The sequence below is a fragment of the Odocoileus virginianus genome, unplaced genomic scaffold (genome assembly GCF_023699985.2).
Source record: "Odocoileus virginianus isolate 20LAN1187 ecotype Illinois unplaced genomic scaffold, Ovbor_1.2 Unplaced_Contig_37, whole genome shotgun sequence".
Taxonomy (NCBI): domain Eukaryota; kingdom Metazoa; phylum Chordata; class Mammalia; order Artiodactyla; family Cervidae; genus Odocoileus; species Odocoileus virginianus.
In genome coordinates, this window is record NW_027224354.1 from 103,761 (window position 1) to 175,849 (window position 72,089).

Sequence of the window (72,089 nt, forward strand, 5' to 3'; positions counted from 1 at the left end):
AAATTATTGGAGCTTGAGCTTCAGCATCAGTCCTTCTAATGAATATTTAGAATTGATTTCCTTAAGGATTGACTGGTTTGATCTCCTGGCAGTCCAAGGGACTCTCAAGAGTCTTCTCCAACACCACAGTTGGAAAGAATCAATTCTTCAGTGCTCAGCTTTCTTTATGGTCCAACTCTCACATTCATACATGACTACTGGAAAAAACATAGCTTTGACTATATGGAACTTTGTTGGCAAAGTAATGTCTCCAATTTTTAATATGCTGTCTAGATTTGTCATAGCTAATGCGGGAGACCTGGGTTCGATCCTTGGGTTGAGAAGATCCAGAAGGGAAAGGCTACCCACTCCAGTATTCTGACCTGGAGAATTCAATGGATTGTATACCCCATGGGCATCTCAAAAAGTCGGACATGACTGAGCGACTTTCACTTTCAGTTTCTTCCAAGGAGCAAGCATCTTTTAATTTCATGGCTGTAGTCACTATCTGCAGTGACTTCGGAGCCCAGGAAAATAAAGCCTGTCACTGTTTGCACTGTTTCCCCATCTATTTGCCATGAAATGATGGGACTGGATGCCATGATCTTAGTTTTTTGAATGCTGAGTTTTAAGCCAGCTTTTCACTCTCCTCTTTCACCTTCATCAAGAGGCTCTTTAGTTCTTCTTCACTTTCTGCCATAAGGGTGGTGTCATCTGCATATCTGAGGTTGTTATTTCTCCTGGCAGTCTTGATTCCAGCTTGTGTTCCATTCAGCCTGGCATTTTGCATGATGTACTTTGCATATAAGTTAATAAGCAGGGTGACAATATACAGCCTTGATGTACTCCTTTCCCAATTTGGAACCAGTCCATTGTTCCATGTCTGATTCTAACTGTTGCTTCTTCACCTGCAAATAGGTTTCACAGGAGGTAGGCTTACCCATCTGGTCTGGTATTCCCATCTCTTTAAGAATTTTCCACAGTTTGTTGTGATCCACACAGTCAAGGCTTTAGCATAGTCAATGAAGCAGAAATAGATGTTTTTCTGGAATTCCCTTGCTTTTTCTATGATCCAATGGATGTTGGCAATTTGATCTCTGGTTCCTCTCTGCCTTTTCTAAATCCAGCTTGAACATCTGGAAGTTCTCAGTTCACATACTGTTGAAGCCTAGCTTGAAGGATTTTGAGCATTACCTTGTTAGCATGTGAAATGAGTGCAGTTGTATGGTAGTTTGAACATTGCTTTTACATTGCTCTTCTTTGGGATTGGAATGAAAACTGACCTTTTCCAGTCCTGTGGCCACTGCTGAGTTTTGCAAATTTGCTAGCATATTTAGTACAGCACTTTCAGAGCATCATCTTCTAGGATTTGAAATAGCTCAAGTGGAATCCCATCGCCTCCACGAGCTTTGCTTGTAGTGATGCTTTCTAAGGCCCACTTGACTTCACATTCCAGGATGTCTGGCTCTAGGTGAGTGATCACACCATTGTGGTTATTTGGGTCATTAAGAATTTTTTGTACAGTTCTTCTGTGTGTTCTTGCCACCTCTTCTTGATATCTTCTGCTTCTGTTAGGTCCATGCTATTTCTGTGTGTTTTTTTTTTTTTTTTCATTTCTGTCCTTTATTGTGTCCATCTTTGCATGAAATGTTCCCTTGGTATCTCTAATTTTCTTGAAGAGATCTCTAGTTTTTCCCATTCTATTGTTTTCCTCTATTTCTTTGCATTGATCACTGAGGAAGGCTTTCTTATCTCTCTTTGCTATTCTTTAGAACTCTGCATTCAGATGGGTATATCTTTCCTTTTCTCCTTTGCCTTTTGCTTCTCTTCTTTTTTCAGCTATTTGTAAGGCCTCCTCAGACAACCATTTTGCCTTTTTGCATTTCTTTTTCTTGGGGATGATTTTGATCACTGCCTCCTGTACAGTGTTATGAATCTCTGTCCATAGTTCTTCAGGCACTCTGTCTATCAGATCTAATCCCTTGAATCTATTTGTCACTTCCACTGTATAATCATAAGGGATTTGATTTAGGTCATACCTGAATAAACTGTGGAAAATTCTGAAAGAGATGGGCATACCAAACCATCTGACCTGCCCCTTGAGAAATCTATATGCAGATCAGGAAGCAACAGTTAGAACTGGACATGGAACAACAGACTGGTTTCAAATAGGAAAAGGAGTACGTCAAGGCTGTATATTGTCACCCTGCTCATTTAACTTATATGCAGAGTACATCATGAGAAAACGCTGGGCTGGATGAAGCACAAGCTGGAATCAAGATTGCTGGGAGAAATATCAATAATCTCAGATATGCATATGACACCACCCTTATGGCAGAAAGTGAAGAGGAACTAAAAAGCCTCTTGATGAAAGTGAAAATGATGAGTGAAAAAGTTGGCTTAAAGCTCAACATTCAGAAAACTAAGATATGGCATCTGGTCCCATCACTTCATGGCAAATAGATGAGGAAACAGTGGAAACAGTGTCAGACTTTATTTTTTGGGGCTCCAAAATCACTGCAGATGGTGATTGCAGCCATGAAATTAAAAGACGCTTACTCCTTGGAAGGAAAGTTATGACCAACCTAGATAGCATATTAAAAAGCAGAGACATTACTTTGCCAACAAAGGTCTGTCTAGTCAAGGCTATGGTTTTTCCAGTGGTCATGTATGGATGTAAGAATTGGACTGTGAAGAAAGCTGAGCACTGAAAAATTAATGCTTTTGAACTGTGGTGTTGGAGAATGACTCTTGAGAGTCCCTTGGACTGCAAGGAGATCAAACCAGTCCATCCTAAAGGAGATCAGTCCTGGGTGTTCATTGGAAGGACTAATGCTGAAGCTGATACTTTGGCCACCTCATGCGAAGAGTTGACTCATTGGAAAAGACCCTGATGCTGGGAGGGGTTGGGGGCAGGAGGAGAAGGGGATGACAGAGGATGAGATGGCTGGATGGCATCACCGACTCAATGGACATGGGTTTGAGTAAACTCCAGGAGTTTGTGATGGACAGGGAGGCCTGGCGTGCTGCGATTCATGGGGTTGCAAAGAGTCGGACACAACTGAGCGACTGAACTGAACTGAATGGTCTAGTGGTTTTCCCTACTTTCTTCAATTTAAGTCTGAATTTTGCAATAAGGAGTTCATGATCTGAGCCACAGTCAGCTTCTGGTCTTGTTTTTGCTGACTATAGAGCTTTTCCATCTTCAGCTGCAAAGAATATAATCAGTCTGATTTCAGTATTGACCATCTGGTGATGTCCATGTGTAAAGTCATCTCTTGTGTTGTTGGAAAAGGGTGTTTGCTATGACCAGTGCATTCTCTTGGCAAAACTCTGTTAGCCTTTGCCCTGCTTCATTTTGTACTCCAAGGCCAAACTTGCCTGTTACTCCAGGTATCTCTTGACTTCCTACTTTTGCATTCCAGTCCCCTATGATGAAAAGGACATCTTTTTTTTTTTTTTTTTTTTTTTGGTGTTAGTTCTAGAAGGTCTTGTAGGTCTTCATAGAACCATTCACCTTCAGCTTCTTGGCATTAGTGGTTGGGGCATAGACTTGGATTACTGTGATATTGAATGGTTTGCCTTGGAAACAAATTGAGATCATTCTGTCATTTTTGAGATTGCACCCAAGTACTGCATTTTGGACTCTTTTGTTGACTATGAGGGCTACTCCATTTCTCCTAAGGGATTCTTGCCCACAGTAGTAGATATAATGGTCATCTGAATTAAATTTGCCCATTCCCATCCATTTTTAGTTCACTGATTCCTAAAATGTTGATGGTTCCCTCTTGCCATCTCTTGTATAACCACTTCCAATTTACCCTGATTCATGAGCCTCACATTCCAGGTTCCCTTGCAATATTGTTCTTTGTGGCATCGGGCTTTACTTTTGCCACCAAACACATCCACAACTGGGCTGATGCTTCCGCTTTGGCTCAGTCTCTTCATTCCTTCTGGATCTTTTTTCCACTCTTCTCCAGTAGCATATTGGACACCTACTGATCTGGGGGTTCATCTTTATTTTCTTATGTCTTGCATCTACATTTTATGATTTACATTATGCTTTCATTTATATTTAATTCATTTTTATATATTTAAATGTAAATTACCATTAACATTTTGAGTTACTTTTCTATAAGTTGTGAGGTATGTGCTGAAGTCCATTTTTTAGTTATTCATGTCCAGTTGTTTTGGTTTTATTTCTTCTTTTCCAATATCTTTTTCTTGGGATTTTATTCATAGACAATAATGTCATCCACAAATATGGGGAAAATTTATTTTAAAATTTCTATGTCTTTTATTTATTTATTTATTTATTTGCCTTTTTCCTGTTGTACAGAATAAGACTTCCATTATGATGTTGAATAAAAGTGCTGAGAGTGGATATCCTTGCTTTTTTCCCAGTCTTGAGAGAAAATATTTGGTCCCTCACCATTAAATATGTTAGCTGGAGGATTTCATAGAAGCCTTTTATCAGGTTATGGACGTTGATTTCTATTCACAATTTTAATCATTAATAGATATTGTATTTGTCAAAAAAATTTCTTGCATCTATGGTATGCTCATGTGGTTTTTCTTCTTTGGGTTCTTAATGCAGTGGATTGTGTTGCTTGATTTTCAACTGCTGAATTAACCTTTCATTTTGGGGATAAATCCCACTTGGTTGCAGTAGATTGTTCTTTCTCTATATTGAGAAATTTAATTTGGTAATATGAGATATTGGTCTTGCTTTTCTTTACTTGAGGTATATTTCTTTGGTTTGGTATCAGAGTAATGTTGCATTTGCAAAATGAGTTGGAGTGTATTTTTTCCTTATCTGTATTAGTTTTCAATTGCTGTCATAAGAAATTGCCACAAATTTAGAGCTTTATACAATACAAATATATTACCTTACAATTATCTGGTTCATAGGCCTTACCTGACAAAAATAAAGATGTCAGCAGAGCTGTATTCCTTTCTGAAGATTCTAGGGGAATATCTGTTTCTTTCCTCAAACGCTGTTGGCAGAATTCAGTTCCTTGTGTTTGTAGGACTGATATCCCTGTTTTCTTATTGTCTGTCAGCTAAAGGTCATTCCCAGCTTCCAGAAGCCAACCGTATATTTTGGCTCATGACTCTCTCCATCTTCAAAATCAACAGTGGCTGGTAAAGTGCTTGTCACATTTTCAATTTATATTTCTCCTTCTATCTCATCTCTCTGACCTAGATAGGAAATGTTCTCTGTGTTTAAAGATTAGATTTGACTCACATGGATAATGAGGGCAATCTCTTCATCTCAAGGTCCAAACTCTTAATCAAATCAGCAAAGTCCCTTTTGCCATGTAGCATAACATATTCGTAGGTTCCAGCGATTAGGGTGTGGATATTTGGAGAATCATCATTCTGCCTATAACATATTCTATTTTCTGGAAGTGAGTGTGTTCTATTGGTGCTGTTTCTTCTTTAAATGTTTGGTAGAATCTGCCAGTGTAACCATCTAGGCGTAGAGTTTTTCTTTTGGGTGTTTTAAAACCATGAACTTGATTTCTTTAATAGTTGTAGGTTTATTGAGTTTATCTATTTTATTTTGAGTGCTGTTCAAATTGGAAAATATCTATTGATTTATGTTCCAGTTAGCTCTCTTTCCTCTGTTATCTCCCTATTTGCATTAAATCTATTGTGTCAGTTTTAAAATTTAGTTATTGCATTTTGCAGTTCAAAAACTTCCATTAAGTTCTTTTTTGTATTTGTTTCTTTGCTGATAATTTCTGTTTTAATTAATTTTTCAAGGGTGATGGCTCTTTTGAGCACTTTTATAATAGTTGCTTAAAAGACTAGCAAATATTTACAGATAGCATCCCATCATTGGTGTCTGTTGATTGCCTTTCCACATACTTTTTGAGATTTTCATGGTTTCTTATATGCTGAGTGAGTTTGGTTTGTATATTGGACATTGAATATAATGTCATGAAATTTTGGGTCTTGTTTACATCTATCCACTTGAGAGTACTTCAGATTTTTGTATTCTTCACCAGTACATCTGCCATTTAATATTTCCTTTACAGAGAATTCAAATAGCTGCACCACACACTGTCTCTGGTTTTTCGCAGCTCTGTTCAGGGCTGCAGAGTTAGAAAGTGTTTATTCTATCTTACCTGGGACCAGAACTGCACTGTATAAATCTTTATGTTTACTTTTAATTTGAAGAAAAATCACAAACTTATAGAAAAATAACAAAAGCTGTACATAGAATTATTTTCCCTGAATTATTTGAGAGTAATGCCAGCCTGAGACCCCATTAACCCCACGGTACACAAAATTTGAACAGAGCCCTTATGACTTTCATCTCCTACCATTATGTTACATATATGGAAAAATGGAGATCATTCAGGTGGGGCTAATTTAATCACACAAGCTCTTTAAAAGGAGAAAGTTTTATATGGCCTTTGGCAGAAGGGTAAGTCAGAGAATTTGGAAGCATAATAAGGCTTGGATGCATCACTATTGCTGCTCAAAAGATGTCAGGAGCCAAATGCAAGGACAGAGAGAAACCTCTAGGAGTTGAGAGCAACCCTCTGTCAAAAGCCAGCAAGGAGATGGGGAAATAAGTCCTACCAGTACAAAATATTAATAATTGAGTTCTGCCACCAACCCAAATAAGCTTCTAAGGGGCTTCTTCCCCTGATCACCCAGATAAATAAGAGCATGGGACAGTTGACATCTTGATGTCAGCTTCATGAGACCTAGACAGAGAACTAGCCAAGACCTCCCAGACTACTGACCTACAGAACCGTGAGCTAATAAACAAGCATTGTTTTAAGCTGCAAAGCTCATGGTAACATATTACACAGCAACAGAAAATAAACATAACCCCAAGCATCTTCAGTGCACATTTCCCACAAACAGACATTTTCCAGCACAACAAAAATACAATTATCAAAATAGAAAACTAACATTGATATGTTACTATCATCTAAACTCAGATCCCAGTAGGTTTTTAGCAGTTATTCTAACAATGGCAAAAGGATCCAGTTCAGAACACCAGTTGCATTTAGTTGTCATGTCTATTCTCCTTCAGTATAAAATATGCCCTCAAATTTCTTTGGCTCTCACAACATTATAGCTCAGTTATTTTTTACATTGCCCCTCCATTTGGCTTTGCTTAATATTTCTTCTTAAGTGGATTCAGGTTATGCATATTTGGCAGGAATATCACAGAAGTGTAGCTGTTCTGTTTTCTATCTTATCAGGTTTGTAAAGAGCCTTTTCAGACTGACCTTTGTGTCCTTTTGGTATGCTCACCTCCCGTCATTTTTTGAGCACTTTGCTTTCTGGCACAGAAAAATGTTCTGGGCCCATCGTATTCTTTATCTGCCCTGTCCATGTAATCAGTCATTTCTCCAAAGAGTCCTTGCTCTTTTTATTGGATAACAGTATTTTGAAGACAAGATATGGACTCTAGTTGTGCTTATTGCTATTGGGGTGCTGGGCTTCCAAGCTCTCTGGGAGGAAAAACTAGAGTGAACTAGAATTAGGGTGGAAAAAATTAGACAATATTTGTATATGTATAGATACACACACAGACATAGGTACTCATTCATATATACACATACATTCATGTATTTACATCTTTATGGGGCATACCTCAATTTACAGTGATTCGAAGACACTGTATTTTTACAAACTGAAGGTTTGAGGCAATCATGCATCAAGCAAGTCTATTGGCACTGTTTTTCTAACATTTGTTCACCTCATGTCTTTGTGTCACATTTTAGTAATCCTTTTAATATTCAAACTTTTTCATTATTATTATATTTATTATAGTGATTTGTGATCAGTAATCTTTACTACTGTTACTACTATGTTGCTACTGTTACTGTAAGTAACATAGTAGTAACATAGCTGTTATTACTGTGACCCACTGAAGGGTCAAATGACAGTTCATGTTTTTTAAGCAATAAAGTATTTGTAAATTAAGGTACATACTTTGTTTAGACATAATACTATTACATACTTAAGAGACTACAGTATAGTGTAAGCATAACTTTTATATGTACTGGGAAACCAGTGTGATGAATTTTATTCAATATTCCCTTTATTGTGGTGGTCTGTTACCAAGCCAAAAAATGTCTCCACAGTATGCCTGTATTTCTTGTCAGTATGTGTATCATAACGTGTCAAACCAGTCCTCTCTACTCATGGATATTTGTGTTGTTTTCAAATTTCAATATTATCATTATTGTTCTAATTGACATCTGTATACAAACCCTACTTCATAAAGGTTGTGCTTATTATCATTCGTACCCACAGCATATGATAGTTCTATTTACTGGCACCCAGACAAACACAGAATCTTATCAGCCTTTTTAATTTTTATGATTTGATTAGACAAAGGAAGAATGTTTTTTGTTTTCATTTGTATTTTTTCTGCTGTTAGTTGAGTTTCCATTTGTTTATTAGCCCTTTATGTTTCCCTTACTCTGAATTTTCCATTCATATCCAAGTCCATTTTGCTATTGAGTTGTAAGAGCCACCCAAATATTATGAAAAACTCCAAATCTGTAATACATGTTGTAAATATTGCATTGCATTGTTTATATGTATTTTTAACCTACTTTATGTATTATTTTGTTTTAAGGCATTTATAATACTTTTATGGAATTTTCTGATTACAGTAATGCTTATAGCAGAAAAAGAAAAGAAAAAAAAACAATTGAACAATGCTAATAAGAAAAACATTCAAACACTGGAGTGCGGTAATAACTTTTCTAATATTTTAAAATTAAAAAGTTAAATTGACCCAGAGGCCATAGCAAAACATAGTTGTTAAGAATCGCAACTTTATTTTTTTTTTACCTTCTTAAAAAAAAAAAAACTTTTATTTTGTGTTGGGGTACAGCTGTTTAATGGAGAGGGCAACGGCAACCCACTCCAGTACTCTTGCCTGGAAAATCCCATGGACGGAGGAGCCTGGTAGGCTGCAGTCCATGGGGTCGCTAAGAGTCAGACACAACTGAGCAACTTCATTTTCACTTTTCACTTTCATGCATTGGAGAAGGAAATGGCAACCCACTCCAGTGTTCTTGCTTGGAGAATCCCTGGGACAAGGGAGCCTGGTGGGCTGCCATCTATGGGGTCGCACAGAGTTGGACACGACTGAAGCTACTTAGCAGCAGCAGCAGCATAGCTGATTAACAATGTTGTGATAGTTTCAGGTAAACAGACAACAGACTCAGTCATACATTTACATGTATTCATTCTCCCCCAAATCCAGGCTGCCACATAACATTGAGCAGAGTTCCATGTGCTATACAGTAGGTCCTTGTTGGTTATCCATTTTAAATATAGCAGCATGTACATGTCCATCCCAAACTCCCTAACTATCCCTTCCCCCTGGCAACCATAAGTTAGAAGAACCATGACTTTAGATATAAGAAAATTGGGTACAATTCTTACCTTGCACAATTCACTTCACTTCTTTTTCCCCCAGATGCCCTGTTTGTAAAAAGTACTTCTAATGTATTTCAAATACTTGTTGTTAAGATTAATTTATTTCATTCATTTATTTAATAAATGTATTGAATGGCTACCAACTACTATTGTAGGTCAGTAGTTCTTAAAGTGTAATGGCCAGGGCAGCAGCATCACCTAGTAACTTGTTAAAATTGCAAATTTTCACCCCTCACTCCAGACTGAATCAGAGCTCTGAAGGTAGGGCTCAACCATCTGTGTCTACAAGTCTGCCAAGTGATTATGATGTGCTCTAAGGTATGAAAAGCACTGCTTTAGGCATTAGGGTTGTAAGAAGTGCTCAATCAGAACAGACCTGAGAACCAATAAAAAGTCATTATATATTACCTTTCTCTATGCTTTTCTAAGTGGGAATTTTCCAAGCACATTTGTAACTGTTCCACCAAACAGGATGAACTTCTGGGAAGGGAGATGGAGGGAAAAAGTGGAAAGAGTGACAGATTTTATTTTCTTGGGCTCCAAAATCACTGCTGATGGTGACTGCAGCCATGAAATTAAAAGACGCTTGCTCCTTGGAAGGAAAACTATGACCAACCTAGACAGCATATTAAAAAGCAGAGACATCACTTTGCCAACAAAATTCCATCTAGTCAAAGCTATGGTTTTTCCAGTAGTCATGTATGGATGTGAGAGTTGGACCATAAAGAGGGCTGAGTGCCAAAAAATTGATGCTTTTGAACCATAGTGCTGGAGAATGGGATTGCTGGATCATACATTAATTCTTAGTTTTCTGAGGAATCTCCGTATTGTTTTCCACAGTGATTGCACCAACTTACGTTCTCACCATCAGTGTAGGAGGGTTCCTTTTTCTCCAAGAAAGGGCCATCATTAAAAAATCTACAAATAACAAATGCTGGAGAGAGTGTGGAGAAAAGGGAGCCCTCCTACACTGTTGGTGGGAATGTAAGTTGGTGCAGTCACTATGGAAAACAGTATGGAGGTTCCTCAGAAAAGTAAAAATAGACTTAACATATGATTCAGCAATCCCACTATTAGGTCTGTATCCAGAAAAAAACTATAATTCAAAAAGATACATGTACCCCTATGTTCATAGCAGCACTATTCACAGTAGCCAAGACATGGAAACAACCTAAATGTCCATTGACAGATGAATGGATAAAGATGTGGTACATATATACAATGGAATATTACTCAGTCATTAAAAAGAATGAAATAATGCCATTTGCAGCAACATGGATGCAACTAGAGATTATCATACTAAGTGAAGTAAGTCAGAAAGAGAAAGACAAATACCATATGATATCACTTATATGTGGAATCTAAAATATGACACAAATGAACCTATCTATGAAACAGAAACAGAATCAGGGACATAGAGAAGAGACTGGGTTGCCAAGGGGAAGATGGTGGGAGAGGGTTGGATTAGGAGTTTGGGATTAGCAGATGCAAACTAATATATATAGAATGGATAAACAACAAGGTCCTACTGTATAGCACAGGGAACTGTATTCAATATCCTGTGATAAACCATAATGGAAAATAATATGAAAAAGAATGTATACATATGTGTAACTGAGCACTTTGCCATATAGCAGTACAGTTAATTACAGTTAACTAGTTAATTAGTACAGTTAATCACAATTAATACATTGTAATTCAACTATACTTCAATAAAAATAAAACCAGTAACATCAGAATTTTAAAAATAACATGAGCACAGTTATAACTAGAGAATGCAACCAAAAATAAAGTGAAAGTTGCTCAGTCATGTCCAACTCTTTGCAACCCCATGGACTATACAGTCCACAGAATTCTCCAGGCCAGAATACTGGAGTGGGTAGCCTTTCCCTTCTCCAGGGGATCTTTCCAACCCAGGGATCGAACCTAGGTCTCCTGCATTGCAGGCAGATTCTTTACCAGCTGAGTCACCAGGGAAGCCCTACCAAAAATAAAAGTCAATCTCTAATTATATAGGTTAAAAAAAAATTCAAGGCAAAAAGAATTGAATGGAATGTGGCTGCTTCCTGGACTATCATTGCTTCCAATGCATCACTATAAATTTATTTCTTAATCTTTTTTGTCTCTTCCAGACATCTTTCTATTGTGTTGTCCATTCCATCACCCATCTGCTTTATTGAATCAAGGAAAAGAGTGTAAAATTCCCTCTCATCCTGTAATTCACTTCTCTATTTTCTTCAGGTTCTTGCCATTCTTCCATACCCAAAGAGCACCTCTAGATTCCCTCAGTCTCGTTCAACAATCTCCCCTTTAGTCTTTTCTATGAGTCTCTTCTTTTACTGAATGAAAGGCAGGTAGAAGCAATGTGAAGTCCTAGTTATATCCTTGGACCATAACCACTCCTTTACCGCATCACCACCAGGGATTCCAGCCCAGAGCACTGTGTCATATCTACCTGCCCCAATCACAAGCAGTTTCCTCCTTCTTTTTCCCTTCTTGGACTGAGACATGCCTAATGGACATTTGGACCTGCAAACAGATGAGAGAGAGTATGGTATGGAACTGCTTGGTGGATAGACCAGTACTCTAGACAAGCGTCTCATTCAAGATTGGCCTACCCCATACCCTCAAGTCTCAAAACACCCCTTCCTGCCCTGCCTCTCCCCTATTCCCAGCCATTAAATGTCTCCGTATTGGAATAGAGAATTCATTTTAAATATTTGTTTGTCTTCGTTAATGCACTGTGTGCCCTTACATGACCATTTGTTTTACCTTCTCCTTCTTCATTTCAAGGGTCATCTCCATGTTTATACACCACTTCCCTGTAGACAGGGTATAAAAGCAACAGATTATCTCCAAGCTATTCTCAAGTCTCTGTGTTCCCTCCCTGACCATTCTTCTTCAGCCTTCTCTTCTCCATCCCGAAGCCCATCATTTTCTTCCGAGAAGTTAACGAGGTCTCAGTGAAACAGGCCCAAACCAACTTCAATATTTGTCCACATTTGCCTCCACACCCCTGCATGCCATGACAAATGCAGAATTCCTGGTCCAATTGCTCACAGAGACCTGCTTTGTTCTGAGGAAGTGTGTTCATCCCCCTCCCACTCTTGGCTAGATGCCAGCTTCCCTCAGTGGAAAAGGGGAGTGAATACTGCAGAAAAAAAGACCTGAACTAGAGGGACATATGCCCACCTTGGCTCCTGGTCACAGGAAGCCCTCGCATCATTGCTGAGCTTGCCAACCCCCCCCCCCAACACACAAATGGCTCCAAGGGCCCCCACCCATCTCTCAGCTGGCAGGCTGTGCAGCAGGAACCCCTACCTCACTCTTGCCACATACACACTCCCCCTCCTTCCATCGATCTATGCAGGGAGCCCTTGTCAGAACACTGCCTTGTCATTCATTCCCATCCCCACCAATCTGAGGAATTACAAGTGGCATCACGGCCTTAGGTTGGAGTTTGCCCTTCTCTGGTTACTAATGAAGGTCTCCATCCATTCCCCATCCCTACTTCCACCAGGCCTTGGCCTTTTCTGCTTTTCTGTCCTTTGCCTCTCCTACCATCTCCCTTCCACCTCTTACCTTTTCCCCCAGGCATCAATGCCCACCAAGTACCTTGCTTTTGTTATGCAAGGTAGCAGGGATCTAAAGTGTGACTTTTACTAATTCTCAAGATTTTTTCTGCATAGTTTCCTTTTCAGATCATAAATGCCATAAAGCTAACTTTATTTAAGAAGAGAAAAGGGTTTTGGGTTTTTTTTTTTTTTTGAGATTATTAACACTGCACCCACTTACTTTAGAAACTTCAGAAAGAACCAAGGGATTTGAAAAACATTTCAAGTTTATGTTCCTTCAAAGAGGTAATTTATTAACTTTGTAACCATAATTCACTTCTATGTAAATGATCAGGAAGGAGAGAGCGACCTTAACAGAGAATTCAGTGTCATTGTCACAGTCATTAAGTAACTATTAAAGTAGAAAAAAATTTTTGTGCCATCTCACATCCTCAACAAGCTATATTTTCACCTGTTTGTTCCCAATGTATGTGTGCTGTGCTAAGTCGCTTCAGTTATGTCCAACTCTTTGAGAACTCATGGACTCCTCTCTCCATGGGATTCTCCAGGCAAGAATACTGGACTGGGTTGCCATGCCTTCCTCCAGGGGATCTTCCAGACCCAGGAATTGAACCCACGTTTCTTATGTGACTCCTGCATTGGCAGGTAGGTTCTTTACCACTAGCGCCACCTGGGTATACAGGTATGCCACACACATATGCACATACTGCAGTCCAGATGGATACATTCTTTATTAAAAGTGCAGGCCTTGTAGAGGAATGGGGTAGGGAAGGAGGTGGGAGGAAGTTCAGGATGGGGGGGTGGGACACATGTAAACCAATGGCCAATTCATGTTGATGCATGGCAAAAACCATCACAATATTGTAATTATCTTCCAATTAAAATAAATAAACAAATATTTTAAAAAGTGCAGACCTTGGCATCAAGCCTCATATAGTCTCTTACATTGCTAAACTGAGCTGGACAATCTAATACAACTCTCAAGGTTTGGCTCATCTTCACATTAAAAACATAAAGTACACAATAATAACTATAAATCGTGCTTATACATGTGGCTCTTGAAAACTACCGTCTATGAAGTATTTAATGTACCAGGTACATTGACTGGATATTCACCTCTAATCCTCAACAGTGTCCTTTGAGATACATTGTATTATTGTCCCAATTTTACAGACAGGGTAACTTAGGTATATAGTTTTTTAAACTCACCCAGAGTCACACAGCTCTTAAATGAAGTGTTGAATTTGAATCCAGATCTATTTGACACCACCACTTATGGTCATAGCCAATAAGTTATATTGTAGGCCCCTGAAATACTGGTGTCCCTTACAGTTCTTTTGGGCTCCCCAGGTGGCTCAGTGATAAAGAATCTGTCTGCCAATGCAGGAGATGTGGATTTGATCCCTGGGTCAGGAAGATCCCCTGGAGAAGGAAATGGCAACCAATTCCAAAACTCTCGCCTGGAAAATCCCATGGACAGAGAAGCCTGGTGGGCTATAGTCCATGGGGTTGCAAAAGAGTCGAACATGACTGAGTGACTAAACAACAACAGTTATTTCATGGACCTTTTTTTGTTATTCTCTAAATATTTTTATTAGTTGTCTATTGCTACTGTAACAAATTACCACAAACTTAGTGACTTAAAATGACAGCAGTGTATTCTCTTAAAGTCCTGGAGATCAGAACTCCAAATTTTCGGTTTTACAGGACTGAACTAAAGGTGTTGGCAGGGCTGGTTCCTTCTAAAGGCTCCAGCTTTTGTGGGCTGCCAGGTGTCTTTGGCTTGTAGTTGCACCTCTACAATTTCTGTTTCCATATTCTAAAGTCAACTCTCCCTGTGCCTCCCTTTACAAGGACGCTTGCAATTGCATCTGAGGGGCCACCTGAATAATCTAGGATTATTTTCCCATCTCAAGATCTTTTTAAAAACTTTTCACTTTATATTGGAGTATAGTTGATTATGACTTCCCAGGTGGCGTTAGTGGTAAAGAACTCACCTGCCAATGCAGGAGACATAAGAGATGCGGGTTCGATCCCTGGGTCGGGAAGATCCCTGGAGGAGAGCATGGCAACCCACTCCAGTATTCTTGCCTGGAGAATCCCATGGACAGAGGAGACTGGCAGGCTACAGTCCATAGGGCCGCAAAGAGTCAGACACAACTGAAGCGACTTGGCATGCACACACATAGTTGATTAACAATGTTGTGATAGTTTCAGGTGTACAGCAAAGTGATTCAGTTATACATATAATATGTATCTATTCTTTTTCAAATTCTTTTCCCATTTAGGTTGTTACTTATTCACATCAGCCAAGTCCTTTTTACCATTTAAGGTGAAATTCACGTTTCATGAAATTCAAATGTTTCAGGGATTTAAGACCTAGATACCACTGAGAAACATTGTTCAGCCTACAACAGTGTTCAAATAATCTTTTTTTTAAATTTTTTTTTCTTTTTTAGCTTTTTATTTTATATTGGAGTATTGTTGATTAACAATGTTGTGTTAGTTTCAGGTGTACAGAAAAGTGACTCAGTTATACATGTACATCAAAGTTCAAATAATCTTATGATTTTTACTTTCACATAAGCATTGACTCCTAAAGCTGTGTCTCTAGCCTATATCTCTCTTTTGAGTTCCACATTATTTTATTTACTTTACTTTACTTTACTTTACTTTTGGATTTTCCACCCAAATGTCCTACCCTAAACTAAGTGTTTTCTCAGTTCTTCTCTCTCCACAGCCAAATCTCTCTCTGGGGTCTACAGCTAAATTAATGGCATCAGGATTCAACCAGTTCTCCATGCTAGACTTTCTCTTAGTGTCTCCCCCGTGCAATCAGTCACCAACACCTGCTGCTTATCCTTCTTTAAACTAATGTAACCGCCTCCTTTCTGTCCTCCTGTTGACGAAAAATTAGCCAGTCCATCTAAGAAAGAAATGGAAATTTTTATCTGAGCCAAATTAAGGATTATAACTAAGGAACAGCCTCTCAGAAAGCTTTGAGAACTGTTCACCGTTAAGAGGTCAAAGTGCAGTTATACATGTTTTCAAGACAGAGGGCTGTACGTTACATGACATATTATTGACAGTTTACACAACCCAGATCTAAGTGTACAAAGTGAGTAGTGGGTCATGGGTTGTCATGGCCCCTTATTAGATCAAGAAGGAATGTTATCCTTTAAGGAGCTATCTTGTTGGTTCTAGGAGAATGTTGCTCTTTATGGATGAGAAGGTATTTCTGTCGATGGGGATGTTTGGGCAATCCATAATGTAGATACACAAGACACAGCAGTGGGGAGAGAGGAGGACAAAAGGCAAAAAAAAAATATGTTTAAATTTTTATTGTCTTGCCATAAAATATGAATTTTATTTCACACTCAACACCTGAAGAATTGCCCCATCCCATAATAGGATGGTTATAGAATTCCATATATACAGGAAGATGTCACATTAAATAATCCTTAAAACAGCCCTATGAAATTAGCATATCTTTGGGAAATTCTTAATCTGCTTTTGCAGAATTCTCAAAGGCAAGAAGAACCTAACATGGAGAGAACATTTTCATGTATTCTCATGGCAATTTTTAGCTGTCATTGGAGATGCACCCATTTGTGTAATGCTTAGAAGATTGGAGTAAAAGTAAAATGTGACTCTTGCTAGGCACTTTATGCCCTGAGAAACTACAATACTATAGCTCTGGCATATTTGTAGTCTGAATCTTCGGGTCTTGTGTAAATACAGATTATGTTACTCTTGCTTTGGATTCTTTTGCTCTACTCTCATCCTCGCTACATCCTCATACCCTATTACTCCATTCCAAGCATCCCTACATTTCTTTCCACTCACTCTCTGAATAATTGCTCTGGAGTTCCTGACCACTGCTTTCCTCCTATACTGGATGGAACAGGGCTAACCTTGATCCCTGTGACTCTGTCTCTTTTTGATACTTTCATTGCTGGCAAAGCAGTTCACATGTTCTTTCCACATTAAGATCTGATATAATACTATTAGTTTTTCTTATTCAACTACATGCTTCTTTTTGTCTTAACGCTACAGATGCTCCTAGTCCACTTTAACTGAATATGTAAATGTTCTCAAGTCACTAGCTCTCTTCCTCCTACAGGAGTGTGATCATATCCATGGTGTATAGATATTGCTATTTTAACTCTCACAAAATGTTTTGGTGACATGTGGTGGTCTGTCCCAACAAGTTGACTTATGGAACGATTTCTTATACTATTGCAGAAGCAGAGGTCAGCCTGTTATCCCTGTCTTTGTGTTCCCCTAAAGTTGTTTGTATAACCTGTCACACCTGTAGACAAAGAATGTCTCCTGTCACTTCAATAAACAAAGAATGTTGCTGCCAACAAGCCCTGTACAGCCATCTCTCAACAGTGCACCGTGAGGGGAATTCAAGATGGAAAAGGATAACAAGATATAAGCCCTAGGTAATTAAGATTTGTATCTGAGGAACAATTTCTATGAGTCCAGATTCTTAGATCTTCCCATACATAGGAAAGCACTAAAATCATTAACTTGAAATGTCTGAATTTGTTTTGTCTTGTCTTGTTGCAATTAGCAGTAATGTTTTGATGTTTGACTACATGTTTTGTTTTTCAGCAAAATCTCCTATATATCCTGGCTCCTCTGTTACCTCTTCAGAACAGTTCCTCAGAATTATCTGAGAGGCTATTTCTTTGGCCTATCATCCTCAGTAAGGTCTCTGAATAAAACTCACAACTTTTAAGTTACTTTTCTTTAATTGACATACCTCATGCTTAAGGATAACTAAATTCATCAATCTTGATTCTAGATTCTCATTCTGCCACCTTTTCTTCTGGAGGACTGATAAGATATCTCTTCTTCCCCCCACCACCACTACCAAGAACTTTTTTTGTGTGACTGTACCACATGACATGCAGGATCTTAGTTCCTTGATTAGGGAAATCCACGCCCCCTGCATTGGAAGCATTGAGTCTTAACCACTGAACCACCAGGAAAGCCCCACCATCAACTTCTTATTTTAAAAAATTCAAACCTGTAAAATATTTCAAGAATAATAGAGTGAATGCCCCTATACTCTTAATCCTTCATCTAGCTTAGACTCACCAATTAATATTTTGCTAACTACCATCTCTTTCTCAAGAGAGAGATATATACATATTTTCTTTCTCTTTCTTGAGAGAGAAATATATATTTTTTCTTTCTTTTTTTTCAACACTAAACTATTAATATTCTAAGCTAATAGACTAAGCTAGACTAAGTTAGACTAAGCTAACAGACTTTATAATACTTCAGCATTTTGTCTCCTAACAACAAGGACAGTCTCCTAAACAACCACAATACAATGATCACATTCAAGAAATTTAGCATTGCTTTAATACTGTTATCTAAACTATAGTCCTTATTCAAACATCACATTTAATTGTGATGTCTTCTAATCTCTTTTAATTGTGAACAGTTCTCTAGCCTTCTTTCAAGGCATTGACTGTTTCCCAGGTGGAGATAGTGGGAAAGAGCTCCTCTACCAATATAGGACACATAAGAGATACAGGTTTGATCCCTGGGTTGGGAAGATACCCTGGAGGAGGAACATGGCAACCCACTCCAGTATTCTTGCCTGGAGAATCCCATGGACAGAGAAGCCTGGTGGGCTACAGTCCATAGGGTCACAAAGAATCAGGATACTATCCACCAATAATTTTAAAAGAATCAATTGCCAATACTCACAACTATAAGGATGAATCTAAAAAACATTATATCAAGTAAAATGAGTGAAAGATGTTAAACACCAAAGAGTGCATGCTGTATGATTCCATTTATATGAAATTCTACAACAGACAAAAATAATATAAATTGATAGAAATAAACTGAATGATTACCTGTGGTGGGAGGGGGGGCTGAGAAGAGAACAGGAAACTTTTTGGAGTAATGAAAATGTCCTATTTTACACTCAGTTGTGTACACTTAAGATCTGTGAATTTCACTGTACACAAATTTTGTCTCAATTTTTTAAGTGTGTAAATCGGAATATAAGCATCAATAAGGCAGGAACTTTTTGTTCACTGCTGTGTCTCAGGAACTAGCCAAGGGCCAGGGCTCTTAGCAAGAGCCTGATAAACATTGAGGAGAAAAGGAGCAGACCTTGGAAATCACCTACATCAATGGTTTTCAAATGTACAATGGCTATTATACCAACTGTAGTTGGTATAGATATGTCTTGCATTTGAACGATGTTATTATTCCACTTCTTGCCTAAGCAAGAATTCTTTTGATCAGTTACAAATTTTGAAATAAGAGCTATTACTGCAAATTTTTTTCTGACTTTAATTCTTCACTTTTCCTGTGTTTTCATACTGTCTCCACATTACATGGTGAGCCTCCAGGATTAAAGGATAAACTGGCCAAAAGTGATGAGTATGTGTTTATGCAGGGTTTATGCCCATATGGTTGGATAGTGATTTGTCTTAGTCCAAATGGTCATTATCAGCAGGCAGTTGAAAATAGAGTCTCAGGACAAAAGTCTGAGATGCTGAGAAGGATAAATTGATTTTGGCTGACACATAGTAGGCAACCAGTAAATATTTGTTAAATGAATAAATAAATGAAATGTAAATTTGTGAGTCTCTAGCAAATTCAACTGAGGGTATATCCTTCCTATATTTTTTATACCTGTACATTTTAAAAGTAGAATTAGGAATTCATTTAATAATGTTCTTTGAAAGTTTGGTTTATTGCCATTTTTGAAAAATTAAGATCATTTTAACAGGAGAATATTTAGAAAGCATCAATAATTATGAAATGCCACCTGTGACCAAAGATAGAAATACAGCATCAATTTAGCTAACAAGATAGAATGGCGAGGAGGTAGCATAGAGAGGGGAAGCTTCTCAGCCAGGATCCACAGAGTTCTGACACTTATACCAGGTACTTCTCAGAAGTAAGAGGGAACAGAAAGCAAATGAGGAACTTCAAGATCCAATGGCCCCTATTTCAATTAAAATGAAAGGGAAAACATAATTTTACTATTTTCACCTTCATGACTTTTTTTCTAATTATAAAAACTGCACATGCTCATTGAAAAAGTTAAAATTGGAAATACAGAGAAAGATAAAGATGAAGTTGCAATATCCAATATTAACATCATCTAGAAATATTCACTTCAAATGTCTTGATATTTATCTTTAACCTATGTGTGTTTTGCAGCTGTCTTTTTCATAAAACAATATGTAAGGAACAGCTTTTCTTGCCAATGATGCATTTCTAGATTATATTTTGTAATTCATGACAATAAGACTTTCCTTATGATTTCACATGTTCTGGCACATAACTAAATACAATGGAAATGTGAAGGGAATTTTTTCTCATCGTACAATAGAGAAATGGCACCAGAGTCCATAAATGATTTATTTCTTTTATAACTCCAAATGAATGGCACTTATTGCATTTAGCTTATATACTATTTGTTTCTATTAGGCAAGGGAGAATGTTGGATGAGAGGAACAAGCACAGACTTTTGCTTTAGAAACATGTTGTGGAGTCAAGGAAGCACAGATGTTTTGGGTTCTAATTTGAGTATTACTCGACATCACCTGTGATCACTCACCTAGAGCCAGACAACCTGGAATGTGAAGTCAAGTGGGCCTTAGGAATCATCACTATGAACAAAGCTAGTGGAGGTGATGGAATTCCAGCTAAGCTATTTCAAATCCTAAAAGATGATGCTGTTAAAGTGCTGCACTCAATATGCCAGAGCAAATTTGGAAAACTCAGCAGTGGCCACAGGACTGGAAAAGATCAGTTTTCATTCCAATCCAAAGAAAGACAATGCCAAGGAATGCTCAAACTACTGCACAATTGCACTCATCTCACACGCTAGTAAAGTAATACTCAAAATTCTCCAAGCCAGGCTTCAGCAATACATGAACTGTGAACTTCCAGATGTTCAAGCTGGTTTTAGAAAAGGCAGAGGAACCAGAGATCAAATTGCCAACATCTGTTGGATCATTGAAAAAGCAAGAGAGTTCCAGAAAAACATCTATTTCTGCTTTATTGACTATGCCAAAGCCTTTGACTGTGTGGATCACAATAAACTGTGGAAAATTCTTAAAGAGACAGGAATACCAGACCACCTGACCTGCCTCTTGAGAAACCTGTATGCAGGTCAGGAAGCAACAGTTAGAACTGGACATGGAACAACAGACTGGTTCTAAATAGGAAAAGGAATACGTCAAAGCTGTATATTGTCACACTGCTTATTTAACTTATATGCAGAGTACATCATGAGAAACACTGGGCTGGAAGAAGCACAAGCTGGAATCAAGATTGCCGGGAGAAATATCAATAACCTCAGATATGCATATGACACCACCCTTATGGCAGAAAGTGAAGAGGAACTAAAAAGCCTCTTGATGAAAGCGAAAATGATGAGTGAAAAAGTTGGCTTAAAGCTCAACATTCAGAAAACTAAGATCATGGCATCTGGTCCCATCACTTCATGGCAAATAGATAGGGAAACAGTGGAAACAGTGGCTGACTTTATTTTGGGGGGCTCCAAAATCACTGCAGATGGTGATTGCAGCCATGAAATTAAAAGACACTCCTTGGAAGGAAAGTTATGACCAACCTAGATAGCATATTAAAAAGCAGATACATTACTTTGTCAACAGAAGTTCATCTAGTCAAGGCTGTGGTTTTTCCAGTAGTCATGTATGGATGCAAGAGTTGGACTGTGAAGAAAGCTGAGCGCCGAAAAATTGATGCTTTTAAACTGTGGTGTTGGAGAAGACTCTTGAGAGTCCCTTGGACTGCAAGGAGATCCAACCAGTCCATCCTAAAGGAGATAAGTCCTGGGTGTTCATTGGAAAGACTGATGCTGAAGCTGAAACTCCAATACTTTGGCCACCTCATGCGAAGAGTTGACTCATTGGAAAAGACCCTGATGCTGGGAGGGATTGAGGGCAGGAGGAGAAGGGGACAACAGAGGATGAGATGGCTGGATGGCATCACCGACTCGATGGGCATGAGTTTGAGTAAACTCCAGGAGTTGGTGATGGATAGGGAGGCCTGGCATGCTGCGGTTCATGGGGTTGTGAAGAGTCAGACACGACTGAGTGACTGAACTGAACTGAACTGAACTGAACATCATCTGATGATAATGATGATGACAATGATAATGACAACACATGATAACGATGATCAAAGATCTAACATTGTCTGAAAGCCTATTATATGCCGGGAATTTCAGTTTTCTGCATTTGCTTCCCATAACAATCTTGTGGGTTATACTCATTCTGCAGATGAATGAACCAATCTGTCTTCACACTTCTTATTAGTAGAGGATTCAAAACTAGCCAGTAGTTTTGGACTATACTGTGTCCACCCATTCAGAGGATAGATTTCCAAGGCTTGGCCACTGATTGTTACAAGCCTTCACAGTATATGTGCCCAACAGGAACCCACTGGGTATTCACTCAGTACTATCCCTTTATCATGATGGTGATGATGATGATAATTATGATAAAAGCAATGATGGTAATGGAGAGGAAATTTTATCTTTTATCCAAGAGTTTTATGTCTGGGGACCCCATGGGTCTCCAAGAAAGGATTTATGCAGGGTCACATACTGTAAGAAGAGTTCAGATTGGAACCTGAGGTGGTGCTAGTGGTAAAGAATGCACCTGCCAGTGCAGGAGACATAAGAGACAGGTTGGATTCCTGGGTCAGGAAGATCCCCTGGAGGAGGGCATGGCAACCCACTCCAATATTCTTGCCTGGAGAATCCCATGGACAGAGGAGCCTGGCGGGCTACAGTCCATAGGGTTGCAAAGAGTCAGACATGACTGAAGTAACTTAGCGGAGCACAGTACAGCAAGGTCATGTACTTAACCATGTTGCATTCCTAAAGCCAATTTCATCTTCACCTTATTGCCCAACCAGGAAAAGCAGTATTGATTTCTCAGATGACAGACTTAAAGAACAACGGTCACAATGGCATTGCTTCCTCCACCATCAATGCCTGCAAAAGTATCTTCATGCTGGTTCATAATTTGACTACCCTGGTTCCCAAGTTGTGGGCTAGGACTATAGTGCACGTGGCTGTTTAAACAGGAGGCAACAATCATTTTCTCCTGAGCAGTAGGGCCATGTGCCTTTGCAAACTTCCTCCACCTGGGCTCTCCTCTGTCTCTGGATCTGGACCCATGCAGACATCAGAAGCACCGCATCAGCCACACGCAGAACTAAAGGCAGTACAACTCAGAGGTGCATGTGCTCAGTTCTGTCTGACTCTTCGTGACCCGTGAACTGTAGCTTGCCAGGCTCCTCTGTCCATGGAGTGGGTTGCCATTCCCTTCTCCAAGGGATCTTCCAACCCAGGGATTGAACCTGGGTCTCCTGCATTGCAGGCAGATTCTTTACCACTGAGCCACCAGGGAAGCCCCAAACAGGTGGACACAACAGAGGCCCTTCTGGAAGTCTGAGCAAGGTGGGTGGGAGAGGCGTGAGGCAGATCTTATTTAAGACCTATCCCCCTTAGCCAAAGATTATCAAAACCAATGTTTTCAGTTACTGAATTTTGAAGTCTTTTTCCCTTTAAAAGTTCCCATCCTTAGGTAGATTTATTCCTAGGTATTTTATTCTTTTTGATGTGATGGTAAATGGGATTGTTTCCTTAATTTCTCTTTCTGATATTTTGTTGTTAGTGTATAGGAATTCAAGAGATTTCTGTGTATTAATTTTGTATCCTGCAACTTTACCAGATTCATTGATGAGTTCTAGTCATTTCCTGGTAGCATCTTTAGGATTTTCTACGTGTGTATGTCATCTGCAAACAGTGACAGTTTTACTTCTTTTTTTCCAATTTGGATTCCTTTTATTTCTTTTTCTTCTCTGATTGCCATGGCTAGGACTTCCAAAACTATGTTGAATAAAAGTGGTGAGAGTGGACATCCTTGTCTTGTTCCTGATCTTAGAGGAAATGCTTTCAGCTTTTCACCATTGAGTATGATGTAGGTTTATTGTATACGACCTTTATTATGCTGAGGTATGTACATATATACAATGGAATATTACTCCATTAAAAAGAATGAAATAATGCCATGCCATTTGCAGCAACATGAATGGATTTGGAGATTATCATACTAAATGAAGTCAGACAGAGAAAGGCAAATATATGATATGGCTTATATGTGGAGTTTTTAAAAAATGATACAAATGAACTTATTTACACCAAAAAAAAAAAAACAATACAAAACCAGATTCACAGACTTAGAGAACAGACTTGTTATCAGAGGGAAGAGTTGGGGGGAGGGATAGATTAGGAGTTTGGGATTGACATGTAAACACAGCTATATTTAAAATAAAATGCTTTTCCATAAAAAAAAATGAAGTTTTTCAAGCAGTTTAAAAAAAAAAAAAGCTCCCATCAAGCCTCCTTGTGAAGGAAAAACAGAAGAAAGGAAGTCTAGTGCTCTGACTTGCAATGGGGACAGTGATCCTCCAGGTACACATGTCCAGGACAGTCTGGCCCTCAGCCTAGAAGAGTCTGGTGCCTGCTGCAGGCTGGAGCAGAGAAACCAATGTCAGACCATCCTGAAGAGGGATGTGCCTTGCTGGAGCCCTTCTACATCCTGCCCCAGCACCACCCCTCAGTGCCAGGGGGCTGGATTCAACCAGTCTTATAATGTTGGCAAGTGAGTTCCTGGACCTTTATCTCACTCCAGCCAGAATCCAGCCTGACCAACAAGTTGTTAACTGAAACTTCCACAGCCCACCTCCAGATAGTGACTCTTAGGTGGGGCCCAGAAATCAGTATTTTAAAGATGCTCCCCAGGTGATTCTGATGCAGGTAATTATGCAAGGCTTTGATAAAACATTTGAAGTGCAATCCATTCCATTAACTGTTTCTTCCTGGAATTGCTTGTCATAATACTAGAATGATAAAAGGACTTGTGGAAGATTATTGAGTCAATGACAGAATTTGGACAAACCTAGTGGCTCAGCAGTAAATAATCCACCTGCAATGCAGGTTCAATCCCTGGGTTGGGAAGATCCCCTGGAGAAGGAAATGGCAACCCACTCCAATATTCTTGCCTGAAAAATCCCATGGACAGAGGAGCCTGGTGGGCTACAGTCCATGAGGTCACAAAACAGCTGGGCGCAATTTAGTAACTAAACAACAACTGGCTCCTTAGCAAAAATCAATCAGAAAACCAATTAAATTTAAAAAATCAATTAAATATTGAAACATGATGTGTCACAAGTATGTGTGGATATCAGAAGAAAAAGATAGTCTTTATTCTGTAGGGAAAATATAATTTCTAATATTTACATAGAAGTCATTCTACTTTAAGTGTATTTATAAAGTTTTTACCTTTCAAGTTTTTTTTTTTTCCCACATATCAACTGGGGATGGGATGGAGTGAAGGGAACTGTTCCCGTAGATGTTTCCTGTATTACTTTTTGCAATTTACACATATTCTGAGTCTTCTGAACCAGTAGGACAGGCCTGCCAGGAGCCTTCAGGGAGAGATTGCCCCACGAAATAAGACAAAACTTCAGATTTTAGACTTCAGGCAGCAACTCTGACTATAGAGTGGTATCTTTTACTCAAATTTGAACTCTAGTCCAATTCCCAAAATGGACTCATCATGTCTGACTCCTATGGATGAGGTATCCTGTGGTTGAAATTGGATGGGACTATTGCTAAGAATTCTGCCTCACACTGTGGCCCATGCAATCCTGGAACAGCCCCCCCACTGTTTTTGTTGTTTAGTCATGTCTGACTCTTTGCAACCCCATGGACTATAGCCCACCAGGCTCCTCTGTCCACAGGATTTTTCAGGCAAGAATACTGGAGTGGGTTGCCATTTCCTCCTCCAGGGGATCTTCCCGACTCAGGGACCCAGGGATTGAACCTGCGTCTCCTGCATTGGAGGCGGATTCTTTACCACTCAGCCACCTGGGAAGTTCTCTCACTGTGTTAAGCATCATTATGAAGCAGAGAGATTTAGAAGAGTGGGAATTCAACCCACTGGGGACACCAGGAAACTCAGTGGGGTTTTGGCACTGGAGGACTACAGTGCCAAGCAGGCATGGCAGGACCCAGGGGTGGGGCTCGACAGCAGAGGCCTGGCATGGAAGCCCTCAACTCCCTGCCTATTGGACTTGTTCCTGAGCACAGGTTGAGTCACACCAGGACCCTCCCTCAAAACTGATGTTCTGCAATGGGTTGGGGTTCTATATGCACAGGTGGGGAACAAGAGCCCACCAAGCACAGCTCAGTCACCTCATTTCTTCCCCATACCAGCCCTGTGAGACAGGTGTTTTCCCATGAAAAGATCAAGTCTTAAGCAAGTGTATCTGTAATAATTGCCAGTTTTATTCCTCTGGCTAAGAGATCCAGAGGTATTTTGAGGTTTACATTTTTTTAAATAGTTCTTTCATCAGGAGTTTAGGTGCCCCATTGTCCTTATAAGCTGGTTGCAAATTATTTGATTGACTCTTAATTAATAAAAAAAACTTTAATTCTCTTTGTGTGTGTGATGTGTTCATTAAAAAATGCATATAAGCAAAAAGAAAAAAAATCACACAGAAACAAGCACATTTAAATTTCTGATATATGCATGTATGTATACACATGCACGCACACACACAATTTGAGACTTTCTCCTACATATGTGAGCTGGTACTGAATATACTGCTTTGTAACCTGTTATGTTTTACTTTACAATATGGAATGAACATATTTTCATGCATATGTGTGAAACTTCCCAATTGAAAAATAGACCTGGAGAATGTGTCAAAATAGAAAATCCAGATGCTGGTAACAAGGAAACTACCTAAAACAAAACTCCACCAGATGATTAAAAATAAAGCAAAAGTCAGAGACACATCAGAAAATGCTAACAGAAAGCAGGGGCCAAATTTTAATATCGGACAAAAAAAGAATTCAAGGCCTAAAGCACACAGGATAAGGACGGCTGCGTGAATGTCTTTGCTTCCAATGCATCATCACAAACTTGTTTCTTACTCTTCTTATCTCTTCCCTAAGCCTTTCCAACTCATCTGCTCCTCTTATCATTTCTTCAGGGTCCAAATGCCTAACAGGAGCATCCTCTTTGTATCCCTGACCAGGCTGAGTCAGCCCTCCTCTAAGGTTTCCTTCTGCTTCCTGGCTTACACCTTCTTCACAAGGTTGAGGATTTCTTTCTGCCTCCTGTGGTACAGCTTCCAAAGGGTGGTCTTCCTCAGCCTTTGGCATGTTCTGTGGTTTTCTTTTATTTTCTTCACAAGACTTTTGCATGTTGAGTATTTTTCAATTTCCTTTTGAATAAATTAACCCTGGAAAACAAGGAAACAAAACAACCAGATACAAGGCAAATGAACCACCAGCTAGAGTATGGGTTTCCATAGATATTGGCTGCTTCTCATTTAGGACTCTAACTGTCAAAGTTTTCCAACTAGAAAAGGCTAGATCCTCAGGCTCTGAACTCCCCTGGCTCCGCCCCTCTCTCCCCCTCCCCCTCCCCCTCCCGCTCCATCTTCTCTCCTCCCGCTCCAGCCCACCATTTCCCAGCAGGCCCTGCTACAGGCCTCCCCTAGCACCGAAACAGGAGCAGGGAGCAGCGCGGAAGCAATTAACCCCTCCCTCGCCTCCTGTCTCCAACACTCCCGCCCTTTTAGGCTTTCCCAAGCCATTCCAACCTCCTACCTCTCACCTGAGACCGGCTGGTCCAGTCTCTGGCCTCCCCTCCCCCTTCCCCGTCTCTCCAGTCTCCCCCCTCCCCCGCCCCATTTCCGCTGCAGGCTCTGCACAGGCCTCTGGCGCTTTATCCGGATGGGGAGAGGCTGCAGTGACCCAGGATGGGCTTCGGTGTTATCCGCACTCACACCCCCACCCCCAGGAACAGGCGGCAACTGCACCTTTACACTGACCTGCAGGGATCCAGGGAATTTTCCTCCCTCTTCCCTCAGTCGATTTGGGTTGCTCCCCAAAGACCAAGAGTCCTGCAGACCGACAAGAGTGCTTGGTAAGGAGGTCAGTGCCTGAATCACGGGTCCCTTTAACGATTCTAGGCCTTATTCATCTAAAGTTTCCCCACGTCCTCATCCTCGCGATCTTTTTAAGGCAACCCTGCCCTCCCTCCCCGGTGCCCACCCGTTCCCTTCAGACAGGGAGTGAGCGACTCAAGTTGTTTCTAAATTGTTTCTGTGTCTCTCTTGGGATCCTCAATTAGCTACCCTTCTCCCTCTCCACCCCCAAACTGCCCAAAATTTCCTGCACAAAAATGGAAGTTTAGCGGAACCGTGGTGTTAGGAAAGTAGTACCGGCTATGCTTGGTTTCTGCTATCTGACTCCTAGACCCCAGGGTCCCGAAGGCAGCGCCCAGCTTTATACTGACCTGAAAGGATCCGGGGCACTTTTCTCCTTCTCCAGCTATAGGGAGCTGCTCCTGGGAAACAGGCCCTGGACTATAAGGACTTCTGCACACGTCGACTCCTGGTCACGTGAGGGTCGCGTCATCAATGAGCTCGAGTCCTCGGTTACTCCTCCCATTTAACACTGCAGCCCGCCCCCTGCGTTCCCTCCATTTGATACTGTCAATCTTTTTTTTTTTTTCATATTTGCCAATCAGAGACAATAAAACTGGTATCTTCTTCCTGCAGTTTCTCTTCGTCTTTCTCGGGTTACCAGGGAGAATCTGCCCCTCGGGGTGAATAGACAATTTCTCCTTCTTTGGGGAATCATCTCTTTCTCCTGCTTCCAATTTCACCTCCTCTCCTCCCCCCAAGATCCTACAGTCCACCATTTCCCTTGGAGTCCTGTCTAGCATTAAAATGGGCGAAGGGCGGCTAGAAAAGAACCTGGGAGTGAGAGTGTGGGTTTTTTTTTTTTTACTAGTTCTCTTAAATAGTTTTCTGCTTTAATGTTTTAAACAATAAGCTTACTCTTTAAAAATGATGTTTAAAAAAGAAATGCCACATAAGCAATACTTGACACAATATGGAAGACAAATTAGTTACATCAATTTTTAAAACTTTGGAAAAATTTTCTGATAGCTGCAAATGAAATGACAGTTTTCACAACATATTGATGTGTTAGAAAAGGTTTTTTTAAAATCTTATTAAAACAGCACCTTTTAAAACTGACGCCAAATTAATCGGTCGGAAGAGGCCCAGTTTTCTCTTGTTAGCAGTTTTATGTAAGTAATCCACTAGTTCTTCTCTTTCTGGTTAAACTCACGTTGTAAAGTGTTAGATGTCTGACCGTTTGTGAGGACTGCTGCTTCTGTGGCTTCTGGTTGAGTTTTAAGTGGAGGCTTCAGGCTTCCTCTTCTTATGACCTCTGTAGGATTCAGTGTCTTGCTAATCAGATGAATCTATAGGAAAGCCTCCTTTCCATGGAGTCTACTTTAATTTGGAACTAAAAAAAAAAAAATGTATTGGAAAATAACTCTCACACACTCTTAGAATACAGAAAGGAGAGAGTTCCTGGTGAGTTCTGATAGTTTGGTGTGAGGCTTTTTAGCAGTGGAGTTTTCATTCATGCAGGCCACTCTCGAGGTATTCTGGTAGCAGTTTGTTCCATGAGCAACATATGTAATTGTTATAATCAGAAAGCAGAGAGAACGTCATTGCTGTAAAAATATTGGTTAAAAGAGGAAACTGATATTCCTGCAACCCAGCATCCACTGGTACTTGGAAGTATGTTGGTACTGGGAATGGCAGTCTGGCCAGTGAAGCCAGCTGGAGAGTCAGGGAAAGAGGCAAAGAGGATGGTCATGGTGGGATGTGATAGCCAAAGACAGAGCCCACCACAGAGAAAGCAGGGTTGGAAGAAGTATTTTTGTTGTTTTTATGTTTCACAGTTTATATTTAAGCATGAATTATTTATTCCACAGTTGAGAGATACACTTCCTATTATTCAAGGGAGAGTATTTAATATAAATATAGCTATTGAATTATAAAGAGGTAACCATTACCACAAAATATTTCCCTTATATTTAATGGGGGAAATTGATATTTTAAAAAAAATTATTATCATATAGTGAAATTAACCTTGTTTTGGGTGTATAGTTCTATGAAATTTAAGAAATGTATATATTTGTGGAACTACCATCATAGTCAGGATACAGTTCATTCACCCCCCCCCAAAAAAAAAACTTCCTAGTGCAGTCATATCTTACCTCCTTCCATGAACTCTGGCAACCTCTCATCTATCATTTTCTCTTTTTCAGAATGTTATGTAAATGAAATCTACAATATGTCACATTTAGAAACAGGCATCATTCACTCAGCATAATGCCCTAGAGATTCATCATTTAAGTTGTTTCATGCATTAATAACCCATTTTTTCTTTTTACTGATTAGTATTTTGTATAAATATGTTCCAGTTTATTTGTCCATTTACCCTCAGTAGGACATTTTTGTTCTTCCCAGTTTTGAGTAATAATGAAAAGAATTGCTGTAAACATTTGTGTAGAGGGTTAGGCCCTGATTGCTTCAAACCAGACTGTTAGGGTAACCTTTTATCTGATCTGTCTACCTTCACACCTCCTTATCCCTTCTCAATTTACTTTGCACATTTCTGTCAAATTAAATTTCACTCTTCCTTATTTTCAACTTGTCATTCTCCTGCTCAAAGGCTGTGGATGGCAACCCATCTGTGAGGTCTATCTTGCTTTTCTCATCCTGACCTTCACTGTTGATCAGAATTGAGCCACACTTGTCATCTACTTTTCTGCCCCATCCAAAAGCAACTCTCATTCACTGTGCCCAAGTATGCTTTCTTCTCTCTCTTTGCCCTTGCACCCCATTTTCTTCCTCCTGATTGCACTCCTCTCCTTCCCAGATCCTGGTTCTGCTCATTCTTAGGGACCTAGCTCCATCACCCAGCCTCTAAAAAGCCTCCCCAGCTGGAAGTGAGCTCTCCCTCCTCTGTCAATGCTACACATAGGGTCTGCACCCCTCATATTGCCCTCAGCAAAGGTTGCCTTGTACCTTTCTCCTTTACTGTGTATTTGTGTGTATGTTGGGTGGGGTTATCTAACGAGGCAGATATTCAGATGTGGGTTGCTAATGGGGAGTGGGGGCAGGCTCCAGCTTCAAGCTGCTTGACTGGCTATTGGGATTTTAAACAGTGCATCTCCCAGAAATTTCAGAGATTCAGAAGGAGCTGTATTCCAGTTGTCTCACAGATGAACCTTCCCTACTTGCACAAAACTGGAGCAGAAATGTCATTGTCTCCTCCTCTGTTTATTCTGCTTATGAGTAGTCAGAACAACCCTAACACCATTTTTATGGAGCTACTGACAGAGGATATTGCCCTGTTTTCCTAAAAAGTGATATGAGAGAGATCAGTCAGCTCACTGGTGCACACCTGACCAAGAGCCAGATGGTACATGCCTTCACCTTCACCTTTGTCCCTGAGCAATTTCAGTACATCAACGGAGCACTCAGCTACTTTTATTTTTTTTAATTTTTAATTAATTTATTTTAATTGGAGGCTAATTACTTTACAATATTGTGGTGGGTTTTGCCATACATTGACATGAATCAGCCACAGGTGTACATATGTCCCCCCCCCATCCTGAACCCCCCTCCCACCTCCCTCCCATCCCATCCCTCTGGGTTGTCCGAGTGCACCAGCTTTGAGTGCCTTGTGTCCAAAAATCTGTTTCTTTACATCTGTGTCTCTTTTGCTGTCTTGCATATAGGGTTGTCGTTACCATCTTTCTAAATTCCATATATATGCATTAATATACTGTACTGGTGTTTTTCTTTCTGACTTACTTAACTCTGAATCTGGCTCCAGATTCATCCATCTCATTAGAACTGACTCGAATGTGTTCATTTTTATAGCTGAGTAATATTCCATTGTGTATATTACCAACACTTTCTTACCCATTCGTCTGCTGATGGACATGCAGGTTGCTTCCGTTTCCTAGCTATTGTAAATGGTGCTGCGATAAACATGGGGTACACATGTCTCTTTCAATTCTGATTTCCTCGGTGTGTATGCCCAGCAGTGGAATTGCTGGGTCATATGACAGTTCTATTTCCAGTTTTTTAAGGAATCTCCACACTGTTCTCCATAGTGGCTGTACTAGTTTGCATTCCCACCAGCAGTGTAAGAGGGTTCCCTTTTCTTCACACCCTCTCCAGCATTTATTGTTTGTAGACTTTTTGATAGCAGCCATTCTGACCAGTGTGAGATGGTACCTCATTGTGGTTTTGATTTGCATTTCTCTGATAATGAGTGATGTTGAGCATCTTTTCATGTGTTTGTTAGCCATCTGTATGTCTTCTTTGGAGAAATGTCTGTTTAGTTCTTTGGCCCATTTTTTGATTGGGTCATTTATTTTTCTGGTATTGAGCTGCATGAGCTGCTTGTATATTTTGGAGATTAATTCTTTGTCAGTTGTTTAGATTGCTATTATTTTCTCCCATTCTGAAAGCTGCCTTTTCACCTTGCTTATAGTTTCCTTCATTGTGCAAAAGCTTTTAAGTTTAATTAGGTTCCATTTGTTTATTTTTGCTTTTATTTCCATTATTCTGGGAGGTGGGTCATAGAGGATCTTGCTGTGATTTATGTCAGAGAGTGTTTTGCCTGTTTTCCTCTAGGAGTTTTATAGTTTCTGGTCTTACATTTATATCTTTAATCCATTTTGAGTTTGTTGTGTGTGTGTGGTGTTAGAAAGTGTTTAGTTTCATTCTTTTGCAGGCGGTTGACCAGTTTTCCCAGCATCACTTGTTAAATAGATTGTCTTTTCTTCATTGTGTATTTTTGCCTCAGCTACTTTTAAATTAAGTTAATCACAGTAGCTTTTAAATGTAAGATTTTTGGAAACAAAGAGTATTATAGTCAATTAAAAACTATTTTTAAAAAGGAAAGAAAAGGGGGTACACATTTATTTAAATAATGAAGACGTCAGTTCTGGAGAGTAGACACCCTGCCCCTCTGAACCAATCAATATTCTATTTTTGTGCACCAAGAGAGCCCGAGGGATAGCTCCAAAGTCCACAGCCTTTCCAGTGGTGTGAGGGGAGGAGAAAGGAGCTCTTATACAAGCTTATGACATCTAGAATATTGTTTTCTGTGCTCCCTTTAGAAGTTATTTTCTGAAGCTCTGAATTCAACAACTCCTTCTGCATATTTCTTATTGTTCTTTCAAAGCTTATCCCATAGAAGAACTTGAGATGGCTATTTCTCTCCCTCATTTCTCTAGTATGCTGCCTATGGCTTGAAAACATCCCTCCTGACATGGCTAAATCTGCTGCAGATCCAAAGGTTTGGCTACAGAGCATGGACTGAAGCGGCTGCCATCTGAGATGAAACCCCTCTGGTGTGCAAGTAGACCCAACATATTTCATCATTTTGCTCAACTGAGCATGAATCCACTCATGTTCTAATGTGAGTGGTGCACACAGTGACCAAGCAGATTTCTACATAGATTGTATGTCTCTACTTCAGAAAGTAAACTCAAAAAAAAAAAGAACAACACAACAACAACAAAAAAACCCAGAAAGTAAAGTCATCTACCATCCCTCCTGTCACTGTGTTCCTTCACTTTTGGGAATTTGGGATGCATAAGTTTCACAAGATCCAAAACCTCTTCAAAATAGACATTTGCTGCATCCAAGCAAATGAACATAATTTGAAGCGCAACTTTTCATCTCTTCCAGTTAATTCTGTCCACTTTCCTGCACTCTCAGCTAAATGCTGCAAACATTGTAGATTATTGTAGCCAAGAGTTTCTAGTCATCAAGGGCATAATGCTTATGAATTACTGTGAACCTGAAATGCTGTGTCATAACCACTGCCATTTCATATGTCCCCATGGTATCTGTGTTGATCACAGTCATAGGAATCCTTGAGTTGGTCTGCTTAGACTTTCTTACTATGTGACAGAATGCCCAAGACCCACCTCAGCTAGATTCTTGAGATTGCTTTGCTTAAGCCTTGAGGTTCACATCTATGTGGAGCATGTTGCTCGGTTGCAGGGAGGCACATTTCAGCTATACTACAGCTTAGACCAGGCAACTTTTTCCTGTGGCAAAAAACAGAGTTGTTGGGGAGAGTGCTATTGCTTTTCTCTGGGTGCTTTTAAAAATTAAGTTTACAGTGGAAAGAAAGTCTCTTTGCTGACCTCTTGATTCTGCCTTATTTGCCTGTGCTACCTTGTCCTTGAGGCATTCTGTTTACCTAGCCTAAGGCTTTCCCCCTGGTTTGTTTACTTTCTACTTTGTATCCCTTATTTATCTGTGAGTCCATTAGAACAAAAAACCTTACCTGATTCAACTTTGTAACCACACCAGTGATGAAAGTTCAAGGTGGCAGAAATGATTTAAATTTTCACTCAGAAGAGAATGGTTAAATTAATTATCCATACTGTGGAAGTTGTGCAGAAATAAAAAGTAATGAAAGAATGCACATACAGTGACAGCAAATTATATTGAAGTCATATTTTTGAGTGAAGAAAGTGGCAGAACAGTATTTAAAGAGTGCTATTCCACACACAAACACATAATGCATACATATATGTATATGCATGCAATGAATTTATTAAGTAGTTCTAATTTTCTGGTATAATAGTAGAATAATTTTATTTTTTCCAGTAATTGCTGTCAGCTGTGGTCTGTCAAATCTTCCTTTTCTCACTGAATAATGAATTTGTTCAATTATGTTTCAGTTTGTTTTCTCAACTGTTCAATCACTTTCATTCTTTAAGAGAGTTTTGTTTTGGGTTCTTGAAACTCAGTCTGGTTTATTTTTTAAACTTTTTGTTTTGAAATAATTTTAGTTCTAAAGAAGTGTTTGAAAGATAGTACAAAGCATTTCTGTAAACCCTACATCCTGCTTTGCCTAATAATTGTGGTACGTTTATAAAAAAAAAAAATGAACATTTGTGCAGTACTATTAACTAAATTACAGAATTATTCCGATTTCTCCAGATTTTTCACTGCTATCCTTTTCTTGTCCCAGGATTCAATCCAGGACACAATGTTGCATTTGGTCAATATGTCTCTTTATTCTATGACAGTTTCTCAGTCTTTCCTTGTTTTTCATAACCTTGACATTTCTAAAGAGTGAGGTATTTTGTAAAATGGTCCTCAATTTGGATTTATCTTATGTTTTCTTATAGTCACAATGGCTGTTATTAATTTGGGGAAAGTGTCCTTTTTGTCACAATGTCAGGGTTACATGACATCAGCATGACTGATCACTGGTGAGGTTAACTTTGTTTTTTGTTTTTTTTTTTCATTTATTTTTATTAGTTGGAGGCTAATTACTTTGCAATATTGTAGTGGTTTTTGCCATACGTTGATGTGAATCAGTCATTGTTTTACATGTGTTCCCCATCCTGATCCCACCTCCCTCCCCATCCCATCCCTCTGGGTCTTCCCAGTGCACCAGCCCTGAGCACTTGTCTCATGCACCCAACCTGGGCTGGCAATCTGTTTCACACTTGATAATATACATGTTTCAGTGCTATTCTCTCAGATCATCCCACCCTCACCTTCTCCCACAGAGTCCAAAAGTCTGTTCTATACATCTGTGTCTCTTTTTCTGTCCTGCATATAGGGTTATCGTTACCATCTTTTTAAATTCCATATATATGCGTTAGTATACTGTATTGGTCTTTATCTTTCTGGCTTCACTCTGTATAATGGGCTCCAGTTTCATCCATCTCATTAGAACTGATTCAAATGTATTCTTTTTAATGGCTGAGTAATATTCCATTATGTGTATGTACCATAGCTTTCTTATCCATTCATCTGCTGATGGGTATCTAGGTTGCTTCCATGTCCTGGCTATTATAAACAGTGCTGCGATGAACATTGGGGTACACGTGTCTCTTTCAGAAAAATTTGCATGTCATCCTTGCGCAGGGGCCATGCTAATCTTCTCTGTATCGTTCCAATTTTAGTATATGTGCTGCCTAAGCGAGCACTGGTAAGGTTAACTTTGATCGTTTGATTAAGATGAATGCTGGGTTTCTCCACATGTAAAATTACTATTTTTCTCTTTTCATATTCTATTTGTTTGGAAGCAATTTACTAAGTCTAGCCCATATTAGAGAGGAAGGGAATTAAACTCTACCTCCTGGAGGGAGGAACATCAAAAAATTTGTGGATATGTCTGAAAACAACCACAGTAACTGATAAATATATGGAGTCAGATAACTTGAGACTGTGCAAACATTCTGTGGATTTGCCTGCAAAAATTATTACTGTGATGTTCTGAGGGTAACTTTTCATATCCCTCATTTCCTTCTACATTTAATATTTGAAATTATTATGTAAGAAAGATCCTTCCCCCATTTACTTATTCATATGATTATTTGTTCCTATCAGTGTGACACATGGATTTTTAAGTCTTCAGGGTTATAACACAATACAACCATTTGGGGGAGTTTTGTCCAAATTTTCTAGCCTTGGCAATTGGGAGCTCTTTCAGATTGGCATACGTTTATCCTTTTTCTGCTTCCTTGCTTTCTGGTACTATAATATCTTCCAGATTCATCTGGTTTTATCCTTTTCCCAATCCAATAATCAGCCATTTCTCTGAGGAGTCTTGGTTAATTTTATTGGATAATCATATTTAGTAATTAAGATCTGAGTGCAGGGTATTCTGGTTGCTATTTGGGTGTCATTGCTTCCCAAATTTCTTAGTTGATAAAGCAAGGAGATGCATGTTTGTAATATCAAACTGTATATATACAATCTCTGCATTTATTTATCATGTATATCGATAGCTATTTGTATCTCTATAGATACAAATGATATAAAGACACACAAGTTCATACTAATACATGTGACTGTAATCCATTACTACACATATCCATTTAGCTTTCTCTCCTCTTATTTTTTATTTTTAATTTCTATGTCTGACAGTGAGAAACCTGGTTCTCCTTTATGCATAATTTATTCACTTATTTAATTAACTCTAGTATATAGTTAAATTAGTTTCAGAATTTCTATCATATACCCCTATGAGAAACAAATTTCCCCACCAGAACATAGCCTCCCCAACAAAATCCAGAGAGACTATTTTAGATGGTTTTTAAAACATAATTATTCTTATAGAGTTTACCTAAAAGCTCTTATTTTGTTTATATTTACTTTAAAGTTTCAAAATATCAAGTTATTTTTCTTGCTGACAAATTTGCAACAAATATAACAAGAATTCTTTTTGTCAGCCATAGAAGTTTTGTTGGAGTCCTGGTTACACACTGGGTATTGAGAGAAACAACAATCTGATAAAATAGACAGGATATAAGTAATGCAGCTAATAACATTGACAAGGACATAGTACAGCACGGAGACACAAAGCAGAAAAAATTTGGAAACAAAGAGCAAATTAAAACAATGATTAGTGTAACTAGCTGTAATTCAGTTGTTATAAGCGACCAAAGGAACCATAACTGATTTAATGAGCCATTCGCAGTTTCACTGTACCGGCCGTGCGTACTTAGACATGCATGGCTTAATCTTTGAGACAAGCATATGCTACTGGCAGGATCAACCAGGTAGACAGAAAAAGATAAATGTTTCAATTCTGTTTACAATGGTAATAATTTACCAAATTACAAGTCATAATTAGTGTAAGGAAAACCTTCCCCTTGGAAAGACACAGAATTAAGCCAGTAATTTTTCAGACAGAAACCATAAATATTATAAGCATATTCACCAGTTCACACAGTCCTGTGTAACTAATCCCTTCCGTTGTCAGGTTATAAAGCCATTAGATCTCCCATTAGAATTCTTCAGTTTCTTACTCAGTTCAGCATTACAGTCTGAAAGTCAGAACTTGTATTTATCCAAAAGTCCTTTTTATAAATCTTGCAAAGGAAGCATTTTTGCAATGGCATCGTAATGAAACCGTAACGGTCTATAATGACAAAAGACTTAAGAAAGCACATTTAAATTTGATTATAATGCAACTGACAAAGTAACTTGGTTATAACACTTTCAGATAATAGCTAGAATTATGCTTGATAATTTTACCAGGATGTATCAGAATTTTAGGAACTCCATATAATCTCTAGAATACCTATAGCATTTACCATACAAAATAACCTAAGAAAATTTACTCTTTTGACAACACTTCACATGTAATCTAGCATACAAAGTGAACTTAACTAATTGAGTATCTCTCTTTGGGATGTTTCAGGGGCCCTTTGAAGCATCCCAAAGTTAACTAGAAGTCAAAGGAGCTTCCTTATAATTTGACTTGGGAAGTTTTGTCAAAAAATACCAAACAGCTTTTAAACACAGCAGGATCATAGGTCACTGCGAAACAATACTTATTCATTTAACTAAAGTCACAAAATGATTAAAAGAAAACAAACATGGGTCACCTGAGGGCACAGAAGCTCATATAGTCTGTTATCAAAAAGGAGCACTTATAACAGAAAGATCAAATTCTAGTCTCATGTTAACTTACTTATCAAAATCCATTTACTTAGTTAACTTCAATCTAAATTTTGTTAATCCTGACCATGTATAAAACTTTCTCAGTAAAATGTAGTTCTGTTCCTTATACCTTCCTAACAAAAAACATACTGAAATATTATTTTCAGTAGCTCTAATTATATATTTAATTTAAAATCCCTGACTCTTGAAAACAATTTCAAGTGAAAACCAAAAGGCAAGTAATAGTTACCAAAATCTAGAGAGACTATTTTAGGTGATTTTTAAAACATAATTATTCTTATAGAGCTTACCTAAAAGCTCTTATTTCGTTTATATTTACTTTAAAGTTTCAACATATCAAGTTATTTTTCTTGCTGACAAATTTGCAACAGATGCAACAAGATTTCATTTAACTTGTACTAAATCTAAATGCAGTTAAAGTAATTATACTTAATGTTGATGACTTTGAAGACAGATCTATATTAATTGGATCAATAAATTTAAATGTTAATGCCAGGTATTAATTCAATATTGAACATTTCCCAGTTCAAGTGAAACTGAAACTCATTTAGCTCTTAATTTTTCTTATACTTAGAATTGTTTGGTTTGTAAGCTCATCCACAAATCAACCTTAGCAATGTTATCCAAAGACAGAAACACATGCAAACACAGAAGCAAACAGAGAGACCTCATAGCTCTCATTTCACAGTTTCAGCCCTGAGTCAGGTACAGAAATGTAAAACCCATCAGTTTACAAAAGTGGTTGGATTAAAGTTAGGTTTCTGGAAGATGGAACAAGTCAAGCTCACTTGTCTGAATGACCAAATATTTATAGAAACACAGTTGGAATTTCTATTCACCCTTAACAAATCAGTTTCTAAATTACTTTACCATCTTTTCAAATTTTGCATCTTAAAAGTATGGCAAAGATGAGGGCTCTTGAGAAGATCAGATAGAACATTTGCATCTCCATTGTATAGGGAAGTTTCTCCTAGGATAACTTTGTTTCCTCCATGTTTAATACTTACAAGCCTCTTAAAGTAAATAGGGAAGGTTTGGGGAGTGATACCTATTAGAAAGTCAATCAACTTGTTCCCCACTGTCAAAGTTACCCAGGACGCCTGTGGGGAAATTAGAATTGGACACCTCAAGTCCATCCAAGGGCTTAGATAGTGATGCTAAGCCAGGGCCCTGTGCTCTGGGGGTGAACATAGAAACTTCTACTTGATTTTCATGGGTAGGGGAAACAGGAGGTGGTGAAAGGCGTGAATATGTTGGTGGCATGGCGAGGGGCAGTTGGATAAACTGCCAGTGCAGCCTGTTCAGCCAGTGGGAAAGCTGGATAGACTGGAGGGGGTTTTAAGTTTCGAAATAATATGTCTCCATTCTCATTTCCTCTCTCTTCTTGTAGAACAGGTTCTCCCTTGGGTTTCCTTTCAGACTGCTATACCATAAGGGGGCAACCCTCTGATTTCTTCTCCTCCTGATGAAATAGCATAAAAGTGTCTACCTGTAGAATCTCATATCTTTTGCCTGCTCTTTTGCAAAACAATTCTAACTGCCAGATCATATAATACTTGGGTGACCCATTCAGGGACCATCACTCTTTTGATCTTAACATATCTCATATATGTCCCATATATTTGGGATAGATGAAGTATTTCCCATTTTTATAAATTTGATAATACCAAAACACAAAAAAATGCAAATTCCAACATAAAAGTCTCAAACAAATTCTAGCATCGATGCACACAAAACTAAAACAAAACCAATGAACTGGTTCTAAGGCACTGGGAAGACTCAGAGGGATTGGGTAGAGAGGGAGGTGGGAGGGGGGATCGGGATGGGGAATACATGTAAATCCATGGCTGATTCATGTCAATGTATGACAAAACCCACTACAATATTGTAAAGTAATTAGCCTCCAACTAATAAAAATAAATGAAAAAAAAATCAGGTAGAGTCCAACAATAATTTCCCTCTCCAACAAGGTACCCCAATCAAACAAACTGACTTGTCCCATAAAGGAACAGCCCAAATTGAGGGGGAATATGTTCCCAGTGTGCACACTGGAGCAACTTTTTCTACAAAATCAAGTTAGTCAACTCTCAGAAGTTTGTCGGTTCCTAGCTTCAACTGCCAAGTGCTTGGGGTAGCCTGTGCTGCTTCAGGGAATCTTAAAGGAAAGAACCTCAGGACAAATGGTCCCAGCAGCTGCTGGGGTTGTGCCCCAATATTCCCTGATCAGGGCCAGGTAGCCTCAAGCAGCAAAGTTCCTGGCTGGTTCAGTCGCCCTTGTTCCCAAGTCCAAGCTCACTCTGCTCACCACCTCATGACAGACCAATAATTTGGGAGACAAGGTGTTGAGGCAAGGAATAATGACTTTATTTGGAAAGCAAGCAGACCAAGGTAGGTGATACATATCAAGGTAGGTGATTTGTCTGCTAGTAGCTAGCAAACTTTGAGAAACACTATGTATCCAATGTTAGAATTATTTAGCAATGGATTATGGTATAACCTCTCTCTTGCTGTGTTCCTTTTGGATTGGCAAGCAGTTGCTAAAGAATGAAATTACATGTTCAAGGCATTGTATTAAATCAGGGACAGAACTGGGTCAAGAATTGAGGCGTTCTGACTCAGTAATTAATATATTGATTTTTAAAGCTTCTATTATGTGTTATAGGTACCAAAATGAGTAAGATAAAATCTTTGTTTTGAAAAGGGCAAGTCTAGTAGGCTAATTATAATGCCTGAAAAATGCATTAATTAAGATTTTGCAGGGACTTTTTTGGTGGTCCAGTGGTTAAGAATCTGCCTGCCAATGCAGGGCGACACAGGTTCGATCCCTGGTCCAGGAAGATCCCACATACCACAGAGCAACTAAGCCTGTGAGCCACAACTACTGAGCCTGTGTGCCTAGAGCCTGTGCTCTGCAACAAGAGAAGCCACCATAATGAGAAGCTCATGTGCCACACTATAGAGAAGCCCCCACTCTCTGCAACTAGAGGAAGCCTGTGTGCAGCAACAAAGACCCAGTATAGTAAAAAATAAATAGATAACTTAAAAAAAGAAAGATTTTGCAAAGCATTTTTCCACATTTCATGTCAGCATTTATGAAACCATAATGTGAGAAGTCGTGTCCAACTCTTTACAACCTGTGGACTATGCTGGCCATGGAATTCCCCAGGCTATCATACTGGAGTGGGTAGCCATTCCTTTCTCCAGGGGATCTTCCCAACATAGGGATCAAACCTAGGTCTCCTGTATTGTAAGAGGATTCTTTACTGACAGCCACCAGGGAAGCCCAAGAATACTGGAGTGGGTAGCCTATCTCTTCTCCAGCAGATCTTCCTGACCCAGGAATCAAACCGGGGTCTCCTGCATTGCCGGCAGATTCTTTACCAGCTAAGCGAGAACTTCCAGATGTTCAAGCTGGATTTAGAAAAGGCAGAGGAACCAGAGATCAAATTGCCAACATCTGTTGGATCATAGAAAAAGCAAGAGAATTCCAGAAAAACATCTACTTCTGCTTCACTGACTATGCTAAAGCCTTTGACTGTGTGGATCACAACAAACTGTGGAAAATTCTTCAAGAGATGGGAATACCAGACCACCTGACCTGCCTCCTGAGAAACCTGTATGCAAGTCAAGAAGCAACAGTTAGAACCCAACATGGAACAATGGACTGGTTCCAAATTGGGAAAGAGTATGTCAAGGCTGTATATTGTCACCCTGCTTATTTAACTTATATGCAGAGTACATCATGAGAAATGCCAGGCTGGATGAAGCACAAGCTAGAATCAAGATTGCTGGGAGAAATATCAATAACTTTCAGATATGCAGATGACACCACCCTTATGGCAGAAAGTAAAGAGGAACTAAAGAGCCTCTTGATGAAAGTGAAAGAGGAGAGTGAAAAAGCTGGCTTAAAACTCAACATTCAAAAAACGAAGATCATGGCATCTGGTCCCATCACTTCATGGCAAATAGATGAGGAAACAATGGAAACCATGACAGACTTTATTTTCTTGGGCTCCAAAAATCACTGCAGATGGTGATTGCAGCCATGAAATTAAAAGACACTTGCTCCTTGGAAGAAAAGCTATGACCAACCTAGACAGCATATTAAAAAGCAGAGACATTACTTTGCCAACAAAGATCCATATAGTCAAAGCTATGGTTTTTCCAGTAGTCATGTATGGATGTGAGAGCTGGACCATAAAGAAGGCTGAGTGCTGAAGAATTGATGCTTTTGAACTGTGGTGTTGGAGAAGACTCTTGAGAGTCCCTTGGACTGCAGGGAGATCAAACCAGTCAATCTTAAAGGAAATCAGTCCTAAATATTCATTGGAAGGACTGATGCTGAAGCTGAAGCTCCAATATTTTGGCCACCTGAGGCGAAGAACTGACTCATTAGAAAAGACCCTGATCCTGGGAAAGATTGAAGGCAGGAGGAGAAGGGGACGACAGAGAATGAAATGATTTGATGGCATCACCGACTTGATAGACATGAGTTTGAGCAAGCTCTGGGAGTTGGTGCTGGACAGGGAAGCCTGGTGTGCTGCGGTTCATGGGGTTGCAAAGTCGGACATGACTGAGTGAATGAACTGAACTGAATGTTAGAAGAGGGACTTTCTCCATAGTTCAGTAGGGAACATGAGCATGTGTACATGCTTAGTTGCTTCAGTTGTGTCTGACTCATTGCAACCCTATAGACTTTAGCCCACCAGGTTCTTTTATCCATGTGGATTCTCTAGGCGAGAATACTGGAGTGGGTTGTCATGCCCTTATCCAGGGGATCTTCCCAACCCAGGGATCAAACCCATGTCTCTTATGTCTTCTGCACTTGCAGGTGGATTATTTACCACTAGCACCATCTGGGAAGCCAGCAGGGAACATAGTGGGGTGTAACTCACTAGGGACTCTCGAGAAATCAAAGGAGCTGTGTTATCTTGAGGAGTTCACTGCACCAGCAGCAGTGGGGCACTTAAGAGAATACAGGACCCATGAGAAGAGGTAGAGTGTGTTTCGGGCATAGCATTACCCAGTGGAGAGTGGCACCCACCTATCAGCTGTCTGAATTTATTTATGGACACACTTGAGACCTCACCCAGCCCCCTCCTAAACATCTGATGGAGTTCTGGTCTTGTTAGTGCAGGGGAGAGCATAGGAGCCAGCCCAACACAGCTTACACAGTCAATGTATCATCTGATCATTTCCATAGCCCTGGAAGGCAAGTTTTATCCCCAATTCACAAATCACAAGTCCCAGAGATAATGTGTTTCACACATCATTTCACATCCTGACAACAGGAATTTTAAGTGTATCCCCTACTTTCATAAACTCACTTTGTATGTACTTCCCTATTTTTTAAATCTTTTATTAATTATTTTATGACAAAAAGTAATCTGTATTCTTTAGTGGGGAAAGTACAGATGAAAAGAAAATCTCCTCTACTGCCACAACCCAGAGAATCTGCAGTCTGTGGGGGAATCCTCTGTCCTCCTGTCCGCTTTTCTTTTTGCCTTTCGGGGCACATAATCTTCAGCAGGGCGCTTTTCAGCAATGTGAAACTGGCTCTCTGGCTTTGCCTGGGATTCCTACTTGCCCTCTCTGAGTGGGTTTCCCTCAACTTCAGACTCGCCTGCTTTTCTTGCTTTCCCTCATCTGCTGGTTGTCTCTCATTGTCTGGTTTTCTCTCATTCTGGACCTCTGGTTCCTGTTCTGACTTCCTCTCCACTTCCAGCTTTTCTTTCTCATTTGACTCTCCTTCATTTTCAGGCTGTACTTCATCTTCTGGCCTTCCCTCATTGTCTAAGTTTCCTTCATTTTCTGGCTTTCCTTCATTTTCTCTGTAGACCTTCTCCATGTTGAGATTTGCCCTCCTTTGCCTGTCCTAGGAGACAAAATGGAGACAAAGTAGACAGGATTTAGATGGTGAAATACAGGTCCTGATAAATAGTTGCCTCTATGATTTATGATCTTTATCATCCTATCCCAACTTTCAGGTGCACTCCTGCCCATATATTTTCTCCTTTCTTTCCCTGTGTCTGCAAGGTTGGCACACATATTTACATGAGCCCGCCTTGCAGACGTTTCCATAAGTATTTCTCCCTACGTTTAAGTGGGCTATGCTGATAAGTCCATAAGAGATTTGTCCCTAAACTTTGCTCTGGTCTTGACTATGCCCATAACAGTTTTAACCTGGTGGTCCCCAACTTAGACTGACCTGCAAGAATTCTGTCCAGTTTCTTTTTCCTCTTGTCTACAGTTGTAAGACTTCTAGAACTACAGATACAACTGAACAATGGCCAGTTCTCAGATTTCAGAGATACTCTGATATCTTCAAGGGCTTCATAAATACCATGCCTACCAACTCTCACTTCCTTGTTCTCCCCTCTGTCCTCACCAACAATAAAACACCATGCTCCCTTAGGGTCCTGACAAAGGCCATGTTTTCTGAGACTGGAATAGGGAGTCTTGGAGGAGGGGTGGCAGATAGTGGCCTCCCCAACTTCTCTCAGGCTTTAGGGACTCCTACTTCCAGGGGTTCTGGGGCAGTTGCCCTCTCCCACTGACCTGCACTAGTACTTCAGGTCTTTCCTTTCCTTGTCTGGGTTGGTGCCTACAGCCACAGACCTGAAGATCTATAGAGAGACAGGAGACAGATGATGAATGAGGGATTGAGAAGTGAATGACTGGCAAGGGGATACTGATTCTTTTCCCTTGCATACATGCTCAGTTGCTTCAGTCATGTCTGACTCTTTTTGACCTTATGGACTGTAGCCCACCAGGCTCTTCTGTCCATGGGATTTCTCAGACAAGAGTACTGGAGTGGGTTATCATGTCTTCTTCCAGAGGATTTTCCCAACGAAGCATTGCAGGTAGATTCTTTACCACTGAGTCACTGGGGAAACTGATTCTTTTCCCACTGCTTGTCAAAACTTTCCCAGCTCCTGCCATCCCCTTGCCCTTTCCCTTGCTTCACTGTTCCCCCTCTACAGTCCCTCCCTAACAGCCTCTGTTTTTCTTTTTGCCATAAGAAATGGCAGAGAGAGATTGTTTCCAAAGTATTTCTATGTTTCCCAATCTTCCTTCCAAATTTCTATCTCATTTTTTCTTGTGAGGTCCAGGGCATTAATGTTCAGAAGACAGAGCAAGCTGTGTGCTCAGGTCTCTGCCCTCCAAACCCCCACCCCTGGACACCCAGATAGAATGAACCCATCACTCATTCTGAAAATTGGTGATGGTATAGTCATAGAGCTGGGAAGAAATGTCCAGAGCCTTCCTGCCACGCCCTCCCTCTCCGCATACACAGAAAGACCACATTTTCCTGCAATGCAAGAGATAACTTATTTCCAAACTCAGTTAAAATTTTGGTCCATGTTACCTCCTCTTGACCCTCACTAGTTCAGAAGCCTCTCCTACCCTATAGGGAGCTGCTTTCCAGACTGAACCTCTGTCCCCCTCCTCTTTAGAACCTCTCTTCCTCCCCTCACCCTTATTCCCCTCTCCCTCCTTTCCAAAATAGATCAAATATGAAGAAGAACAGTCTTGGCCACTTTGCAAAGGGGTCTGCCTCCCCATTTTGGGTTCCCAGGCTTTGTCCTCTTCCCTCCATCCTGGAGGGATCAGACCATTTCCTCTCCATCCCCCTCCCCTCCCTCCTCCCTCCTCAAATGTCCCTGATAAACTGCCTCCTAGGAGATCCCAACTGGTACCCATTCTCATCTTCTGGCCCTTCTCTATCTCCTCCCACCAAGTCCTCTGTCTCTTGCACCAAATGTATGAACATCAGGGAAGGGGTAGAGAGAATCCAGTCCTGAACCTGCTCTGGTCTTTGCCTTTTGCCACCCTCACCCCCAGGGATCCACAAAGGGCAGTGATTTTGTGACCATTTCAGGGAGATGCTTCCTTCTCAAGTTTCTTGCTCCCATAAAGCGAAAGTCACTCAGTCATGTCTGACTCTTTGTGACCCCAAGGACTGTAGCCCACCAGACTCCTCTCCATGGGATTCTCCAGGCAAGAATATTGGAGTGGGTAGCCATTCCCTTCTCCAGGGGATCTTCTCAACCCATGTCTCCTGCATTACAGGCAGGATCTTTACCATCTGAACCACCAGGGAAGCCCAAGAATACTGGAGTGGGTAGCCTGTCCCTTCTCCAGGGGATCTTCCTGACCCAGGAATTGAACCGGGGTCTCCTACATTGCAGGCAGATTCTTTACCAGCTGAGCTACCAAGGAAGCCCTGCTGCCATAAGCCAGTACTTAACTAGAGAAATAAGTGATACCTGGACCTCTTCCCCAACACTCACAGTTTTCTGCACAAAAATGAATAGTGGGGGGGGGCGGAATGAACAGGGGTGCATCTGGAAAGCAGACTGGATCCTGTGTAGCCTCTATTTCTGTTACTATCCCTACCTCAAGTCTCCCCCCAACCCCTGCTCTGGCTGGTACCAACCTGTGACCTGTGGGGCTATTGGGCAGTTGTCCCCTCTGACCCCCAATCTGAAATCTATCTTCCTCCATGAAATAGGGAGCTGATACCTGGAGAAGAGGGACTTCTGTAGGCGTCAGCTCTGGATCACAGGAAGGAGTGTCACCAGTGGGCTCGAATCCCTAGTTCTCCTTCCTTCTGCAATAAGTTCATCAGAAGTCAGCCCACTTCCTCCCTTCACTTGCCCCCTCCCAGCTCACCCTCCTTCAGTCCCCTTCCCTCACTGCCTGAGCCCTGTCCTCATTTTGATCATGACTAATCCCAGAGGTCAAATGGGGCCCCTGCTCCCGGTGGTATGTATTTGTGCTGCCTTATCAGTGGCCATATCCTCTCCCAGGGCTACTGGCCCCACTGGTACATTTCTGAAGAATTTCTTTATCTCCTTTGATTTCAAAGCGCCTGTCCCCTCCTACTTCTCTACTCTGACCCTGGTTGTCACTCCTTCTGTCTTCACATAATAAGTACAGGGTGGATTGGCAGGGAAGCAGGTAGTTGAAACAGCGATTTTCTTTTCTTCTAAATAATTGTTTTTCAGTTTTACTTAATGTATTCCTCAGAGCATGAGTTATTCTTATAAGTTAAATAAAGCTCTTTTCATTTGGGAAAAAGAACATGTTTAACATAGAAGAAAAAAACAAGATCCCCAAATTCTGAGAGCAAGTTAAGTTTCTAATATTGATTTTTATTATATAGAAAGTAGATTTGATTGGCTACATATAAAATAATTTTTTTTAGTTTTCATAAATGTCATGTTCTACTGAAAAATCCATGTATTTAATGTTCCCAAACAATAGCTGAGTGCTAAGTGCACTTGCTGGTACGTGATGCCTAACACAATATCAGTCTTGAAAATCTGGCCTATGGCTATTTCATTCAGAGGTTTAACCATGCACAAAGGCAGTTGAGCATTTAAGGGGTGCTGAACATGGTCTGATCTTCCCTGCTCTACCTGACTGTTGCTTACTCCAAAAATATACATGGAGAAGTGACCAAGATGGTGACTTCAATAAATGCTTTTGGCTCCTCCCCTCCCTCCCCCAAATTCCCACAGAGATTACTCAATTCCAGCAGAGATGGGAATGCTATTCTGACAATTGGAGACCAAAACAGATCCCTTCTAGATCCCTGCAGCAGAGGGTTTACATAAGGCCTGTAGAAGTGATTGTTGTGGGGAAAGCCTCCATACCTGCTTGTTGTCTGCCATTATTCCCAGTGCCCAAGTGGAAATGTCCTTGATTCTGTCTATCTGCTGCCTACCACCTAACTAGGGAGATGCAGCATACTGGGTCTTTCAACTCTATTATCTTTACTTCCAGGGCATCTTGCAGGAGCCTAGCCAACCAACAGGGTTGCTGCCTGCCAGTCCACACCCACCCTGGCATCCTCTCAGCCAGATTTAGACCAGTGTCAGAATTCTGATAAGCCAACCATACTGATTGACTGGACCAAGTGTTTTCAACTGAGGGAGTCTGTGAACCACCTGAAATAATAGGCAAGGTTGCATACGTTTAAAAGGTAGTAAAATGTGTAGACTTATGAAAAGAAGATCTGTATCCTAGCAACCTCAGAAATCCTGAGACATGAACTGGTTGACATCATGAAGAAGCAGGAGCTATGAGGTTGAGAAAAAACAGAGGAGAAGCAGCTACTTGGGAATGAGACAGGAAGAGACAAATAGCAGCAGAGCTATGTTAAAGGAGAGCACTTACACCTTGGGTTCAGGCATTCTTATCTAAAGACCCCCTGGAATAATGTTCAAAATGATGTGCATGTATGTGTGTGTGTGGGAGGGTAGGATATTACTGGGTGTGTACATTTGACTAGGATAGTATCTATTACTTTCTTCAAATGCTCAAATGGGGTAATGTAAAACATGAAGGAAGGTCAATTGACCTAGAAAATATATTTTCACATACATCTTTTTTCAAATAGGACTATTTCTCAGGAGAAATTAACATTAATGGTTAACCATTTTAATGTGTACAACTCAGTGGCATACAGTACATTCATAATGTTGTGAATCTATCACCTCTGTCTAGTCCCAAAACATTGTCATCAATTCCATACCCATTAAACAATCACTCCCAATTCTCCCTTTTCCCTAGTCCTTAGCAACAACTAATCTACCTCCTGATTCTATGGAATATTTTATATAAATGGAATCATGCAATGTGTGACCTCTTATGTCTGACTTCTTTCACTTAGCATAATTTTTTTAAGGTTCATCCACATTGCAGCATGTACAGTATTTCATTTCTTTTTATAGCTGAAAATACTTCATTGTATGTCTATATCATATTTTATTTATCCATTCAAACATTGATGGATATCTGGGTTGTTTCCACCTTTTGAAAATTGTGACTAATGCTGCCTTAAACATTTAGGTATGTTTTTTATGTGGATATGTGTTTTTATTTCTTTTGAGTATATGCCTAGGAATGGAGATGCTAGGTCATATGGTAATTCTATGTTTCTATGTCTATTTGAGGAACTGCCAAACTGTTTTCCATAGTGGCTGCAATATTCTGCATTCCTACCAGCAGTGTATGAGGGTTACAATTTCTCCACATTCTCCAAAACAATTGTTAATTTCCATTTTTTATTCCTATAATCCTAGCTGGTGAGAAGTAGCTTTGATTTGCATTGTCCTAATGACTGATGATATTGAGCATCCTTTCATGTGCTCATTGGATATTTACATACCTTCTCTAGAGAAATATCTATTTAAGTCCTTTGCTTATTTTTAATTGGGCTGTCTTTTTGTTGTTGAATTGCAGAAATTTTTCATATATTCTAGATTGTCTTCACTTTTTGATAGTGTCCTTTGATTCACTGAAGTTTTAAATTTTTATGAATTCCAATTTATCTGTTTTTCTTTTGTTGTTCATGCTTTTCATGTCATATCTAAGAATTTATTGCCAACTCCAAGGACATGAAGATTTATCACATTGTTTTCTTCTAAGAGCTTTAAAGTTTTGGCTCATGTATTTAGGTCTTTGGTTCATTTTGAGTTAACTTTTTATGGTTTGAGTTAATTTTTATAGATGAATTTATAAGATTCAAAGATTCTTTTGATGGCAGGGCATAATACACTGTCACTTGAATGGATCAAAAAGCATTTTTACAAAAAAAAAAATCGCAATTTACTCTTTGATGTCTTGACTTCTGTTTTAAGCTTGATTATTTGGGGTATTTGAGTGGCCCAAATAGTAGAGGATATTTGCAGAGTGTAGGAAATAATTTGCCCTAAATAGCATAGAAAACATTTTATTTTGAGAATTAAAAGAAGGAAACAAATAGAAGAATAAAGAGTCTTTGTAGACCAACCATAACCAAATTCCTTATTTGTATGGCATTAGCCAAGAAAACAAATCTGAAGTTTTCAAGGTCTCTAACAATATTTTTGGTAGACTTGAAAAGTGTTATAATTATATATTTTATGACAAAAATATCTTGCTGACAAATCCAGTAGTTATATTGTTGGAGGGTATAAACTGCTAGTTTAGTAAAATATATAGAAAAAGTTAGTAGTATTTATAGCTAAAGAGAAGAGGTAGTTGTGTCCATGGTCAGAGACATAAAACAGGAGATAGTGATAGAAAGTTGGAGTTGGGGAGTAGGATAAGGTGCTAAGAAGTGGGAAGTCCTCTTTCTAGGTACTTGAGGAGTGTTCTAGGAGGTAGTTGCTTCCTGAGGAAAGCAATAATCTCCATTAATTTTTATAGTGGCATTAATAGTACTAACCTCTATAAGATTTCCCTTCAGACATAGGAGTAGAGATGTGTATATGTTTTGTCAGCAAGCAAAACATATACCAGGGTCATGTGCTAAATAGATGATGAACTCAAGACAAAATAAAATCACTAGAATCAAAGGAAGAAAAGTAATAAATGTATTGTATCCAATTTGTCAATATCTTAAGAAAGGTAGCACACAGGCATTGCTGGGACTCTGATCTTAGTGGCTGGTGGGAAGTCTTTCCCCACAGAATGATCTTGGCACTCTTGTCAAAATTCATTTGACTTACATATGAGAATTATTTGGTATTCTAGCCCATTGATCTGTCTTTTTTTCATTTATTTTTATTAGTTGGAGGCTAATTACTTTACAATATTGTAGTGGTTTTTGTCATACATTGACATGAATCAGCCATGGATTTACATGTATTCCCCATCCCGATCTGTCTTTATAACAGAATGACACTGTTTGATTATATAATTTTACAGTGAGTCCTCCAAATTTGTTCTTCAGTTTCAGGGTTGTTTTGGCTATTTAGGGTCACTTGAGATTCCATATGAATTTTAAGACAGGTTTTTCTGTACCTGAGTAAAACATCGTTGAAATTTTGATAAGGATTGCACTGAATCTATAAATTATTTTGGCTAGTACTGACATCTTAACAATACTGTCTTCCATTCCATGAATGTAAAATTTACTCCTATTTAATATTTTTTTTCAGTGTAAAAGTGTTTTTCACCCTTGCTTAATTTTATACCAAAATATTTTATTCTTTTAATGCTATCAAAAAGAGTATTAATTTGCTTTTCAGATTGTTCACAGTTGGTGTATAGAGACACAACCCATTTTTATGCATTGATTTTGTACCTGCAACTTTGCTAAATTTATTTATTAATTCTAACAGTTTTATTGAGGACTCTTTAGGGTTTTCAATCTATAAGATCATGTCATCTGAGTACAGAGATAATTTCTTCTTCCTTTCCAGTATGGATTTTTTTCTCACCTCATGGTGCTTGGACTATGCCTTCCATCACTGTGTTGAGTAGAAGTGATGAAGGTGACATCCTTCTCTCATTTCTGATCTTAAAGGAAAGGTTTTCAATCTTTCACCAACTGGGTATGGTATTAGTTGTGAGCTTTTCATAGAAGGCATCTATTATGTTGAGGTAGTTTCCTTCTATTCTTAGTTTGCTGAGTATTTTGATCATGAAAGGGCAGAGTGTTGAATTTTGTCAAATGTCTTTCCTGAATCCATTGAGATAATGTTTTTTTTTTCTTCCCTTTCTTAATGTGGTTTATTAAATTAATGTATTTTTATATGTTGAACAGGGCTTTTCTGGTGGCTCAGCGAGTAAAGAATCTGCCTGCAATGCAGAAGACCTGGGTTTGATCCCTGGGTTGGGAAGATCCCCTGGAGGAGGGCATGGCAACTCACTCCAGTGTTCTTGCCTGGAGAATCCCTATGGACAGTCCATGGGGTCACAAACAGTTGGACACAACTGAGTGACTTTCACTATTTTCAGTAGTGCTTATATCCAGGAATAAAGTCCACTTGGTCATGGTGTATAATCCTAATGTACTGCTGAATTCCGTTTGCTAGTATTTTTGAATAAATATCTGTATGAATTATTGGTCTGTAGTTTTCATTTCTTTCAGTGTCTTTTTCTGGCTTTAGTATTAAGATATAGCTGGCCTGGTAGAATGAGTTATAGAGTGTTTCCTGCTCTTCAGTTTTCTGGAAGCATTTCAAAAAGATTGGTGTTTTGTTTTGTTTTTTTAATATTTGGTATAATTTACCAGAGACACCATCCTATCCTGCTCTTTTCTTTGTTGAGAGTTCTTGATTATTGATTCAGTCTCCTTACTCATTATGGTTCTGTGCATATTTTATATTTCTTCAGTATTCAGTCCTGGTAGGTTATGAGCTTCTAGGAATTTGTCTATTTCATCCAGGTTATTCAATTTGTTGACATACAATTGTTCATAGTCCTCTCTTATAATCCTTTTTATATCTGTAAAATTAGTCATAATATCTCCTCTGTAATTTAATTTTAAGCCTATAGATATTCTCTTTTTTTCTCTATTCAACCTAGCTAGAGATTTTTAAATTTTGGAGATTTTTTTCTTTTTTTATTGATTCTTTGAAGAACTAACTTTTATTTTTTCTCTATTGCTTTTCCAGTCTCTATTATATTTGTCTCTAATCTTTATTATTTCATTCCTTTTAATAACTTTGGGTTTAATTTACTCTTCTTTTTATACTTGATGTATGAAGTAGCTTTTCATGTGAGATCTTTTTTCTTTTTTAATGTAAGTGTTTATAGCTGTAATTTCCCTCTAAACTCTGTATTCACTGTCACCCATAAATTGTGGTATAATGTGTCTTCATTTTCATTTATCTTGAATTTTCTAAATTCTCTTATGGTTTCTTCCTTGATGCATTAGTCAAGGTTTAATATACTTTTCTTGAATTCCTTGAGAACCCAAGATCTCCAGTCAGTCCACCTTTGTATCTCTATCTTCCAGTGTTATCATGTGCTTTTTGTTATGATATGTCTATGGTTTTTATGAAGAGATCTATAACTTTCCCATTCTATTGTTTTCCTCTATTTCTTTGCACTGATCACTTAAGAAGGCTTTCTTATCTCTCCTTGCTATTCTTTGGAACTCTGCATTCAGATGGGTATATCTTTCCTTTTCTCCTTTGCCTTTTGTTTCTCTTCTTTTCTCAGCTATTTGTAAGGCCTCCTCAGACAACCATTTTGCCTTTTTGCATTTCTTTTTCTTGGGGATGGTTTTGATCACAGCCTCCTGTACAATGTTATGAACCTCCATCTATAGTTCTTTAGGCACTCTATCAGATCTAATCCCTTGAATCTATTTGTCACCTTCACTGTATAATCATAAGGGATTTGATTTAGGTTACCTGAATGGTCTAGTGGTTTTCCCTACTTTCTTCAATTTAAGCCTGAATTTTGCAATAAGGAGTTCATGATCTGAGCCACAGTCAGCTCCCAGTCTTGTTTTTACTGACTGTATAGAGCTTCTCCATCTTTGGCTGCAAAGAATATAATCAGTCTGATTTTGAGGTATTGACCATCTGGTGATGTCCATGTGTAGAGTCTTCTCTTGTGTTTTTGGAAGAGGGTGTTTGCTATGACCAGTGCATTCTCTTGGCAAAACTCTGTTAGCTTTTGCCCTGCTTCATTTTGTACTCCAAGATCAAACTTGCCTATTACTCCAGGTATCTCTTGACTTCCTACTTTTACATTCCAGTCTCCTATGATGAAAAGGACATCTTTTTTTTTTGGTGTTAGTTCTAGAAGGTCTTGTAGGTCTTCAGAGAACCGTTCAACTTCAGCTTCTTCGGCATTAGTGGTTGGGGCATAGACTTGGATTACTGTGATATTGAATGGTTTGCCTTGGAAACTAACTGAGATCATTCTCTCATTTTTGAGATTGCACCCAATACTGCATTTTGGACTCTTTTGTTGACTATGAGGACTACTCCTTCTTCTAAGGGATTCTTGCCCACAGTAGTAAATGTATGATCATATGAATTAAATTAACCCATTTCAGTCCATTTTAGTTCACTGAGTCCTAAAACATCGATATTCACTCTTGCCATCTCCTGTTTGACCACTTCCAATTTACCTTGATTCATGGATTCCAAGTTCCTATGCAATATTGTTCTTTACAGCATTGGACTTTACTTCCATCACCAGTCACATCCACAACTGGGCATTGTTTTTGCTTTGGCTCAGCCTCTTCATCCTTTCTGGAGCTATTTCTCCACTCTTCTCCAGTAGCATGTTGGACTTAACCACCTTGGGGAGTTCATCTTTAGCTGTCATATATTTTTGCCTTTTCATACTATTCATGGAGTTCTCAAGGCAAGAATGCTGAAGTGGTTTGCCATTCCCTTCTCCAGTGGAGCATGTTTTGTAAAAAAAAAAAAAAATTAGAGAAAATTAGAGATACCAAGAGAATATTTCATGCAAACATGGGCACAATAAAAGACAGAAATGGTATGGACCTAACAGAAACAGAAGATATTAAAAGAAGGTGGCAAGAATACACAGAACAACTATACAAAAAAGATCTTCATGACCCAGATAACCACAGTGGTGTATCACTCACCTAGAGCCAGACATCCTGGAGTCTGAAGTCAAGTGGGCCTTAGGAAGCATCACTATGAGCAAAGCTAGTGGAGGTGATGGAATTCCAACTGAGCTATTTCAAATCCTAAAAGATGATGCTGTGAACGTTCTGCCCTCAATATGCCAGCAAATTTGGGAAACTCAGCAGTGGCTGCAGGACTGGAAAAGATCAGTTTTCATTGCAATCCCAAAGAAAGGCAATGCCAAAGAATGTTCAAACTACTGCACAATTGCATTCATCTCACACGCTAGCAAAGTAATGCTCAAAATTCTCCAAGCAAGGCTTCAACAGTATGTGAACCAAGAACTTCCAGATGTTCAAGCTGGATTTAGAAAAGGCAGAGGAACCAGAGATCAAATTGCCAACATCCGTTGGATCATAGAAAAGGCAAGAGAATTCGAGAAGATCGTCTACCTCTGCTTCAGTAACTACGCTAAAAGACTTTGACTGTGTGGATCACAACAAACTGTGGAGAATTCTAAAAGCAAGGGTTAGACCACCTTACCTGCCTCCTGAGAAATCTGTATGCAGGTCAAGAAGCAACAGTTAGAACTGGACATGGAACAACAGACTGGTTTCAAATTGGGAAAGAAGAACATCAAGGCTGTATATTTTCACCCTGCTTATTTAACTTATATGCAGAGTATATCATGCGAAATGCCAGGCTGGATGAAGCACAAGCTGGAATCAAGATTGCTGGGAGAAATATCAATAGCTTCAGATATGCAGATGACACCACCCTTATGGCAGAAAGCGAAGAAAAACTAAAGAGCCTCTTGATGAAAGTGAAAGAGGAGAGTGAAAAAGCTGGCTTAAAACTCAACATTCAAAAAACAAAGATCATGGCATCTGGTCCCATCACTTCATGGCAAATAGATGGGGAAACAATGGAAACCATGACAGACTTTATTTTCTTGGGCTCCAAAATCACTGCAGATGGTGATTGCAGCCATGAAATTAAAAGACACTTGCTCCTTGGAAGAAAAGTTATGACCAACCTAGACAGCATATTAAAAAACAGAGACATTATTTTGCCAGCAAAGGTCCTTATAATCAAGGCTATATTTTTTTCCAGTAGTCATGTATGGATGAGAGAGCCGGACCATAAAGAAAGCTGAGCGCCAAAGAATTGATGCTTCTGAACTATGGTTTTGGAGAAGACTCTTGAGAGTCCCTTGGACTGCAAGGAGGTCAAACCAGTCAATCCTAAAGGAAATCAATCCTGAATATTCATTGGAAGGACTGATGCTGATGCTGAAGCTCCAATACTTTGACCACCTGATGTGAAGAGCTGACTCATTGGAAAAGACCCTGATGCTGGGAAAGATTGAGGGCAGGAGGAGAAGGGGACAACAGAGGATGAGATGATTGGATGGCATCACTGATTCAATGGACATGAGTTTGAGCAAACTCCAGGAGATGGTGAAGGACAGGGAAACCTGGCATGCTGCAGTCCATGGGGTCATGGAGAGTTGGACATGAATGAGCGACTGAACTAACTGACTGTCTATTTTGGTTTTTCAGTTGTAAGATTAAAGGTGTGGAAGGGATGGGACAGCTCTATTTATCCAGAACTGCAGGTCAGTTTTTTGCTGTCAATAAAACTGAAATCCAGCTCGTTTAGTTATGGTCCTGCAGCTTCTCAGATATATGGCAAGACACTTGTACTCTCTTAGCATGTGTCCTTATTTATTGTTATAGAGAGAAATCTTAGGATTTCTAACAGTTTGTCTCTATCCACCTCTGAGAATCAAAATGTCTTTTGATGAGAAAGGTTACATTTTGATGAAGTCCAATATATTGATTTGTTTTCTATCAGAGTTTTTTTTTAATTCTAATTTAAATTTTTTTACATACTGAAAGTGTTAGAATTTCTCCTGTGTTTTCTTCTGTAAATTTTATGTTTTACCTTATATTTCAGTTTTTGACAAGTTTGACTCAACTTTTAATATGATGTGAGATAAAGTTTTTCTAATGATGATGATGTGGTGGTGATCATGATCATGATCATTAATAAAATGTCAATTGAAACTAGTTCCAACACCAGTTATGGAAAAGAGTGCCTATTCTACCATCAAATTGCCTTAGAATCTTTGTCAGAAGCATATATATGAGTCTGTTTCTTGACTTTTTTTATTGATCAATTTGTCTATATTTATGCTGATACAACACTGTTCTATTACAGTACCTTTATAATAGTCTTGTAAGAAGGTAGTCTAAGGTCTCAAAAATGTTCCTGTTCTCAAAATCATCTGGACTATTCTCAGTTCTTTGGATTTTTTAATATAAATTTTAGAATCAGATTGTCAATTTGTATTAAAAATTGCTGGGGTTTAATTTGTCATGAATGTTTTGTAGTTTTCAATGTGCAGATACTGAAAATCTTTTGTCAAATTTAACCCTAAATAATTCATATTTGTGATATTACTGTAAATGACATTGTTTTAAATTTTATTCTGGCTACTCATTACTTGTAAAAAGCTGAATATTTTTCCTTAAAATTCATGTTCACTCAGCACTTCGGAATGTGACCTTATTTGAAAGTAGGGTCTCTGCAGATATAATTAAGAATTGAGTGATATCATACGAATCATGATGGGCCCTAAATCCAAAGAACATGTCCTCAGAAGAGACAGAAAGGACACACAGAGGAGAATCAGAAATTGTAGTTGCTGCCACAAGCCAAAGAATGTCTAGGGCCACTGGAACTGGAAGAGGTAAGGAAGGATTTTGTTTCCTAGAACCTTCAGAGAGAACTTAGTACTAGTGATATTTTGATATGGACTCTGGCGTACTGAACTGTGAGAGAATAAATCTCAGTTTTTTTAAGTCACCAAGTTTATGGTAATTTTTCACGGCAGTCTCAGAAAACTAGAAATATATTTGTATATTGATCTTGTATTCTGAAACTTTTCTAAGCTCACTTATTAGCTGTAGTAGTTTCTAGTATATTACATAGCATTTTCTACATGGACAATTTTGTCTTCTATGAATAAAGATGTTTCTATTTTTTTCCTCTGCAATTTGTATTACTTTTATTTCTTTTTCTTATTGTACTGGCTAGAACTTCTAGTACAGTGTTGATTCTAATTAGTAAAAATGTCCATTTTTGCCTTGTTTCTTATCTTAGGGGGGAAACATTCAGCCTGTAGGCACATATCATTTTGTAAGTTTTTCATAGATGTATCAGGTTGAGGAAGGTCTCTTCTATACCTCATTGCTGCGTATTTTAACATATTATTGATGGTGGGGTTTTTGCAAAAGTTAATGCCTGTGGCCGGCAATTTGTTATGTAAGTGAATATTGAAACATCTCCAGTCAATAACATTCAGGTAACAAAAGACATATTAATATGTCTCTGGTCCTTAATGTATTAATCAGTAATCAGTTTCTAAATTTTAGCAGTTTTTTTCATTCTCACTTAAGATGATCATATGTTATTCTTTCCTTTTTATGTCAATATGGTGAATTATGATTTTCAAATACTAACCCTGCTTTTAATCCTCAGGATAAACCTTACTTGGTGATGTTGTATTGTAATTTTTATATATAATTGAGCTCAGTTCAGTTCAGTCGCTCAGTCATGTCCGACTCTTTGCTATCCATGGAGGCCAGCACACCAGGCTTCCCTCTCCATCACCAACTCCTGGAGCTTACTAAAACTCATGTCCGTCGTGTCGGTGATACCATCCAACCATCTCTTGTCCCCTTCTCCTCCTGCCTTCAGTCTTTCCCAGCATCAGGGTATTTTCCAATGAGTCAGTTCGCATCAGGTGGCCAAAATATTGGAACTTCAGCTTTAGCATCAGTCCTTCCAATGAATATTCAGGACTGATTTCCTTTAGGATTGACTGGTTTGATCTCCTTGCAGTCCAATGGACTCTCAAGAGTCTTCTCCAACACCACAGTTCAAAAGCACCAATTCTTTTGGGGCTCAGCTTTCTTTATAGTCCAACTCTCACATCCATACATGACAACTGGAAAACTAGACGGACCTTTGTTGGTAAAGTAATGTCTGTGCTTTTTAATATGCTGTCTAGGTTGGTCATAGGTTTTCCTCCAAGTCCAATAATTGAACTAGATTTTGCTAAAGTTTTGTTAAGAATTTTTACATATGTGTTCATGAAGGATATTGGTTTTAGTTATCTTTCCTTGTAATATAATTGTCTGATTAGTTATCTGGATAATTCTAGCCTTGTAGAATGAGTTGTAAGTATTCTCTCTGCTTCAATTTTCTAAGGATTTGGCATAGATTTGGTGTTCTGTCATCTTTAAATGGGGCCTCCCAGAGGGCTCAATGGTAAAGAATCTGCCTGCAGTGCAGGAGATGCAGGAGACAAGGGTTTGGTCCCTGGGTCAGGAAGATCCTCTGGAGTGGGCATGGCAACCCACTCCAGTATTCTTGTGGAGAATCCCATGGACAGAGGAGAGCCTGGTGGGCTACTGTTCATAGGGTTGCAAAGAGTCAGACATGATTGAAGCTACTGACCATACATGCATGCATCTTTAAATGATAGGTAGAATTACCACTAAAGCCATCTTGACCTATAGTTTCTATCAGAGGAAGTGTTTTAAATAAAATTTCCATTTATTGAACAACTGTAGGGCTCTCTTCTATTCCAATACAAGTGTTTATACTATAAAATATTCCAAGTACTACTTTTGCTGTATCACAAATTATTATATGCTTAGTTTTCATTTTCACTCAATTCAAAGTATCTTATAATTTCCCTTTTTAACTTCTTCTTTGAGCTATTTAGATCTGTATTGTTTCACATTAATTTAAATATTAGGGGAATTTTCAGAGATCTGTCATTAGTTTCTTGTTTAATTCTATTGTGTTCAGTATATATTTTATGATTTGAATCCTGTTAACATTATTGAGGCGTATTTTATGGTCCTGTATATAGATTATCTTGGTCAATATTCCACATGCATGTGAAACAAATGTACTGTTGTTGGTGGCAAATTCTACAATTGTCAACTAGGTAAATTGGTTCACAGTGTTGTTCAAGTCATATGTACTTGCTGTTTTTCTGTCTACTTGTTCTATCAGTATTTTAGAGAAGGTGTTGAAATCTATGATTGTAATTGGGATTTGTCTTTTTATCCTTGCATTTTTATCAATTTAAAAATGATAAAATTTTATCATTTTATCAATTTACATAAAGCACTGTAACATGTGAATATTTACTATTTTTATGTCCTCTTGACAAACTTACCACTTAAAATTATGTAATGACATTCTATGATCATGATGTATTAGTGTTAATCACTCAGTCATGTCTAACTCTGTGGCCCCATGGCCTGTAACCTGTCAGGGTATTATTCTTTTCTCTGAAATATATCATAACTGATGTCATTATAGCCACTCAAGCCCTGTTCTGATTGGTGTTAAGGTTGTTCATCTTTTTCCATTCTTTTTCTTATAATCAATTTGTATCTTTAAATTTAAAATAAGGGCCTTACAGGCAGCATATATTTATGTCTTCTTTTTCTACACAGTCTGATAATATCTGCTTTATAATTGAGGTCTTTAGACCATTTGCATTAAAGTGATTATTGGTATTGACATGTTTGAATTTTAATCAAGTATCTTGCCATTTGTTTCCATTTGTCCCATCTGCTCTTTTTTTTCTCTTTTCCCTCCAACATTTTCTTGTGTATTCTGAAGATTCCATTTTATCTATTTTGGTAATATACATTTTTAACATTTCAGAATCTACCTTCAAGTGATATTAAGGTATAGAATAAGAACTTTAAAATTGTGTATGCCTATTCCCCACCTCCTGGCCTTTGTACTACTATTGACATATATTTCACTCCTACATGTGTTGTAAATCCTATAATACATAGTAAGTTGGGGGCAATTTGAAGGCTCATATTGTTACCCCACTCTCAGAAAACTTTTCCCTCCACTGTCTAATGTTCAGTAACTGACAATTATTGTTTTATATATTTTGTCCACATTTTTGTTTTTTTCAGTTATAGGGATGTAAATCCAGTCCCTGTTGCTCTATTTTCATTTGAAGCATAAGTGTGGCTTGATGTTTCAAATGATGGTTAATTTTTCAGGACTTGTTTTCACTTCTAACCAAAGTGCACTTCATATGTATCTGGACTTGCTGAAAGAGTCCAGTGTTTGTACACTATTCTTGCTCTGCCTCTGGCTAGAAAATTCAAACTGCATAGCTTTCTTTGGTCACAAGGTGGCCCTTAAGTTTATTGTCCAAATTTCCTTCAATAGATTTTATTTTTTTAAGAAAAAAATCCAGCAATTATTTGTAGTCAAACGTTATATTATCAATATTATTATTTAAATTTTATTGAAATGCATAAGGATTCAAACATGTATCCTTGTTGGTCATTTGCTGACAAACACTAAATCTATACTCACTTAGTTTTTCATTCATCAGATATCTACTAGATATACATGATATACTAAAATTTCAATGACCCAATCCATAGTTATATCTCAAAACTTTTTTGAACACCCTTTTCTTTGATAACAAAGGGCACACTCTCTAATCTCACTGTCTTCTCTTTGCTAGATTTTTTAGGTATTTATGAGAAGAATTTGTCTATCCCTTTTGTGGTTTTAGAAAAGGCAGAGGAACCAGAGATCAAATTGTCAATATCTGATGGATCATCGAAAAAGCAAGAAAGTTCCAGAAAAACATCTATTTCTGCTTTATTGACTACGCCAAAGACTTCAGCTGTGTGGATCACAATAAACTGTGGAAAATTCTGAAGGAGATGGGAATACCAGACTACCCAACCTGCCTCATGAGAAGCCTGTATGCAGGTCAGGAAGCAACAGTTAGAACTGGACATGGAAAAACAGACTGGTTCCAAATAGGAAAAGGATACATCAAGGCTGTATATTGTTACCCTGCTTATTTAACTTCTATGCAGAGTACATCATGAGAAACGCTGGGCTGGAAGAAGCACAAGCTGGAATCAAGATTGCCGGGAGAAACTCAGATATGCAGATGACACCACCATTATGGCTTGATGAAAGTGAAAGAGGAGAGTGAAAAAGTTGGCTTAAAGCTCAACATTCAGAAAACTAAGATCATGGCATCTGGTCCCATCACTTCATGGCAAATAGATGGGGAGACAGTGGAAACAGTGTCAGACTTTATTTTGGGGGGCTCCAAAATCACTGCAGATGGTGACTGCAGCCATGAAATTAAAAGACGCTTACTCCTTGGAAGGAAAGTTATGACCAACCTAGATAGCATATTAAAAAGCAGAGACATTACTTTGCCAACAAAGGTCCGTCTGGTCAAGGCTATGGTTTTTCCAGTGGTCATGTATGGATGTGAGAGTTGGACTGTGAAGAAAGCTGAGTGCCGAAAAATTGATGCTTTTGAACTGTGGTGTTGGAGAAGACTCTTGAGAGTCCCTTGGACTGCAAGGAGATCCGAACCAGTCCATCCTGAAGGAGATAAGTCCTGGGTGTTCATTGGAAGGACTGATGCTGAAGCTGAAACTCCAATACTTTGGCCACCTCATGTGAAGAGTTGACTCATTGGAAAAGACCCTGATGCTGGGAGGGATTGGGGGCAGGAGGAGAAGGGGACGACAGAGGATGAGATGGCTGGATGGCATCACCGACTCGATGGGCATGAGTTTGAGTAAACTCCGGGAGTTTGTGATGGACAGGGAGGCCTGGCGTGCTGTGATTCATGGGGTCGCAAAGAGTCAGACATGACTGAGCGACTGAACTGAACTGAACTTTGTGAAGAATGGCCACTGAGGGAGAAAAGGAAGCTTGCCACATAGAAATGATGTCAATAAGCAAATACAGCCAGGTCTTAGATATGGCTGTTCCCTTCAAGGGAACTCCATGCCCAGTTTCCTTATTGTCTTTTGATCACTTTCTGCTGGTTGTTTGTTGCATGAGCATCTTACATGGAGCCTGACCACTCACATACTACACCATTAGATGCCCTTTCAGATCCAAAATCTCTGTTAAGAGCTAAGAGAAGGTGGTTAACAGAAAGCATTCTGTCCAGAGACTAGAATCCTAAACTCATCCTTCTCTGAGGCTGAGAGAGCACCTTGGATCTACCTGTATACAAAGAGACGTACAGTTTTGGGGGTATATGCATGTCTAACCTTCTATCAAATATATACTATAAATTCACTCACACATGAGCTTCCAATTTCTCTTCATGAAGGAAATGCTGAATATCCTTAGGCCAAGAAAATGCTTCTGTTTTCCATAGAAGTTGGTGCAAACATTGGCAGTCAAGACTGATAAGTCTAAAAGACTTCTCTGACAATTCAGTGGTTAATACTCCGTGCTTCCACTGCAGAGGGTGTGGGTTCAATTCCTGGTTGGGGAAACTAAGACCCTGAATGTGGCATGGTGTGGCCCAAAATATACAGTTTTTAAAAAAAGAAGAAAAAGAGTGAGAAGTCTGATGGGCATAAGCCTCTCTGTTCATTTGTTTTCCTGTCTTTTCAACTTTAGCCTTTCTCTTTATAAATTTGTCTCATATGCATATACCTGTGTCTCAAGCACCTAGAGGAGGAAGGGCTTTGAAACTGATTAGGCATCCGATTCATGATGTCTGGGATTTGCTGTGTTACATGCCATTTTCACCTGCCTAGCCATTTTCCCCTTTGGATTTGTAAGTTCTCTTGTGATGCTATATTCTAGAGCGGGGGGTATAGGTGTACAGGTGTACATCTCTTTGTGTATAGGTAGATCCAAGGTGCCCTGTCAGCCTCAGAGAAGGATGAGTTTAGGATTCTAGTCTCTGGACAGAATGCTATAAACCACCTTCCCTTGGCTCTTAACAGAGTGTTTGGATATGAAAGGGTATCTAATGGTGTAGTATGTGAGTGGTTAGGCTCCATGTAAGAAGCTCAGCCAACAACCAACCAAACTTTCTCTATTAGGGCCAAATAAGTATGCAGGCTTTACAAGTGGGCCATACCATCTCTTCACAACTACTCATTTCTGCCACTGTAAGCCAAAACCAACCATAGATAATATATAAATTAATAAATACGTCTGTATTCCAATAAAGCTTTATGGATACCAACATTTGAATTTCATATAATTTTTACATGTCACAAAATATTTTTCAACCACTAAAAAATGTAAAATTTATTCTTAGCTCATTGGCCAAAAAAAATAAGCAGGAGGATAGATTTGGCTCATGGGCTATGGTTTGCCAAGTTCTGTTCTAGAATCCTAACTTCTAAGTTTATTTCCACAGAAGACTCTCTTCATACTTATGTATTTCACCTACTTAGCACACTGCATGGCAATTTAATTTTCTTTTGGGACACTAATCCAATAGTCCTCCAATCAATCTTCTCATAAAGATGTCCACAGTTGGTTATCTCCTGAATTCACTGACATGATCTCCTGGAATCTAACTCAATATTGTTGCTCAATCACTTAGTCATGTCCGATTCCTTGTGACCCCGTGGACTCAATATAGGATAATTTTTTACTTTCATAGGTTTCATGAGGGTGATGTGAGGAGGGACTTTCTCAAATTGTTAAGTGAGCTGTTCCCTCACACATCTTGCATAGTATCATAAACAGAGAGATTTCTTGGGAAGGCACTTGGGAAAGACAGGGTCTTTCCAGGAAGCATAACAGAGAGAAGGGATTTATGCAGTTTATGGAACAGAGTGAGGATTCATTTGGAATTCCAGAGACATAGTAGGACTTTCTCACCTTAAGGACCCCTTGTACATCAACACCCTGGGAAGAAGGTGGAAATGGGGCACAACAGCAGAGGAATGGAAGTACCTACTTACCCTTTAGCCTATTGAACTTGTTTGTGAGTATAGGGATAACTCGGCTTTGGGAACTTCCCTCAAATAACTGAAGGTAGTATCTAAAGGGTTGGGTCATGCATCTCCCAGCAGCAGTTAAGAGTTTAAAGAAAGCTTACAGACTTATTGCCTCATCAAGTGCACACAAAAGGCTTGGGAGGTGATTATTATATTCATCTTGCTGAGAAACATTATGATTTTTAAAGAGGTATGTCTCATCATCATTAGGTTTATACTTCTAAATAAGAGATTGAGGTAACCTAAAAACAAGATTTTGTCATAAGTACTTAGAAGTGCTCACATTACTTTCATCAGGTAGTCAACAAGCTCTTTCCTTAATATGTATTATTTTGAAAACTGAGAAAATGGAGGGAATTCCCTGGCAGTCCAGTGGTTAAGACTTGGCACTTTCACTGCTGCAGCCCCAGTTCAATCTATGGTCAAGGAACTAAGATCCCACAAGCTGCAAAACATGGCCAAAAAGAAAAAAAAAACAGTACATGGAGGGTGTAACATGTGAGTCACCAGGACCTCAAATCTTTAAAATGAGGATGCCCTCTGACAGTTCTAAATTGATAAATCTGATAGACAATGAACATGGCTTTCCATTTCTGTGAAAAACACAAGAAATTATCTGTGACTGTGATACTGAAAAGGTAAGATCTAGTATTCCAATCAGCATCATTTGGGAATTTTCCAATGCAGACAAACAAAAAAAGAGGGAGAAAATAAAGATAAGAAAATTAAAATTATTCATAGTTCTACCATAAATAGATACTGTTACTTTATATATTCTTAGATGGTGTGTTCATATATAAAACATATACGATTTTATGGGAAAAGATGCTTTTTTAAACTGTTTTATTAATTCACAATATATAATGAACATTTCTCCATGCAACAGTTAAAACTTTCCTGGTGACAGAAACTTAGAGACTGGGTCAAAAACACAACAATTAGAAGCTGGTAATAGGAAACGCGCAATAAACAAGTTTAACACCAAAACGTTTACAACAAAGGTAAGTCAAGAACATGTAAGTTTAGGAAGTAAGTGTCTCCTAACTTCACGGAAAACATCAGGATTCAAGGCATAAGGCATAACTCATCATGATGCTCATGGTAAGGGGGGTCAGTGCTAACTGCCCGCAGACTATGACTCAACTGTTTTTCCCTCAGCTTTTCCCTCAGCTGCCTCACCTCTTCCCCAATCCTTTCCATATTATCTTCTCTCATCCTCGCCTGTGGCTCTCCAAGCCTCTGAGTCACGTCCCATCTATAATGTATTATGGGCTGCCTAACACGGAACCGCCTACGAGTTCCTCTAGGTACAGAATATTCACTAGCACCCGAAAGGAGGGCCATAGGTTCTCTTTTATTAACATCTTGATCCTTTCCATCTTTTTTTTCATTCTCCTGGTTGGCATCTTCCATGTTGCAAATTTTTACTGCTTGTTTCTCTTTGGACGCCATTGCTCCTAGGAGACAAAAGATGCAACAAGGGACTATTTTCTGGGTGGAATGATCAGCACCGAGGACAGAGGCCCTACTACGCACCTCTCAATATTCCCATTTCTTGTGGTCAAAGGCTTTTCAACTTTTCCTTTGCCCACCTGAGAGGCCTCCTACGCCCTCTAGGGGGCCCCCAGTCCGAGCACTGCCCCCGTCCCGCGCCCCAAACCCACCATTTTGCCTGCCGATCCAGGCCCAGGTCTCTGCAGGCATCAAAATGGAGGACGGGGTTGCAGGAAGCATTTGGAGTCTTAGGGTTTTCCCCCTCGTTCCTCCCACCGCCCAACTGTCCCTCGCACCGACCTGGGCCTATCCTTGCTGTCTCCTGCTCCTCCCGATTCTTGCTGCAAGTGTGCCGCCGAAACACTTCTGACTCGCAGACCTGCAGAGGGTCGGGGTGGGGGCAGGAGGCTACTGCAGCCGGGCGCTCGGCCCCCTCCCGGCCCCGGATCCCCTACCCCCAGCCACCCCCACACAGTGTGCCCCGCTCCCACGCTCAGCCGCCCCCTTCCCAGCCCCAACACCCGGCACCGACCACCATTTTTTCTACCCCGAGAAGATCGGGGGTGGGGCGGGGCTGTGGGGAAAGCTTGCTACGGTGCGAGAGGCAGGTGTTCGCAAGGGGCTACTGCCCCAAGGTCTCCCGGCCCGTTCCCAACCTCAGCTCCCGGAAAGGCCTGCCGCTTTCGGCGGCCAGATACTGGGCCGCGGGGGGGGGGGGGGGGGGGGGGGGCGGGGGATGGGGGGGGTGGGAGCTGCAGTCTCCACTCCGCGGCAACAGGCCCCCCAAGGAAGGGTCCACAGGCCGCGTCCGCTCGCCCACGCCACCTTTGCGGATCCCACTCCGGGTCCCTTACCTGTTCCTCTCGTGCCTGCCACTCTTGGGGGCCGCCCTGGCCCGCACTCCCCTCAGGGCCAGGCGGAGCAGGTACCAAGAAGCGAGCGGGTGACCGTCGGGTCTGACGCAAGAGCTGGGCGTGCAAGACGGCGCCGCCCGGTCACGTGGGGCATTCGTCACCGCGGAAGGCCACGCCCTCACCCCACCTCTCCTGCCCCGAGCTGGGGTCTCTCAGAGCCGGAGCCAGCAGGGACACCTCCCCTTGCACCCCACTCTTACCCACCCACCCCGCCTACCACCACCCGGCCCCGTGACACTTGTCCAGGAGCTGGCGTCAGAGCTCTCCTTTCTTCATTTGTTCCTGGGTCTTTCTCTTCTGGCCTCGGAAGGGCAGTACCTTCCCAGGGGGCCGATGGCCATGCCTACTTGTCTGCTGAAGACTTGAGTTTTCCCTCTTGTTCCCAGGACCCTCCTTCCACCTGCTGTCTTTGCTTCCAGTCTCTCTTTTCCTCCACTAAAACGGATTGAAGAAATAGGTCCTGAAAAGAGCCTAGGAGTCTGGATTTTGAAAAATTCTTAATATCTCTGTGTTTTGTTCCCTTCCCTTTATTTTAAACAAGAGTCAATGTACTTTTTAAAAAGGAAATACATCGTGGTTTTTATTTGAAAAGGGGTTAAAGTTTGGTGAAAAGAAACCAACCACCTGTTTCTTCTGCTAAGTCGTTATATAAATATAGACTCTACAGGCAGCTACATTTTTAGAACTTGGAAAAGGACAGGGCAGCTGATGGTTCCTCTTCTGAGGGTCCCCTAGATTCATGAGGCCCTTCCATGAAGTGAGCCAATAAGTGTGTAGTACAGCAGAGCCTTGTTTGTTTTTCAGAGCTAAAAGAACAGCAGAAACTCCATCACAAATTTCTGATTCAAAAGGCAGTATGTCTGTTTGCAAACGGCATGATCATATGTTGATAAATTCCTGAGGCATCTACAATAAACCTACTGTAGAACTAAAAATTTAATTTAGCACACTTGTAGTTATACAGAAACTCAGTCGTGATCCTGTATGCTAGCAATGAACAATTGGAATTGGGATAAATTTAAGAAAACATGAAGAAAACTCATACACTGAAAACTACAAAACACCACCGAAAAAAGCTAAAATCAAAATGAATGTGAAGATGAACCGTGGTCTTTGATCAAGAAATTCAGTACTGTTAAGATATTAATTCTCTTTAAGTTGATCTATAAATTCAGTGCCTCCCTTGTAGCTCAGGTAGTAAAGAATCTGCCTGCAATGCGGGAGACCTGGCTTCCATTCCTGGTTGGGGAAGATCCCTTGGAGAAGGAAATGGCAATCCTACTCCAGTAGTCTTACCTGGAGAATCCCATGGAGAGAGGAGCCAGTCCATGGGGTGGCAAGAGTCAGACATGACTTAGCGACTAAAGCACCATAAATTTAGTGCTGTCAAAATCATACTTGCAGCAGGCAACTTCATATAAATTGATAAACTTTGTTGTTGTTTAGTTGCTAAGTCATGTCCGACTCTTTGTGACCCCGTGGACCATAACCCACCAGGCTCCTCTGTCCACGATGTTTCCCGGGCAAGAATGCTTGAATGGGTTGCCATTTCATTCTCCAAAATTGACAAACTTACCCTCCCCCCAAATTTATATGGAAATACAAAGGGCCTAGAACAGGCAAAATAATTTTGAAAAGAAAAACACAAATCTGGAAAATTGTGTTATCTAAGTTCTAGACTTACAATGTAATTGTACAGATAGTGGAGTATACAGACACTGGACTTACCAAAATTAAAAACTTCTACTTTTTGAAAGATATGGTTAAAAAATGAAATGGGAAGCTGGGAGAAAATATTTATAATATGTGTAACCAACAAAAGGTTTGTATCCAGAAGATGTATAAAGGACCCAAATTTAAAAATAAGAAGGTAGCAATGCAATTAAAAATGATCAAAATAAATAATATATGAAAATTTTAAAAAAAAAGATGATCAGAATGAACAAAAATCTCACAAAAGTACATATATCAATTACCAATGAGCTCATAGAATGATGCTCAACCTCAATCATCAAGAAAATGTAAAAAAAAATACAGAATAAAATATCACCACATACTCATCAGAGTCTGACAATCTTAAGTATTTTTGAGGATATGGACAACTGGGATTCTCATTCACTGCTGGTAAGAAGTTCAATCACCTTGACAGATTTTAACAGTTTCTTGAAAAGTTAGACTTGACACTTAACCATATGTCCTGAAAATTCCACTCTTAGGAATTTTCCCAAACAGAATTTAAAATATATTTCCTCAGAAAAACTTGCACAGGAATGCTCGTAGCAATTCCATTAGTTATAGCCCCTAAATGGATACAATCCAAAAGTCCATCAAGAAATGAATAAAAAAATTGTGATGCATTCATGCATTAGAATACTTTGAAGCCATAGAAAGGGACAAAGTACTGGTACAAGCAATGACAGAGATGCATCTGAAAAAATATCATATGTAAGGAGAGTTACCAGATACAAAATAGTGCATTCTGCATGATTCCATTTATATAAAGTTCTAGAAAAGACAATATGTATGCAGGTCAAGAAGCAACAGTTAGAACCAGACATGGAACAACAGACTGGTTCCAAATTGGGAAAGGAGTACGTCAAGACTGTATATTGTCACCCTGCTTATTTAACTTATATGCAGAGTACATCATGCGAAATGCTGGGCTGGATGAAGCACAAGCTGGAATCAAGATTGCCAGAGAGAAAATATCAATAACCTCAGATATGCAGATAACACCACCCTTCTGACATCAAGCAAAGAAAAACTAAAGAGCCTCTTGATGAAAGTGAAAGAGGAGAGTGAAAAAGCTGGCTTAAAACTCAACATTCAAAAATGAAGATCATGGCATCTGGTTCCATCACTTCATGGCAAATAGATGGGGAAACAATGAAAACAGTGACAGACTTTATTTTCTTGGGCTCCAAAATCACTGCAGATGGTGATTGCAGCCATGAAATTAAAAGATGCTTGCTTCTTGGAAGAAAAGCTATGACCAACCTAGACAGCATATTAAAAAGCAGAGACATTACTTTACCAACAAAGGTCTGTCTAGTCAAAGCTATGGTTTTTCCAGTAGTCATGTATGGATGTGAGTGTTGGACAACAAAGAAAGCTCAGTGCGGAAGAATTGATGCTTATGAACTGTGCTGTTGGACCAAAGACTCTTGGAGAGTCCCTTGGACTACAAGTCCATCCTAAAGGAAATCAGTCCTGAATACTCATTGGAAGGACTGATGCTGAAGCTGAAGCTCCAATACTTTGGCCACCTGATGCGAAGAACTGACTCATTGGAAAAGACCCTGATGCTGGGAAAGATTGAAGGCAGAAGAAGGGGACGACAGAGGATGAGATGGTTGGATGGCATCACCAACTCAATGGACATGAGTTTGAGCAAGCTCCAGGAGTTGGTGATGGACAGGGAAGCCTGGCGTGCTGCAGTCCATAGGGTCACAAAGAGTTGGACATGACTGAGTGACTGAACTGAACTGAGAACAGGCAAAACTAAATTATACTGATGTAAATTTAATTAAAACAATGTTTGCCTGACTTGAAACTTGTTATTTTTCTGACTGTAAAAGGGGCGTAACAGAGCTTTTTCAGCTGAGGGAAATGTTCTCTATCTTGATGAGGTAGTGACTCCACTGGCAAATGTTTGTTGAAATCATTGAACTGTATAATTAAAATGCCTATGTATCTTATTGTATGTAAATTATACTGAATAAAGGTGACTAAAAGTCAAATAGGAAAAGCCTAATTAAATACTTGCAAGACCTCTACACTGAAGATTATAATATAATTTTGAAAAACATTAAAGAAGACCTAAATAAGTGTAGAAATATGGATTGGAACACAATATTTTAAAGTTGTCAATTATTGTAAAATTGATCCATAAATTCAATGCAATCCATATAAAATCTCAGCAGATTATTTTTCTGTTGACAAGCAAAACCCCAGCTTTGTATATGAAAATGTAAATAAAGAACCAAATATAACCAAGACAACTTTGAAGAAGAGCACACCAAGATTTCCATACAAGATACCAAGCTTAATACAATGCTATAGTGAAGAAATAGTATGATATTGTCTCAAATATTAACATATATATATATATATATATATATACATTCATGCACACACACACACACACACACACACACACACACACATGTGAAACTTACCTACACATACTATCCTTGATTTATGGCAAAGATGACAGTGAAGTGGATAAGGATTTTTTTTAAGTCATAGCAGATCAGTTGAATATCCATGTGTGAAAAATGTTTGTTAACTCCACCTTAAGTAATACACAAAAATAAACTCCCAATGGATTGCAGATCTAAATGAGAAGTGTAGAAATATTGTTTCAGTTGAATATCCATGTGTGAAAAATATTTGTTAACTCCACCTTAATTAATACACAAAAATAAACTCCCAGTGGATTGCAGATCTAAATGAGAAAGGTAGAAATATTGTTCTAATGCAAAGTACACAGGAAGTTGTCTTTGTGACTTTGGAGTAGGCAGTGTTCTTGAAAAGGACACAAAAAGGACTAATAACAAGGATTCAAAAAATATTACAAATTGTATTTTTTAATATCAGAAACTTCTATTCTTCAAAAGATATCATCAAAAGAATAAAGAAGCAAGCCCCAAACTAGGAAAATGTTTTTGTAACGTGTATCTGAGAAGTGATTTGTATCTATAGAGTATAAATAACTTTTACAAATTAATAAGAAAAAGCCAATCCAATAGAAAAATGAGTGAACACCTTAAAATAACAGCTCAAAAATCAGAATATCCAAATGTCTAATACATTTGTGAAAATGTGCTCATTTCATTAGTGTGCAGAGAAATGCAAATTAAAACCAAAATGTGATACTGCTATATGCCACCCAGAATGTCTAAGCTAATAAAGACAAAAAAGCAAGTGTACAAGTGTTTTACAAGTACAATTAGAGCTGGTATTACCACTTTGGAAAACTGTTTGAAAAATATATAAAGGTAAGCATATGTATACTCTAAGACCCAGCACTCTCATTCTAGATATACCCATAAT

General features: G+C 39.3%; 2 protein-coding genes and 1 non-coding gene across 3 annotated transcripts; all 3 read right to left on the reverse strand.

Annotated features, from left to right (window-relative positions):
- Positions 1-26,885: 26,885 nt before the first annotated feature.
- Positions 26,886-28,516, reverse strand: TCEAL8 (transcription elongation factor A like 8). Its single transcript, XM_020901498.2, has 3 exons — positions 28,388-28,516; positions 27,921-27,992; positions 26,886-27,326 (listed from the first exon to the last, which is right to left on the reverse strand). The coding sequence occupies exon 3, from the start codon at positions 27,286-27,288 to the stop codon at positions 26,935-26,937; it is 354 nt and encodes a 117-aa protein (XP_020757157.2). The 5' UTR covers positions 27,289-27,326; positions 27,921-27,992; positions 28,388-28,516; the 3' UTR covers positions 26,886-26,934.
- A 7,317-nt stretch (positions 28,517-35,833) lies between these two features.
- On the reverse strand, positions 35,834-35,941 carry LOC139034196 (U6 spliceosomal RNA). The gene has a single exon (XR_011486623.1). It is a non-coding gene; the product is annotated as a U6 spliceosomal RNA (small nuclear RNA).
- Positions 35,942-65,452: 29,511 nt separating this feature from the next.
- On the reverse strand, positions 65,453-67,101 carry LOC110142360 (protein BEX2-like). The gene is made up of 3 exons (XM_020901499.2): positions 66,975-67,101; positions 66,421-66,499; positions 65,453-66,083 (listed from the first exon to the last, which is right to left on the reverse strand). The coding sequence occupies exon 3, from the start codon at positions 66,076-66,078 to the stop codon at positions 65,692-65,694; it is 387 nt and encodes a 128-aa protein (XP_020757158.2). The 5' UTR covers positions 66,079-66,083; positions 66,421-66,499; positions 66,975-67,101; the 3' UTR covers positions 65,453-65,691.
- Positions 67,102-72,089: the final 4,988 nt, after the last annotated feature.

Excerpts from the sequence above, each read along its gene's own strand:
- LOC110142360 (XM_020901499.2), bottom strand. The coding sequence starts at position 66,078 with ATGGCGTCCAAAGAGAAACAAGCAGTAAAAATTTGCAACATGGAAGAT.
- TCEAL8 (XM_020901498.2), bottom strand. The coding sequence starts at position 27,288 with ATGCAAAAGTCTTGTGAAGAAAATAAAAGAAAACCACAGAACATGCCA.